Source organism: Prunus dulcis, chromosome 6 (genome assembly GCF_902201215.1).
Source record: "Prunus dulcis chromosome 6, ALMONDv2, whole genome shotgun sequence".
Taxonomy (NCBI): Eukaryota; Viridiplantae; Streptophyta; class Magnoliopsida; order Rosales; family Rosaceae; genus Prunus; species Prunus dulcis.
The window spans coordinates 18,396,774-18,454,039 of NC_047655.1; the positions used below are offsets into that span (position 1 = coordinate 18,396,774).

Here is a 57,266-nt window from a genome sequence, read left to right on the forward strand (position 1 = left end):
ATAGCGGGTTAGTCCATGTGTGAAAGCCCAACAGTCATTCCCTCCAATGTAAGCAATTATATATTACTTTTCAAATACTTCGCATTAGTACACGTAGGTGCAAAAATGACTACTAGTCAAGCTTAGCATCACTGCTTTCATCAGGGGATATCTACTGCAAGATGTCAGCATCCAAATACCAAAGAGTAACGTGTGACCTCATAAGGCTAAGCCTTCAAACAAAAGAAGGTTGATGAGCAAAGCAAATAGGATCCATCTTCACGAGAACAACATTTCATCTTCAAAGAATAGTGTGCCATCAGTTTCCCTCTGTGAGCCTGAAGTGTACGGAAGATAGTTTCCCACTTGATTTTTATGTTCTTCCCGTGATCTCATATAAAGTATATGAAACTGGTACGGCTCTTTGTGATGATGAGAATTGGGAGCATATATAAACTCATTGTCAGGCAAGTGATCAGCTCATTATCGATCAAACCAATTGAAGCTAGCATTTACGAAGCTTTCTCTCTATCGTATATATATTTTGTTAGAGCCTGCAGACAAATCATGTCAGTTTCATTAGAAGCTTTAGCAATGGCGGGTACAGACTACCGTTCAATTGCTATGACTGTGGAAGAATGGGAGCGCTGCGACTTGGAGCTGTCTCCTCCACATTTACTAGCGGAAGATGAAGAAGAAAAAGATGAGAGACAATTCGAGGAACAAGTAATGGGAAAAGAAACTAAGAAAGGGAGAGAAGGAGGAAATTTCCCAACGCCCATTTCCTGCTGATCCAGCACTCAGAAGATTTTAATCTCCCTTGTTAGGATGATAATATATCGACTTTCAGCCTGGTTTCGAGAAATTATGACAGCTGCCCCAGGGAGTTGCAATCTTGTACTATTTCACATACATACGTACTGTTGCTATGCGTCTGTTGTTGATGTCCAAATATCCTCTGAGTCTTGTACAATGCATGGTTATAATTCCTGCACTACGGCACCTTATTTTTGGGACATAAACTGATTTCATTAGAAGCCCCAACATAGGAGCACAAAGAAACAGTACAGTCAGAAAGAGAAACAAAAAGACCATATAATAACCGATAGAGAAGCAACTAGACCTCAGAGGCAAGGCTAGACCATAATGAAAAACTTCTATAAAATTTTAAGGAGTAAATTGTCGAAATCCCCCTTCAACTAGTACCTTATTTTCAATTTGCCTCATGATTTCTTTTTTTTAGAAAATTAAGGGTCTGAACTAATTAATTTAGCCAATGTTCCTCTCTCCGTTAATGTGTTGCACGTTTCATTCAGTTTTCTATCAAATAGAATCACATGCATGCCGTGCTACTCTTGAGAGCAAATTCAAATAGAGTCACATGCAAGGTTCCATTAGAACTAACAAATCTAAAGGGCGCGGGGCGAGGTTTAAGTGGCAGGAGGAGAAGCTAGTCCTAACAAATCTAAAGGGCAAGGTTCCATTAGAACTAACAAATCTAAAGGGCCATCAGAAACAAGGACGGAGGTGACCTGTTGGCTCAGTTTTGCAGAACCACCGCCTTAGAACCAATCGAGGCTGCAGCACGAGCAGCTCGATTCTTCTCACGAAGGATCCATGTAATAGCCCGAAAAATTCAAGGTGAATTTATATATTTTAGTGAAAAATAATATTATGGTGGAGAATGATTATGGGTATTTTATCAAGTGATTTTGGATTGAGATTAGTAAATTAAGTGTGTTGAATTTGAAGTTGGACAAACATGACCAAAATACTCTTATGTGTGAAAATTACCAAAATATCCTTGTAGGCCGATAAAAAAAAAAAAAAAAAAAACAGATAGAAGAAGAATATGAAACGTGGAGGGAATCAAATCATCCTCCTCCCATTCTTCCCCCTCTTGCCTCAAGCTTCCAAATTTGCAATTATGAAAATGGTGAGTCACCTATTTGAAATTGATGACTCACCTAGCCTAAGATTCCTTAATGTATTCTCTTCCTCCCCATTCATTGTATTATCACTCTAAATTGATGACTCACCTCTAAGAATCTTCAATCATGAAATTATTCTTATCCTCGTCATTCATTGTATCATCCCTTTCTTCCTCTTTCACATATTTTCATCCCTATTCTTCTTTTGTTCTTCTTCAAAAATTCAAAAAAATTCGTCACTTCCTTGGAGCAGCGGAGAACTCAAATTTAGAGAGCTCAAATGAAAAAACTTCCTTCATAAAAGTTGTTCATTTACGTGATTCCTATAATATACTCAATTTTCACCTCAATCCGATTAGTATAGCCTCCGAAAAGTTGGTATGATCACAGTATGTTTACCATTTTCTGATTTCACAGTAGTATGCTCGGTTTCAGAATATTTCTATGACTTCTTGTACTCAAATGACTTTGGTTCCTTCATCAAAGTTGTAAGAAATTCTGTCTACTATAACATATCAAAAATTTAAGGTTGATCGGACTTCTATAGCCACCTTGGGAAAGTTTAAAGTGGAACTTGTACTTTGATTATATTGAATTTCTTGTTATAGATGTGTACTTTCTTTCAAATGGTTTGTTACTTGTCTTTCAATTGATAAAATTAGCCACTATCATCTCAAGTAAATGATTCTTTGAAGGTATAAAGCTCATTTTTCTTATTGTCTCTTTGAGTACTAGTTATAAATCAAGTGTAGGTTAGAGTACCACAATGACACATATCTCTTTCAAAGTGTGTTTATGTGAAATTCTAGATTATTTCGATGAGATTTTGTACCAATTTCATTCTGGGATTTTGTTATATCAAAATTCATATCTCAAAGTTAGTTTTGTGCCATTTGAATTTAAATTGAGTTTTTTGTGAATTTTCAAAGTAGAGACTATGTTGTTGGAATTGTTTTGATTCTACCGCATGCCATGTTTGAGTACGTGTTTGAAAACTTCCTGAACTTGGATTTTCATGAAATTTTAATATGTTTTACTTTCACATATTTTCTTCAAATCTAGAAAGTTTTATCCATTTTGGTTGTAAATTGAAATTTTGGTGAGTTTTCAAAATAAAGTGTACAAACCTGAAAAAAAGAACATTTTGCAGCCTAGTCTGATTTGGTTTCTATTTTGACATGGTTCCTTAACCCTAATTTCCATCAAATTTTGGCATTTTTAATTTTTCTATGTCTAGTTATAAGCTGAAATTTTTTACATTATTTTGATTTAAACTCAATATTTGGTGAATTTTCAAAGTTAACGTGTTCCAACCTAAATGTTTAGCAAAACTAAAGTTTTTGTTTTAAATTTTCTTTATGAGTCTAGAGCTGAACCACATGATTTTAAACATCACAACGAGTAGAACAATTATAGCAGCGGAATAGATTGGTTTTTCCTTGACAAAGAGTAGAACAATTATAGCAGGGGAATAGATTGGTTTTTCCTTGACACTTGGTTCTAATGCTTGTTTGAACGTAAGGTTAAGGGAGTAATGATCGGGTCGAACAACTTGTCAAGTGTTTCTTGGGGCTTTAGGTCTACTTACTTTCGAGGACGAACCTGCACAAGGTTAAGCTAGCTGGACCTGAGGTAGGGTTTCCTGATTTCCCAATGATTGGGTTATATCACTTTTAATCTTGGTGCTTATATGTAATATTATAAATATGAATATTATTGTTGCTTTGCTCGATAAATATTATTTGATGTTATGTGAATATTATTATTGATGTTTCTCCATGGATATTATTTTTTGACGTTGGGTGAATATAATTATTCATATGATTAAGCCTGATATATATTATTGTTATTATTTGTATTATTATTCTGCAGAGATAAATGGAGTTTGCACTGCATTACATATGCATCATAAAGACAATGGTGTTTGAGATGTGTGTGTGTGTGTGTGTGTGTGTGTGTGTGTGTGTGTGTGTATCGTTTGAGGTATTTGAGTAATAAAAATGTGGAATAAATTCAAGTGATGGGAGCAGGGCTTGAATATATTGAGGTGATGGGAGCAGGGCCTCTAATGAAAAGTGAAAGTTGAGAAATTCGAGGTGATGGGAGCAGGGCCTCTAATAAAAAGTGAAAGTCAAGAAATTCGTAAACAAAAGAAAACTGGGTTAAGGGACGGATGGGCGCTAGCAGGGGCGGACCTATTAAGGCGCAAGGAGGTGCAGCTGCACCTCCCCTCGCCAAAAAAACCATTGTAAGTGCCTCAGATTGCCCTTTTGCTCAACTGGTGTACAGATTATCTTATTTCCATTTTCAACATTTAAGTAAATATCTTTGTCTTTTTACTTTTATTTATTTTTATATTACTCCATTTACTTAAGTTTACAATGTAAATAAGGAAGTACCCCCCATTTGGATTCAAATAAAAATACTAAAAAATCAAATTCCCACCAAATCAAAATATGAAAATTCGGTTTTAGTGCGAAATATGATTTAGGCTAAAAATGATGGTTCATTAAGTCAATATATACTTCATACTAAAATCCCATAAAATCAAGTTTTCTTATTTGATGTATAAGGAATAAAAGTAGCCAAAAATTATCTTGAGAAAATGATTATTCCAAAAAACCATTTTTCATACTTAGTCAATATTGCACCTCCGCTAAAAAATTTCTGGGTCCGCTAGTGGGCGCTAGTTCATATTTTAAGGTATTCGGAGCCACAGTGGTAAAACATATGGTATGGGACATGCAGGCTTGTTGCCCTAAGGTATGAATTAGTGGGATTAGAAGGGAGTGAGTTCATGGCATCACTGCATATACAAATTTATTCATCTGATATGGTTGCATAATTTATGTATCTGGTTTTGTTTGATGCATGACACTTTGATTAGCTGTGATAGCTGACCTTGAGGGGTTTGACGGTACTCTACTGGGCATTATAATGCTCATACCCTAATAGATTGTGCAGGATTCAAGGCGAAGTTTGAGGAAGAGGGTTTTCAACCGAGCTACTAGGCTTTTGTTGTTGATTTGTGTAATTAACATTTGTAAGTAGTCAACCATTTGATTAAGATCTTAGTGTGTAATTAACTACGAGCTACTGCGACTCTGATTCTGTGTTGTTAAGTAAATTTGTATTTATTTGTGGCCCTTTTTCTCATCATATCATAGTTGTAGGATTTTATTCTTATGACTATGGTATGACTCACTCCTTGATTCGGGAATACTCCTTATTTTCGAATCGGGCGTGACAAGATGGTATCAGAGCCCAGGCATTAGATTCTTTGGGTAGAACTGGTGAAGTTGTGCAAAGGAACTGGAAATAGGCTTGAATCTTGGAGCTGTAACAATTTAGGTTTTGAGGGTCTCTATAGATTTTGGAGGAAAAAAATCCAGTGATCATCAGTACACAAGTATATTTAAAGTTAGATGGGATTGATGAATGCAAGTACAACTGTTTCAGGAAAAGTGAACGTTGTGAATTTATAGATTTACGTATCACAGTTATCCTTATGCTCGAGGTTTTCTAGTTATAAAAATTAGAATTGTAGTTTTATAGTACTTAAGTCTCAAATTTGAAAGAAATGAGGGCAATGAATTTGAAGATGTTGAGAAAATTAGATGACCTTTAAAATTTTGCAAGGGTTGATTTGTTTTTCGAAATTAGTGTGGCGCTGCATAGCTGTGGTCACTATAGGCTTGAATTGAAGGATAGTGTGAGTAATGTAAATCATTGTTGTTTTATGAGTTTAAGTGGTTATTGGATCGATACATATATACCAGTTTAAGAATTTAAATTCGTCATTAGCATTAGTAAAATCTAATTTGGCTTAGATTTTTACTTAAAAATTGGAGAGTGGCTGGATATACGAGGAATAAGTTGAGGAGTTGAAATGTTATTTGATTATGTTGAATATGCTTAGGTATGTTAAGTACAAAGGTTGTAATATTTTGAAAGAGCGTAGATTTAAGTAGGATTATTGGAAAAATATTTATATGTGGTGATTACTTTGGAGAATAATGTTAATAATCGAAGTAGCATTGTGCAATAACAAGACTTTCCACAAAGACTTATGGAAATTAAGGATAGTAGCATAGTTAGAATATATGGTGGTTTGGGATATCAAGGAAGATTGTGTGTATGCCATTGTTTGATGATTTTTAGGGAGAAATATTAGATAAAGTTCATCATTAATTCTCAGTATATGGTACTTACGAGGAGCACTAGGTTCTATAAGGACTTGAAGAAATAATGGTGTATTTAAATTCGGTTACAAAGGATTAAGGTGAAACAATTGATAGTTATTACATCGAAAATGAATGATAGTAATTGTGAGAATTGAGTTAGAATGTTGAAATTGGAAGTACTGATACCTTTTGAGTCTCTTGGAGATTTTTTATTTATTTAATTTTTTGGATGTGTGATTTCGAAGGATGGAGGTTCAATGGATACTCCCAAATTGGAAACAGGTTTGAATTAAATTCAAAATATTATGGTGACAGAGATCCGTAGTTTCCTGAATTTGCTAAATATTGTATATGGTGGGTTAGTCTATGAAGTCTGATTTTGGTGTTACTTAGCGTGGAGAATGAAAGAAAACTTTTGATAGATTTTGGGTATGATTTGGAGATTTTATTTGGGAATTATTACTAAGCATAAAAATTTGTAGTTCTGTCTGAGTAAAATCGGTGTTAAATATGGAAAGTTGTGTTGATGATTAAGGAGTAAATGTGTTTTGTAAAACAATTAGGCTTTGAGGGGAAGTTTGATTAATACTTTTGGAGATGCATTTATGTAAATAGATGATTTTATGGTTGTAAGTGTATAAAGTGGAGGATCCCTATAATGAAATCATTAAGATAATTCGGATGCAATTGGAAAATTGTCCAGAATCAAAGAACTTCAGGACACTGCACAGCAACTTAGGGAGTTGCAGTTTGACATTATGAGTTTTGAATTGAACGTTGTACAATATTTACCCAATTGTTCGTAATTTGGTCTATTGAGTTTTTCTAGTTTCAAAACAAAATATGCAAGCGGCGTTATATTCGAAATTTCTAAACCATATTTGTATGACTGTGATGAAAATAAGTAATACCGAGGTTGATAGAGCAAAACATTAACATCAACTCTACTAGGCCAATTACAACAACAAAAATTCATAGATTCCTATATATTTTTCATTTTCTAGCGCATTAAACCAACGTGATATTCAAAATTCAAAGACTAAAATATAGTTACAATTTAAAGATGAATAATTTCAAAGTTCCATTAAATTTCAAATTCAACATCCTTATCTAGTTATTATCGAATGGGAGGACTCCACGTGTAAAATAAAAAAATATAAATAAAAAAAATACAAGTAAACGGTTCGATTTGTTTTAGGCCGATTTGCAAAAGCTCAAAACCGCAACCAAAGCAATCCATTACGGTCTAGGTTTGTCTTAAATCGTGCGACTTTTTTTTTTTTTTTTTTTTGGTCAAAACCAAACCAAACCAACCGACCATTACAGTTCAGAACAGCCGCGTTGATGACCACTCCAACCAAATTGTACCACTATCAAGCCCTTTAGATTACAAGGAACAGTAAGTGTTTTGGTAAGCATTTATAATCATGCTTCTTATTTTTTAGTTAAAATTTAGCTAAAAACACTATAAAACTACTTTAGGAGCACCCTATAAAATTTCAACTCCAACCATACTCACTAGAGAGTTATAAAATGACAGATCCCTATAAATGCTTTAATTTCTCTTTTAATTCAATTTTGGAATAAAATCAAGGCAAAAAATAACAGAAAATCATAGTTAGCATTAAATAAATGATGAACATAATATTACAATAGTAGCATTAAATTATAGAGAGCCACTAGGAGTCATTTTTCTCTCCTCAGAGTTAGGAGGTCTCCCTATTTTAAGAGGTGTATAGAGAGTATGGTTGTAGCTGTGTTTTTGCAATTCCTCCCTAAATTTTGTATAGGAAGGTGGTTTGTTGCTCTAATTAACCTTGATGCTAGTCTTTCGCAATTCCAGATCTTTTTTTTTCGGCTACATAATGTTTCACCTAGTTTCATGTGTTTTGACATTTTCCCACCAACACCAAGAACATGACGAGGACTATACTGGTAAATATGGTCACGGGAATTTCAAAAATTAAAGACCATGAACTGAGTTGTATTGTATATATCAGCGCTGACTGGTTCCAGAAATGAATATGCTTGATGACATATGCAGTGACAGAAGTTTCTTTCTTTGAGCCTTTCTGAGTAAAAGAGGAAGAGATATTGTGAAAAACGCATGTCCTCTGCTTTTAGCAGCCTAAACAGAAACAAAAGATCTCTTGTTTAGTCACCGTTACAAAAGAGTAAAGTGTGACCTCATAATGCATGAATTTGAAGTGTACGGCTGACGACAGTTCCCCATTTCAATTTTACGTCCTTTACGTGATCTCTTATAAAGCATATGAAACCGGTACGCTTCTTTGTGATTAGAATTGGGAGCATATATAAACTCATTGTCAGGCAAGTGATCAGCCCATTATCAAACCAATTGAAGCTAGCATTTACGAAGCTTTAGCAAATAGTTATACAAATTCTCTATCGTATATATATATATCCGTTAGAACCTGCAGACGAATCATGTCAGTCTCATTAGAAGCTTTAGCAATGGCTGGCAAAGACTACCTTTCGATTGCTATGACCGTGGAAGAATGGGAGCGCTGCGACTTGGAGCTGTCTCCTCCACATTTACTAGCGGAAGATGAAGAAGAAAAAGATGAGAGAAATTTAGGGGAACAAGTAATGGGAAAAGAAACTAAGAAAGGGAGAGGAGGAGGAAGGTGCATGGATTTCACACCGCTTATTTCTTGCCAGCGCCATTTTGAAGATTATAATGGCCATTAATTAGGGTGATATATCGAATTTCAGCCTGGTTTTGCTTCGAATCAGTGAGAAAGTATGACAGAAGCTTGACCCGGGGAGTTGCAATCTTGTGCTATTTGATATCATAGATACTGACTGTTGTTTGTTGTTGATGTTCAAATCCTCCAAATCTTGTACTACGCATGGTTGTAATTCCTGCACTGCCTAGCAGCTTAGAGAGTTGCAGTTTGATTTTTTCTTTTTTTGGTCCAAAGGATTATGAGTTGTGAATTGAAAGCTGTACAATATTTGCCCAATTGTACATAATTTTCTCTGTTAAGTTTTTCTAGTTTTTTTTTTTTTTTTTTGGGTCCAAGAGAAATTTATTAAACCCAAAGCGGGAAACAGGGGAAGCCTGAAAATAGCAAGCAAAGTGCTGAGACTGCAGACCCTATCAAAGCACAGCTTAGTGCATGAAGCAGTCTCAGCAAAAATAAAAAAATTACATTACATGTGGGCATGGAAGCCCATCAAAACTTAAAACACAAACGAGGGACGGTGGTGGCTGGTTAAGCCAGGTTACCCTATGCATCGCTCCAATTCCAATCGAAGCCGCCATATGAGCCGCACAATTTTTGTTTCGAGGGATCCAACACCACTCGACATAATCAAAAAGGGCCTCCATTCTTTGGATTTCTAAGAGGATCGGGAGAATAGAACAAGCTCGATTGCCATAGTTCCCAGAAATCCTAGACTTCACAACTAGAGAATCAGTTTCCATCATGACCTTACGATGACGTGAAGACAGAGCCAATTTTAGGCCACTGAGAATAGCATCAGCTTCAGCCGCAAGGGTAGACTGACACACCTTACCCTCCGCTAAACCTCCACAGAAAGCGTCCTTAGAGTTTCTGTTAAGTTTTTCTAGTTTAAAAACAAAATATGCATGCAACGTTACTTTCGAAATTTCTAAACCATGTACGTGTGACTCTGAAAATATGTAATACTGACATTCATAGAGCAAACCATTGAAATATTAACTTTGTTATCCAATTACAACAACAAAAATTCGTAACTTTCAACGTATTTTTCATTTTCTATAGCACATTAAATCATCCTAATTTAATAATTAATATAGCTACAATTCAAAGATGAATAACTTCAAAGTTCCATCAAAATTCAAATTTAACATCCTTATCTAGTTATCATCGAATAAGAGAATTGCATGTGTAAAATAAAATAAAAATAAAATTACAAGTGGAAGGTCCGGTTTGGTTTAGACCGATTTACAAAAGCTCAAAACCGCAACAAAAGCAAACCATTACAGTTCGGTTTAGTCTTAAACCGTGCGACTTTTTTTTGTCAAAGCCAAACAAAACCAGTCATTACGGTTCGGATCGGTCAAATTGATGTCTACCCCTACCAAATTGAACCACTATCAAGCCCTTTAGATCACGAGGAACAGTAAGGGGTTACTCTTTTGCAAATCCAGATCTTTTTTTTTCGGCTACATATAATGTTTCACCTAGTTTCATGTGTTTTGACATTTTCCCACCAACAACAAGAACACAACGCAACTCAAATAGAGGACTATATACTGGTAAATATGGTCACGGGAATTTCAAGATTTTTTTAAAAAAAACATGAACTGAGTTGTATATATCAGCGCTGACGGGTGCAAGAAATGAATATGCTTTAGACATACGCAGTGAGAGGAGCTTCTTTCTATCTGAGTAAAAGAGGAAGAGATATTTGCACATTATACACTTTAAGCATGAAAAACGCTTGTCTTCTGTGCTTTTAGCAGCCTAATCAGAAACAGAAAAAAGTATTGTATAGAAATGTGTATTGTCTATTTCCAAGATTACAACCTTAGCTCCACCCCAAAACAGAAGAAGATTTTAGGTAAATAAATAGCAATTAATGTCAATTGAATTGAAGCTTTGACAATGGCGGGCATTGATTATGCAGCTGGAGTATGGAGCTTGGTAACCAGCACCGCCGTATCCAGTAGCCGATGAGCAAAGTTTCGGCATTGGCACTGGTGGGAAAAACCTGAATTGCAGCAAATATAAATCTGTTCGTTCTATATTTTATTTATTTTCTGTTTTGGTGGGTTTTAATCTTATATTGACGCACAGAAATCCAAATAGACAAGCAATAGCATCTACAAAGGGAGCCCCACTGCAGTGCTTGCGGGCAGAGTAGTGAGGTGAATCGGTGCCCGGAAAAACGTCATCAATTAAATCAAGTCAAAACTCAATATGGAAGAATTATGCTTGATTGGCTAAATCTTTTGGATTAAGGTTCATTAGGCCATCTTCAGTCATAGAGCTAAATATAGTCTAGTGCTATAATTTTAGCCCTCTAAAAAATTAATTTTTAAAAGAATAGTGTAGGACTAAATTTTTTCATCTCTAGCCATGCATGGCTATATTTTAAGGCCCTCCATATTTTATTATTTTGAGAAAAACTATGGTATAACACTTATACATTCCACTTTTATGTATTGTTTAATTTAATTAAACTACTATATAAAGAAAATATTCCAGGTATGACACGTATACGTTGAATAACAAAATAAGTGAAGAGAATAAATTTATAGGAAAGTGTGGAAAGTATTTGAAAAAAAAAAAGAGTGGAAAGCTGTGAATAAGTAGAGAATGTGACAAAATATGTAAGAAATGTTGAATAAATTGAGTGAAATTTTTTGGTGAAATGTGGAGGTATTTATAGACATATTTCATTTTTTTTTTTACTTTTTAAAAAATAATTAAAAATAAAAATAAAAAGCCCACAACGGCTATTTTTAAAAAAAAATTTAAAATTGATGCATTTCAAAAGGACCAATTATATATATTTTTTTAAAAAACGAATTTTATATACACTAGCCTCTCCGCAAAATTTAAATTTATTTTAGAATTAAAAAAGATAATGGGTAGTTGTGTTTCATAAAAATAGGATCCATTATCTTATTTATTTTTTTCATTTTAATTTTTTTAAATGAAAAAGTATGAATTTACCATATTATCCTTATTTAATTAATAATTTCAATTTTTAATGTTTGCATTAACCAAATGCATTTTCTGGCATTTTGAATGTTTCACAATTCTCTGCCTTTTGCTTTATATGTATATATATATATAACCACAATGTGTGGTGCGGTTGGCAAACTGGCACCTCCAGCTGGCGAGCTACCTAATGCCTCAATTGCAGGAGTTTAAAATCCATTGGAAGCACTTTGTGGTCAGAGGCAAGCAGAACCCCGAGCGAGGATTAATCCCACCCTTCGGGTGTGGGGACACCTCGTAGTATTTACCAAAATAGTTAACATTCCAAATTATATATATATATATATAATTTAAATACATTTAAAATGTTAAATAAAAACAAAAGCAATTGTTAGCTGACGTCAGCGCGCCTTTAATTCCCTTGGATCGTAGTTGCACAAGATGTTCCTCTGATCATGCCCACGCGGAATACTTCCTCTTGTTGGGCAGCACATGCACTGGGCCCACAAAAAAATTTGGCCTAGACTCATTTGGCTTGGTTGGAGGGCTAAAAGATTAAATTTGGCCAAATTTTCTTTTAGCCCATGACTGGAGTTGTATGTTTTTAGGGCTACATATGGCCTATGGTCTATGTCTGGAGATGGCCTTACCTAAATCAACCTGTTTTATTTAAATTAATTGCTAAATTAAATTAATTAGCTCAAACTAAGTTAGAACAAAACACAATCCCTCAAATCAAGAAATTATAGTTTAGGACTCCAAACCAAGACCCAATAGTTTCTCTATAGACAGTGGAGTCTCATTCAAAAGAAAGAACTTTCATAAGACAAATCAAGCTAGACTTGGCTAACCAGAAACTCTCTGGCTAAAGGAAACACCAAACACTTAAAAACTCTTGTATTCTTCATCTACCACCAAAGTTGAATACCACTCACTCACCACGTGACACTTCTCGTGTCCTCGCTTGTTCTGGACCAAGTCTTGACCACCCTTGACCAAACCTCGCCTCAAAGAGATTTGAAGGTTCAATCAGCCAGTTCAAAATCAAGTACCCATTACCCTTGGAGATCGAACCAAAGAAATATAATTGCAAAGAATAGCCACAAAGCTTGTCTTGTCACCTACAAACTTAATAAATTAATACGAATTAGTTTGTACATGTATTATTGTGTCATTTGTCCCGAGAAAGTCTTACAAGTAAGAATGGTCAAGTTCTTCACCACTTTCTATCAATTGAATATTTCTTACAAATCCCTTGGACCCATTTGGAACAATTTGCGTTGCAAAAACATGTGAATTCAAGTTCAATTACAGGACTATGAATATTTCAGATCAGCGGCTCACGGGAATATCAAGAGATCAAGAACATAACATGAACTGAATTATCAGCGCAGACAGGTGCACGAAATGCGTATGCTTTATGACATATGCAGTGACAGAAGCTTCTTTCTTTATTAAGCCCATCTGAGTAAAACAGTGGGGACATATATTTACATATTTAAGCATGAAAACCCCGTGCCTTCTCTGCTTTTAGCAGCCTAAACAGAAACAGCAGAAAGCATGCATACATATAAATATATGTCGTCCATTTTCAAGATTACAACCTCAACTCCAGTCCAGTTGGGCAAATAGAAAATTTAAAAAAGACGAAGTTCTAATGTCGATTGAAGCTTTGGCAATGGCGGGCATGGATTATGCAGAATCTCGCATTGAGCTTGAAGAGTTGGAGTATTGCGGCTGGGAACAGCCACCGCCATATCTGGTTGCCGAGCAAACTTTGGGCATTGACATTGTGGACAACCAAGAACAGATGAAGGAAAGGATGCGCAAATGGGCAAAGGCGGTTGCTTCCATGAATGAGACTGTAATATTTCCCCCCAAATCAACAAGTGTGTTCAGATAATGTGTGTAAATTGTAATAATATTATACTAAGTCCAGTGTCTATCAATCTAACTTGTTAGGACCTTCCATATTTCATTTTCGTTATATCCTCTACATTTTTTAATGTTTTTTTTTATAACAAACTTTAAGATATTTATAAGATATGTTCACAACGCGGGCCAAATACACCTCCAACAAGACTAACCACAACTAACTAGGTATTGAATTATCACAAATACATATCTTCCTTGCAAGCTGTGTGAGTCGAACCTGAGACATTCTCCAACTAAGGGAGGACAAATATGACTAAATCAAAGGTTAGTTGATATTGCAAATGAGCTCAGCAAAGTTGGCTAGAGCAGATATGCACCCCACTCTGCACCAGAGCTCAAATCCCCGTCTCTGTAGTTTAGATTAGTTTAAATTAGATTATCGCTTGTATAAAAAACAAAAAAAGCTAGTTGATAAATGCCAACACCACATCTGGTGCTAGTTAAGGAGCATATTCAATTGAGATCTAGGCATTGACATTGGTGAAAAAACATGAACTAGACAGATGAAAGCTAAGATGCGCAAATGGGCAAAGGCTTTTGCTTCCATGAATAATGCTGTGTAATCTTTTACCCTGTAATGAAAACATGTATTCAGATGATGTGTAATACGTTATATTGAGTTTTTGGATTTAAAAAGCTCCAATAAGTTGATGGTTTCAACTTTGTCCATACAAGCATGGATGACTGCTTGAAACACATGACTCCCTTTCCATGTATATATCATGACAAAATAGCTTAATTAATTGTTTCTGTTTTTATCCCCCTTAATTTAGTTTCCCATGTTTTGGTTGAACTGCTAATGTGGTTTTCAAGTTTTGGTTTTTTATTTTATTTATTTATTACTGGTGATTGCTAAATACTAATGTTTGGGACTGAGTGGATAGTTGCTCCATTGCTAAATTCTAATGTTGGGCCGTGCCAGAACTTAATCGTTGGAATGTGGGGTTTCGGAAATTACTCAAATAATAAAGCGTACAGTGTAAAATGAAAATCTTTGCCTAAGGTGATAGAAGACAATTTCAAGGTTCACCCAGTGCCTAGAGCTGAGTTCCCGTATGTTCAAGTGCAAGTTTTACCCAAGTAGTTAAAGACTTGACAACCAGTGTCCAGTTGTTATTGGATTTCTTGAGAGCTTCAAGCATTATTGAGTTACATGATGACAAGGTGAGGATGCGTTATGAATGGAAGGAATCGATACAATTGTTGGTCAGATTAGCCAGATCTAAACTCTGCTTCATGAATGGATGGAATGGATACAACTACGGGTCAGCTTAGTCAAATCTTCTTGAGCCGAAAATTAGGTTTCTCTACCCTAAACGCAGTGATATGCTCCGATTTCATGGTTTCCTTCAACAACTCACTAGAATTCTCTCACATATTATTCTTAGCTAAATTAATTCACGAAATGACTAGATTGACTTTTTTTCTTTGATTTTCAATGTACGTTAATGCTTTTTTCCCTCAGTCTCCTTCTATTAAAGAATCCCTCAAATAATTCTTAGTTTTTCATTTCTTTCTATTAAATGAAAATATGTTTCGTGTGGCAGATGAAAGATGACCCGTTAATTGTTAATCCATCATCTAATTTTTCCTATTCTTTATTAAGACATTATGAAAAAATAATGTCAGTTGCTGATGAATTCAAGAAAGACAATTCTGCCAATAAAAGGAAAAAGAAAAGGGAAAAAAAGAGGAAAAGAAACTGACACCATGCAACAAACAATAACCTTAAATCGAGTCTGCCAATAAAAGGAAAAAGGAAAGGGGAGAAAAAAAAAAAAAAAAAAGGGCTAGGTAGCAAATTTTTTTTGACAAATAATGTCGATAAAGCTTTGGCAAATAGCAGGAATTAACCTTGAAGAGTTGGAGATGTAGGCAAAACATGGACGATATTCCCAATTAACTTTAATAAAATAAAAAATGACCGTTCTAGTCAATACAGAACCAAAAAAGTGAACATCATCTAGTCCAAATTTTGTTACCAATTTTCTTTTGAGTAAACATCTTGTCCTAATTATGCAATTTATGTCTAATTATTTTTTTGTAGCTTATTGTATGTTATGATTTATTTATTTTTCCAAGAATGTTATGAGTTGTAATAATGTCAAATTATGAATATTGTAATTTATAATTCCTACAAGAATTCTAATGATTTATGAATCAATAATATAAAAAACAAATGTAATTAGATGGATCTATTATGTTTTCTATTAATCTTATAGCTATTTAAGGTTCACCACTCGTGACAATAATTCCAACGAAAAACAGATGAAGGCCATGAACAAGATTGTAATCTTTCCACCCTGAAATCAAGAAATGTTTTCAGATGTTGTGTAATACATTATAAATTGATGTTTTAAAGCAGTGGTTTTTGTCCATACAAACATGGATGATGTGATTCTTCTTGAAACACATGACTCCCTTTCCATGTATATCCCATGGTAAAACAAAATAGTATTATATGCATGACTAGATGATATATAAGATTTGTTAGCTTAATTGTTTCTGTTTTGCTCCCCTTAATTTAGTTTCCATGTTTCGGCTCAACTGCGCCAAAGTGCAGGTAATATTAGTGAAGGGCTGGAATTAAAAGAACTTAATTGTTGGAATGTGGGGTCTCGGAAATTACTCAAATAAAAGAACTGCAATGTAAAATGAAAATATTTTACTCATCGGATGAAAGATGCGTTTCAACCTCACTAACCAATGTCCAAGGCCGATTTTATATATCTTCAATATTGTTGAAGTACTGGATGCCAAAGTTATGGAATTCCTCGACAGTTTTAAGTATTTGTTGAAGTATTGCATGACAAAGTTATGAATGGACGAAATGGATACAACTGATGTTCAGCTTGTAGCTAATTTAGTCTTGTTATTGTCCAGTTGCTCCTAGCTAAAATAGCCAAATCCAAATTATGTGCATATCTAGGGTTGTTCCACCAAGTCGACTAGACAATCACAATTTTCTAATGGGGATGTTACCCAAACTGACCATTGAAGTCAAATTAGACCATCCTTGCCATGAAAGTTGTTTAAGCAAAATCAACCAAGATCCGGTTGAAAAGTGCAGTTAATTTGAGGGGTCTCTTAAAGTAACAAATAGAGTTGATGCTCAGACCATGGCTTGAATTTTGCAATTTTGTACCCTAACCCACTAACATTTTTCTTATCATTCCATCTTCTGTTCACAAATTTCTTTTTGTTGTAGACCCGCTAAGCCAGCGACCGCATAACCCTGCCGCATTTTGTTTCTATTCCTATATGCCTAGGTGCCCACAATTGTTGCTTCGCAATGATTAAATGAAAATATGTTTCATGTGGCTGGTGATGTCTAGTTAATTTATCATCTAATTTTAAAAATAAGAAAAACAATTATCCCAAATAGAGTCACCAAATATAATGAAACACAAGCAAAACTTCAGCCAATTCGAATGAAACCCATGTTACATGGCGCTACAAAGTGATCAACAAAGCCTATGCACTTTCCTCCCCTTTTTTTTGAATGGAGCACAAGTGAAGAATAGATAATATAAGTGATAGTATAGTTTTTTGCAATGGACTTATTGCTCAAGCAGTCAAGAAGCATTTATCCATGTACCCAAAGTCCTACATTTGATTCCCTCCCCCAACATCTCTTGTATCAAAAAAACAAAAAAACAAAAGAAAAAGTGAGGAGAAATTATGGAAAATTAAAAAGATAGTAAAGCTTGATGTTCCAAGGCACCCCTAAACCTCTTCTCCCTATCTCCTGTCATATAAAGTTAAAACTTATAACCAGTCCTGCCTTAGGACAAGAATCGTCAAATAAAACGGGAATAACTCAAAAGATGTTCCCCTCAGCAGCACGCATGCCAAAGGTAGAAGGTTAAATATCTGAACAGGCCTGTTAATTGGAGGGATTGCAAAAGTACAATACGGATGCAGGGACACCAAATGCCATGACATTTTCAGCTTTGGTGAAAAAGTGAACCAAATCCCTCTCATGGAAATGCATCCACACCTACCCAGTGAAACTCATTAAACTAATCACATGTATATCATTTCACATCTCCCAATTGACAAAAGTTTTTATGAAACTTGTTAAATCAAATCTTTGTGTCATCACCACATTTTGGTAGAATCCATTGCACACTAACCATACTATATGTTTCGTAAATCAAAATGTAGTAATGGGGGAGAGAGAGAGAGTAGTTGAAGTCACAGATATAACAGTGTAAACTTCGTACATGAAACCTGTGAGCTGTTTCTGCACAAAGGGGTTGGTACCACATATGAACACCATTCGACCAGACTTCCTAGAGTAAGGATCAGCTGTATATATGTACATAATCTCATACTGATAATTCTTTGACATGTTAACAATTTTTCGTAAGTTCAAACACCAAGTTCAAGGGCCTCAACACACACACACAGAGGTGAAGCCATGTCAGTGGAAGCTTTGGCAATGGCAGGTGTAGACTATAACATGTGTTATATCAACCTTGAAGAGATGGATGGTGGAGACTCGGCCAATGCACCACAGTATCTTCTAGCCGAGGAAAAACCAAAGGATGAAAGTGAAATGAACGAGAAGAAAGAGTTGATGGTAGAAAAACAACCACAGGTAAAGGAAAATTTGAAAGCATGGGCTACAGTTCCCCACTTTCATGCCGTGGTTATACAAGATTGCCGGGAAGCCATCTAATGAAGTTGAGCATCAGCACTCTTGCGAGACGGTTTGCAAAGTACATCTAATTAGACATCGATTTCAGATTGAACATGTTCTATGTGCAGATCTTAAGTGGATTTTTACCACTAAATATTCTAGTTCTAGTTTTCTCACCACGCCACAAATAGAGCTGGCTGTTTGTATTGATGACTGCAACTGAATCTGATTTATTTAAAGGCTTTACTTCCTAAAGAAAATTAGAAATCGTACACGAATTTTCTGTGCTTAGAATAACACTTTAATCAGAGAGGTACCATGAACACACCTGTGTATGTTAATGTTTTGTACCTAATCATGAACTGAAAAGAAGGATGCAGACTGAAGCTGTCACTGATAACCAACATAGTGGAAAATATGAAAAATATTTTTTATATTCCCCTGGCTTTCCCTTTAAGATAAATATTAAAATCAGAACAATGTTGATTACACAATCTGCAAGGTTTGTATTCCATGGCTTGGCCACACTTACAAAAACTTGTATCCACAAGATATACAAATTAACAGTTACAAAATCAAGTAGGGAAAAAAGGGCTTGCAGCAAAAGCATCACAACAGAAATAAAAATCATGATATTATGCTTTTTGGAATACAGATATGCTCCATTCCGGGTTTAACCAAGCTAACCTACCAAAAAGGATATGACATGCTGAAGGTGAGAAAACAAGTATAAAATTATTTATTACCTCATCGCCCACCTGATAACTCAATAGCATCCTGGTTATAAACTGAATCTTCTCCCCAGTCAAATCTCCTTTGTAGTCTTTCATACTCTTGCCTGCGAGTAACCTCAACATTCTGCCATTCTTCCCACCGTTCAGCCAGACCCTCTCCTTCTAGCATCCGTACCACCTCCGACATTAATGGGCGATCTTCAGGGGATCCTTGGGTACAAAGAAGTGCAACTTTGATCATCATTTCTACTTCTTGGATGTTGAAACTATCATTCAGATTGTTATCTACAATAGCATCCAGCCTTTTTTCCCTTTCCAGCTTCTTGACCTTCAAGAGCATATAAAGAACAGTGAGTACAAATTCATGCGAAAAATATGTACGCAGTTAAAAGGTCACCATGTGATAAAGGATAAGGGTGAATTGAGTATTTAGGTAATTTAGCGGATGCGAAAACAATGGAAAACAGAAAATCAAACGAACAAGGATAGGTCTGGAATCACTCCAGGGGCTTCACACCAAGAATTCTCCAATCTCTGGAAAATAAGCTTTTCTCATAACTCAAATCTCTAAACTCTCCATAATGAATTACATAGAAGGGGTATTTATAGCAAATTAAAACCTAGAGAGGATAAAAAAATCCCTTACTAAACAGAAATCCTAATCCACAAAGGAACCAATCCAAATAAACTAGTAAACTTAAATCAAATCCTACTAAAATCTGGAAATCTAGAGAACCTAGGAACTAACAAATAAATTAGGAAACTAATCAATAATTTCCTCTTCCATCTCTTTCGCTCCTAAACCCTAATGGGTTTGACAAAGACGTCCTCATCACCATGTTTTCGTCCTCAAGAGTGACATTATTTAGTGTAGAGGATAGGTACTGCACAACTTTCCATATCGAACCTACTACTTAGATTGGCAACAGTCTTTGACCACACAATATAACTACAAACCCATTTCAGAAGAACTCCACATCTGTGAGCGCTATGGAATGCAAAGTTCCCAATACCATTAAAACAAATTGCAAGAATGTCTTTGCTTAATTTATCTTAACATGCATGAAGACAAATGACAAATGACAAATGTCATGAGCAGGCAAATTTTATTTTGCAACTTGGAATTATGTGCTGTGAAAGGAACAAGAACTGGCATCCCTAATGACTTAGGGTAATATTTTATTTATTTTCTCATGCTGATACGCCAAATCTTTAGAACTTAGAAAATGATACAGCTAGTTCATCAATAATGTAATAGATACGCACATACATCTATTCATGCACATATTCTTAAACCTACCATTACTCATAAGGTAGGTAATTCATAAACCACTTCCATACAATTATAGTTCTTTATTGCAACAGATCACGTATAAACATCTAATGGTCAATCAATATGCATCCATCAAATATGTACCAAGTATCAGTTAAATTTCCAAACCTAGAAATTATATCTTGAAATTCTTGGGTAACAATAAGGTAAGCAATATCCAACAATATCAGTGTCCAAAATGAAGACATCACTACCGCCCTTGTATAAGTTTATTGCTCCAGTTGAAGATATGGTATTTAGAGGAAGGTATGTTCAACTTATATCTTCAACCTCAACATTTGCATATAAATGCACATTTGGAGGAGGTAGGGAGAGAGGGAGTGGGAGAGAGAAAAAGATATGCAAATGCTGAACAAGTTTAACTTACATGGTCAAGCAACAAAACATCATCTTCTTCTTCCAAGCGTGAAAAATCAATTGCCCGCTGTCCTGTTACAAGTTCTAAGAGCATAATCCCATAGCCAAAAACGTCTGTCCTTTCTGATGACTTCCCAGTGGACAAGTATTCAGGTGCTATGTGGCCCATTGTGCCACGAACTTGAGTTGTCACGTTAGTCTTTCTAACATCCACCAACTTAGCCAAGCCGAAGTCACCAACGACTGCTTCAAAATCTTCATCAAGTAGTACATTAGCAGCCTTAACATCTCGATGAATGATCTTAGGATTACAATGTTCATGTAGGTACTCTAGCCCACGGGCCGTGCCTAAAGCCACCTGCTTTCTTGTGGGCCAGTCCAAAACAGGCTCCCCAGGTTTAATCTCTGGAAAAAAAATTCAAAGCCAGGTAATATCATTGCAAGGCTAGTAATAATGGTGAATAACTCCAATTGACACAAACATTATAGTCCAATTTGTGATCTAATGATGACTTCAAATGCAACTACTAAAACATAGATCAACTTAACCCTTCTCTTAACTATATTAATCAAGTGGAGAAGATCTTATGACGAACTCAGAAAAACCATGAATTCCCCTCCTACAGTGACTTTGCCATTTATCATATGTAGAAGGGAAAAACAAAGGGAACGAGAGTGTAAAAACATAATTTTACTTATATATCCTAGGTAATATAAATTTATAAGTCAACACAAGGAGATAGTTACCAGAATAACCATTCACACAATACAGATTTTACGTATAATAACCCAAAGTGGTAGGAAAAGTCCAAGTAATTGGAGATATGGCATAGTATGCATGTATGCACCACATGTGCGTGCACATATCTGGAGAAACCATAAAATGCATGTATCCAAATTGTCACAAGTTTAATCCCCAATTCCCCCAAAAATAAAAATAAAAGAAGCTACACCTAATCTTATAACACACATTGCAGCTGTAAATCACATATGAATTGAAGGCGCCATACCTCGTAACCGATACGCAACACTTAAATTCTGCATAAAGGGATACACCAAAAGGCGTTCTGTTGGAGTTGTACAAAATCCAATCAGTCGTAAGAGATTCCTGTGAACAGCTACACTTATCATTTCAACTTCACGCTGGAAAGCTGCTTCTCCCCCAGGACTCTCATAATCAGTGAGACGCTTAACAGCAATTTTTGTGTTGTCAGATAGCACTCCTTTATAGACTTTTCCAAAACCTCCCTGTCCTAGAACATTTTTCTCACTGAAGTTGTCTGTTGCTAGCTGCAATTCCCTCCATGAAAACCTTTTTAATTGACCAAATGCAATCCTTCGGTCAACTTCACCTGGGCCCAGCAGTTAAAAATGGTTTTAAAAGCAGAATGCAAAGGAAACTTTGCATGCAATGCATAATAAAACTTCAATTGCAAATGTTCAAGAACATTAAATGATTTAAAGCATATTACAGACACGAAATATTTCTAAATCATATAAAAGATATAAATGGAAACTAAATATAATAGAGTAAGCATCCTTGACATCAGCTCTGATGAAACTGATGAATTTCCTGCCCGTGGAAGGAGGTTAATCAGATAAGTTTAATTTAGACTCACAACTTAGTTCTCAAATTCACTATCAATTTTACATATGAGAAACTAAGGTGGTAAAATGGGGCCCTCACCCCAGCCGTGCCTTAGTCCATTTTAGCTCTGAATGCCTACCATGATAAAAAATAGGCTCACCAATCACTTTTAAAATCGTTCAACAATTTCATAACAGAATTATGATACAAATCAACATTCGTATTACTCATCTTAGGATTACTTTTGATATAATCACCTAACTTAATGTAAAAATCCTTCCATGTGAGAATTTGATCAAAGATCAGGATTATTCAGGTCTTCTTTGCCACTCCTTTTATGGGTATAGGAAGCCTCCCCTTAGAGCAAGTTTTCACCCACACTTCAAGTCTTGTATCCTACCATGGAAACTCAGCTATCAATGTCATCTGGCCAGTTGCCCCAACTGGACTTCACCACTCTACTTCAGGCAAGAAGAGGAAGGGGTTCACCTGCTCGTTAGAGGGGGTTCAGCTACTGACCAATAGGTCAGGGGTTTAGCTATTGGCTTGTTTAAGCCAGGGGAGAAGTTCTGACTATAGCAGCAACCTATCTCATATTGGGGAGAAGCGTACCACCCGCGATCAAACTAGAAATTTCATAAGAGGAGATCTCGTAGTGTAGAAAAGAAAGGAGAAATCGTTGGCTCACCAAGGCCTTATAGACTGAAATGGTAACTATAAAAATTCCATTGATGAAAAATTATAAATATAAATTTTACATGACATGTGTCATTCTCTGTAATGATGAGCACCTTTTGGCTCTGATCAATTGACTAGACACTGCAATTATGAAAGCTTTACATGATACACTTCTCATTCTCTAATTAATTGTGGAAGTATATACCACACATGTTTTAAATGCTTTTTCCTTCCCTCATTCAGCGACTTCTGTAGTCAAATGGAAAAAATTCAATCTTTCTTGTACTGATTACATAGTTTGTTTTTTTTGGCAATCATAGAATTAGTTTATGATCTGATTTATATGGGAATAAGGTTGTTATAGCATTCCCATGTTAATGACTAGTTTCCTATATTACTTTTTTGTTTTTTTCACTTAAATTGTAATACTAAACACGATTTCAATTTACTGTTGCTTAGTTTCAAGGAAAACTATATGAGGATGATATCCACTTGGAATATATTTAAATTATGGTGTGTGAATCACAGGTTGACTTGGGGTGATTCCAAGGCACTTCAGTGTGATGCCGAAGGCTGGTGTGATGCCAAAAAATTTCTAATCTCTCTACTGAAACCTCTGTGTGATGCCAAAGGGCGGAGTGAGTCCAGATCTCTTTATTTTTCCTATCATTTCCTATCCTACAGTGTATCTAACATTTTTTCCCTCAAATATTTTTACTTACAACAGTCAGGAAGCCCTGACCACTTTATCTATTTGTGCAACGATCAAGATTTCCTCATGGTTTGGGATGCACAATGGCCCAAAACGGCTGAAATGGCACTGCCCATTAGGATCGTTCTTGAACAATTCAAAAACCACAAACCAAACAGCTAAAAATAATACATCAGCTAAACAATTGTAATAGAACTCAAATTTTATGGCATTGATTGGTATTAAATGATACACCCAAAACTAGACTCGTACATATATTCATGGTTCTTTTATGGAACTACCAAGATGTTGAGACAAAGACCACCTCTCCCACCACCCTCAACCTGATCTAATGTGCGGAGGCATAAAATATGATGAACATGTAAATTTAAAGTAACTGCCCTAAAGAAGAACTCCTTATGTAACTTCAGTCATGGTGTCATGAACCACCCTAATTTCTTCAACATATAGGAAATCTTATTGTTTCATCAGAAAATATGGCTGAATCACTTTAGTGTGCTGATTTCCCAAAATTTAAATCAAGGTTCCATTAATGGGTCAAAATTTAATCAGTTTTATACCTAGAAAGCAAGACATACCTGCAACATCCACAAAAACTTCACGCTTGTAGCCTTTGTGTCTACGCTTGCAGATAAAGTAGAGCAAGCCTCCAAAGAAAAGTAAACCGATAAGCCCTCCAACAACTCCAATTATAATTCCAAGCTTTGGCTTATTTGAAGAGCCTGTCAAGAGTGAGAAAACCTCATCAGTTGGCTCATTCAAAGAAAGGGTACCAGAACAGTTCAATTAACAGTATCATTATTTGACCCATTAACCTGAATCATCAATATCAGATTCACAACGGTGGGAGAGATTTACGCCACAGTTTAGTTGGTTTCCTGTAAAACTGTAACAAGCAACACAGATCAAATCATGCTGTAAAACATATGTTGAATATGTGACTCTGGACAAAGAGAAAAGGGGAGAGAGAGAAAGCCATGCAGTCAGTTATTGTCAGGAACAGAAACAATAACAGTGACAAGTTATTCATACTTGTATTTTGGGACACGAAATAACTGCTGGGGTATTTGACCACTGAGAGCATTGGAGGCAAGCTGACTGCAAAGACAGTTTGAATTACAGGATCAAATACTGAAGAGATGGGCCTAAGTATACAACTTCACACAGAGAACTTTCAGAATTCCAAAAGCTGGAGAACCAAATTAATTCATTTAGTATAACTTGAATGGACAAATTCTGATTTTTCATATCACATGTGCATTGTACAAGAAATGATAACATACAGATTAATCAATTTTGTAAGACTTGAAAGTGACTCTGGGATATTCCCGCTCAGATTATTTTGATTCAGAGACCTGTTTGCATCATCAAGAAAACACTGTCAAAGACAAAATTAAGGATGACGCAGAGAGTCAAAATTAAGGATGACGCAGAGAGTCATTTGATATTAGTAGAAACTTAAAACAACGCTGATAAAACAACTTACAAGAAATGAAGCTCTCGCAGATTACCAAGGGAAGATGGTATTTCACCAGTTAAATTATTCTCATCTAAATTTAAGGTGGTCAAACTTGTCAGACTTCCAAACTCTTTTGGTATCTCGCCAGTTATGCCATTTCCTTGCAATGCACTGCAAGATGAATGGGTCATATATATTAGAATCATACATATATGCATGCATACATGTCTACAGATATAAAGAATTAATTATTACCCTAGAAAAATAGTTTTCTGATGGTGTCAACAAATCTGTCTCTCTTGGGAATAAGAATTCATCTCAAAGTTGATCATCCTAAGCTAATATAGAAGACATGCTTTACCAGTATGTACAGTACACAAGTGAAGTCCTTTATCATGGTCTGACTCCTCTATGCAAAACATAGGGAAATGGTTTGACTTATATGTAATGCATCAAAGGAAATGAGAGAATAATAAGAATCCATGATATAAAAGAAGTTGAGGGCATCATAAGGACAAGATCTGGAACATGGTATGAAATTGAACACATTTCCATGGAACAAGTTCAATAGAGACCTAGAATGCAAGATGCAAGAGTGAATTCCAGCAGAAGAAGTCAAAAGGCAGAGACCAAAATTAACATGGATAGATTGAAATGGACGAAATATAATCTATCTTATTCTTTGGACCAAAATAGACAATTGATATGGTCATCAAAGCTGTAACATAAAACATGCCTAAGGTATGGAGCCCATGTTCTAACCAAATTACCTGGAACAAGGATTTTTTTTTTTTTTTTTTTAACTCACCCTCAATTAGTTCGTAATACGCTTAGTTGAGTTATCAAATATAGAAGAAAAAAAAAATTTACATACATATATCTTACAAATCTTTACATTTTCATACTCCAGAAATAATTTTAACCATAGTCTGTCAACAATTACCTTACCCATAAAGCATGTGATTTAGAATTGCTGAAACCTAAGCTAAAAAAACAAAATTTACTTTAACAACTTGAGTAGATAACCAATGTTGCTGTCAATGGATCCAATGATGCATTGATATTATTTTTTCGGTTGCCCTAAATTGCGTGAAACATAGTGTTAAAAGCAAAAAATTTATAGGTGAGCACAAAATATAGGATATTAGATTGCTTAAAAGACAATATCAAACTACAGATATTGAGTATCCATGAGCTTCGATAACAGTGCTTGTTATAGAAATGGCTCCAGAAGATTATCCAGAAATTCGGATAAACAGCACTAGAATTCGCCTTACTCACAGTGTTTGAAGAGTTGTCAAGGCTCCTAATTTAGGGGACAAGATGCCAGAAAATCCAATATTTGACAATGTTCTGCCCAAAACAAAGGGGACAAAACAAAGCATAATTAGTAATAAGGCAGTAATATATGCAAGTAAGATGAATTTCACATTGTAAAGTGATTTTTTGGAAATGCATCATGACATAAACAAGGGATGTCTTACACAGAAGTGACTTTATTGTTAGGGTCGCAATTCACATTGGACCAAGTGCATGGATTAACTTGGTTAATATTCCAGTCCTTGAGCTGTTCAGGTGAACAATTCAATGAAGTCCTCAATGAATAGAGTGCCTCTCCTGAAACCAAAAAAAATTCATATATTCACCATCCAATCAAGCAAATGTTCCAACAGAAATGCACTACTACTTTACATAAATACTGAAAAATAGAGTCAACAAATGAAAGTAAAAGATACATAACATATTCTACCATACAAAACCCTCAAGACAGTCCACTAACCCTCTGGATCATCTTTTTATAATTTCCCAGAGAGAGCAACAGAAGAGAGAGAGAGAGAGAGAGAGAGAGAGAGAGAGAGAGAGAGGCAGAGAGGAAAAAAGTTAAAATATTTTAATTGCATTGATGTCATCATATTGTAACAAACATTGCAGTATACAATGCTAGACTCGTTTATATTAGTATTGGTTATGATGATGAGTAAACAACAACTGAAAAAATGGGAAGAAGTTGTGCATACACATAACCACAGAAATGTACCTTGTGAATCAGGCAATGCAAAAGAGCACAAGCAAGCCAATGCCAAAACTGCAAAAATTAGCTCCATCTTCAACAGTATCCTTTTTGCTAGTTATGAATGCAATGAAAGGCATGGCGATCAAGGAACGCTTGAATCAAACCCATATCTGTGAAAAAGAAAACAAATTACTTCATTCAGTCATAAGTATACATATAAATAGTAGAAACTAAAATAGATAACAAATTTGGGGCAAGCCTATGTTGAAGATCTTTTATCATTTGCCAATTGCCATCCTACCAAAGCAGTTCAGTCAGGAAACCGAAATGCAATTTAATGGATATCGATATGTGTACAATTTCTTGGCAGAGCCTCTTCGCACCAATCTTATACCATGCGTTGTTATTTGTCTATTCCTCAACATATCAAAAGTCAAAGGGAGGAATCAAACTCCCAACCTAGTTCAATGTTCGGTCCTCAATTGCAATATTTTCTGGTTATTTCATGAGCGGACTTTTTCTTAAGGACCAAATATTAATATTACAATGGATTCCATTCTTGAGAAAGAAAAAAGGGGTAATGTCAGCCTGTAGCAGTTTTAAGTGCACAATTTGAGAGAGTTCATTTGTGATATGCTTCCGTCTCTCTTGGGATCTCCTTGTTTGGTTTACCACATCATGTTGGCTGCCCTCTTCTCAGTTATCATTCAAATATTGCAAGCAGTAGCAGAAATATTACTAATTCCACTCACACAAGGAAGAAAACGACACAACAAAAAACCAAAAGAGGCCCAAAGCTTCTTTTTTTTTTTTTTTATGACAAACTACTCAGACCAGAAAGAAACACAAAAATCAGTTCAACCCACAAAATGATTCAAATCAATACATCAAAATGGGGGAAATAGGAGAAAAACAAATAAGCCCTTACTCCATTCTGCAGTTTCGGATTCCAGAGAAGAAAAAAAAAAGGCTTTTTTTCTTTTTCCCAGGTCCCAATTAAATGTTTCAAAATTCAAATTTTTATCATTTCCATTCTCATGACTCCAGCAACCAAACAAGAGTGAAAAAGATCCTACAACCATGTATGTAAATAACCAAAAACAAAAAAGAAAGCAGCTGAAGAAGAAGAAGAGAAGCACCTTTAAAGAGGAATCAGAAAGCCATGGCAGAGCTTTGGAAGATAAAGTAAAGCTAACCCAGAAGCTATTTAGCTGTCTCCCGTGTCCCAACTTGACTGGAAAAGTTGAAACACCAGTGTTCACAGGCTTTGCCGAGCAGCAAATCTACAAAGAGTCAAAGAGGCTTCTCTCTTCTGTCTTCTGGCTTTTTTGCTTCTCTTTAATTTCAATTTAATCAAAGCATTTTCTAATTTACCTTGGAGAAATAAATAAAACTCACAGTAATTTATTGCTCCATTGCTGTTTTTGTAACGGTTCTAGCTTCGCCAACTAGTGAAGCAAGAAGAAAAATCCCATCACCTATCTCTCTCTCTCTCTCCTCCTCCTCTCGAGTAGTTGCCAGACAAATGGCCTCTGTAATTGTTCAATGGGGACCAGCTGACATGATAAGTCTTCGGTAATGACCCATCATTTTTAATTTTTTATGGCGTGGAAGATTTATTCGTGACAATTATTTAGTTTGACTAGCAAATAAACAATTATTTTATTTAATAAATATCAAATAAAATATATTTTGCTTAATCCGGTCATTTCTTTTTCCTTTCCATTTGTGAAGCATTTCCAATGCTAAAGTTAAAAATTCCCTCAAATCTCTGTGAGAAGTCCCTCTTATCCTAGAAATATCATTTTATCATGTGTTCCCTCCAAAAACTGCATTCCCCTCATACTTTTTTTTTTCTTCAAATTTGAGGATTCCCAAACATCAACTTGATTTTTAGATTTTAGGGAAATTTTTAGGAACTCAACAAATTTTTGGAACGCATACGCATTGATGTTTTTCTTTTCACCAAATTTAGTTTTGAGGAACATCTTTGGAGATGTTTTACGTCATATCTTGTTTTCGTTTTTAAATTTATCATGTCACTTTCGCTAAAGCTATGAGTAAAAATGTCTTATATACGAAATCATCCCCATTTAGATACAAGGATTCCAAATATGCGAATTGTTTGTGCAAGTTTCCTTATGGGAGAATATTTGCGGATGAATCTTCTCTCTCGAACGTTCCTCTATTAGATTCCCTGCAAGACAAATGGCGGTCAATGGAGAACCACCGGTGTGGTGGTGGCCAAGGGCCTTCCGATGCCTAAGTCAATAATATGATCTCGGAAGATGCATATAATACTAAAGGGATAGAGATATTTCTCTACCGGTGAGATGTGGCTTGGGAGCCAAGTAGATAAGAGAGGTGGCAATAGCCTGAGCTGGTCAGCCACGAGTATGAGAGCAGGGGAGAATTTCAGCTAGAGAGAGAGAGAGAGAGAGAGATACAGAGAGAGATAGAGTAATTTTCGGGTAAAAATCTGATTGAGAGAGGAATTTCCAATTTAAATAGAAATTCGAGATTACCTTCCGTCTTTTCTCGTCCTGCTTAAATAGCCTTCCTTCCTTATAACTTCTTCTTTTCCATTTATGGAGGGAATAATTGAGAATCCTTTCCTGATTAATGGAGCTGAGGGAAGTTATGGAAGAAAATAAATGGATTGAGGGAATTATGAAATTTATTCCCTCAACTTAAAATGGTACCTTGGGGATTAAATATATTATTAAATCAGAATATTGATTTAAATAATATATTTCAGGATTTGTCTTCTTTTTCACGGGCGCCTCTTGATTGGGCGCCGAATTTATTTGTTCCCACATGCATTAGATGAGATTATAACATAAACTTGTTTAGTTAATTTTAAAAAATGGCCAAAGGGGTCTAGTCCAGTGTAAAAGGGTCTTCACTTGTTTGGTTCAAATCACCATGGCATCATAGTTGTGTGTATTTGAGAAATCTCATACCCTGTAGTTTAGACTATCGCTTGTACTAAAAAAAATAAATTTAAACCTTTATTACATACATTACTTTTCTAGGAAAAAAAAATTCCAAGTCACAGAGGATCCCACACTATCAGATATAAGGAATCATTAGATGTACACTACCTAACTACTGAATAATATACAATTTCCTATAGTGATATTATGAAAGTTATTTACATAAACCTTTTATCTTGCTCATTTTACTTATGTTGTTGCTATCTAAGAAAACTCACTCACCAATCTTTGCAATTATAAAGCCAAACTTCTTTTTGAGGTAACCGTCCTTTATATAAAATATACTTTTGAAAAATCTATTGATTGGCCTTGTTGTGCTAATCAAATTATGTATATATTAAGCTACTTCTTTTGCCAAAGTATAAATTAAGCCACTTCAATATGATGAAAATTTTGAAGCTTTGTTTATGCAATGATTTTTTCTGTGTCACTTTCAAGATCAAGTATGACTCAACAATTGTTTGATGTATAGAACTACACACACTTAAAAAATAAAATAAACACTACAAAAAAAAGTAGCAACAGTCACCATTATTTGGTGACTAATAATGGTGACTGTTGCCACTTTTTTTGGGTAATGAAATGGTGAAGTATATCTGGGTTAGGTCAGTTGATTAAGACATTGTGCATACTTTCTTACACCCGAGTTCGATTTTCATTCTTATACAGTAGAATAGTTAGAAGATCGGTTTGTAAAAAAAAAAAATTAAATAAATATTTTAAAATTTTTTTTTTTAAAAGTTCAAAAGTTCAAGAATTAATTAGCTGTATTATTGGACAACTATTGGCATGACTTGAGAGTGAGTGTTGAAAGCAGTCGAGCAAGCAAGCTTGTCAATGAATATTTTCTTCTCCTTAGCCAACCGACAAGTTGATGGGTAAGCCAACAACGATTGATTTGCATGCCAGAAGTGAAAGTTGGACTTTAGTTTTTTGCTCATGCATTGATTACAAGGAATTGGATGCACAATTTTATTTTGATTTCAATTACAGATTCCTCTATTCTTCTCATTATGATCCATAATTCCCACAAATAAATAAAAGGTTCAAACCAAAAACCAGTCTACAAATATTGTTTTGCTAGATCCATGCCATGCCACCATGGCAAATTCATAAATTAGGCCAAAGAGAATGCCTTTTGCACCACTTTCCACCAACCTCCTGCTCTCCAAGCTAATATCGCAACTTTTAATTAATTTGACTATTAGTAGTGTGCCCCCATTCACTATTAATTAATTTGACCATATGCATGTTAGAGGAACAAATACAATGCTACTTTAGCTAGGAATTTATCATCTTTGTCAACTTCTCATCTAACACATGTAAGAATGAGAGAGATTCCACTCACTTAGACACAAGTTGCATTTTTTTCCACATAAACTATATCTAGTTGGTGATAAGATTCCCAAAGTACGATTCATACAATATAAACACATCAACCTCATTGTTTACCAAAAGAAAAGAAAAAGGAGTGCTTAGCCCCATCAACCTCATCATATCATCCCTCATCTTTGGTCCAATACCAAACCCTAGCTTGACAGGACCCGATCCAAATTCTGCTTTGGAATTCAAGTCGAACCCTGTGCGTGTCCGACACTTGACGAATGTCGGGCACAATTGACCTATTTGCCCTTCTAATTACAATTTATTGTAAATTTAGCCTTGACTCCTACCGAAAATTCGGCAGAGTCTCCCCTGTAATTTGCTCAATCCCAAAATTTACACTTGTCAAAACGAGCATAAACATTTACGCAACCAACTGCTAGCATACTTAAAGATACAATTCACAGTCCAGTTCTTAATCTAGGGCAAATATCAGAGCAATTACTAAAAATTTACAGCTAAATCAATCTTTTTACAAAACAAAGCGTCTATAACGAGGGAAGGGCGCAGACGAAGGAAAAATGGCCCGGTGGTGGATTTTCTATGCACATCTACAGCCTGGGGGCGCAAAACATTTGAAAATGTGAGTGGACAAAAATAAAGTCCTAGAAAACAGTATAATAACATAGTAACCCCACTGTAAAAACAGTTATATAAAAACTAAGTTTTTCCTCTTCATGATACTCATATTGAACTCAAGCATTTACATATTTATATACGTATATGCAAAACATGTTTAAGATCAATAAAACTCGCATAAAAGCACTGAAATCAATTTACAACTACCACATAGGTGTACCCTTTTAATTCCGTCAATTCCCCTGGCAGGTCTCGGTGACACAAAGTCAACCCGAGCCGCAAACTGACAGGATTCAAGGGACCGTAGTCAGCCTGATTCGTAATCCTGGCTCTCATGGTCCCGGCGTCCCCGAAACTCGTGAGGCAAATGTCAAGTGCACTGACAAAACTGAAGGTAAACTGGATGTTTGTAGACATCGTCATATTCGAAGGCAACATATACTGAAAGCAAACTGTTTCTGTAACTGGGTACCCACGGTGGTTTAAAACATATAAAATTTCTGAGAAAATATAACATGTCTGGAAGATCTGCTGAATAACTGAATTTTTATTAAATCAAGAACTCTGCTGCCATAAGAAAATATAAGGTTTCTGAAAAATCTGATAAATAACTGAATTTTTGTTAAGTCTGGAACTATGCTGCCATTTTATCTGATATAAATCTCAATATCTACTTTCCATCTCGTTTTAGCATTTTAACTAGGCAACATATGAATAAAGATATTTAAATTCAACAAAACATGCTAGGAACAATCATAATCAATAAACTTTATTCAAGATCAAATAATGGATTCTATTTGCATAAAATCATTTATAAAAGAAAAGTCCACTCACTCCTGGTCTGAGCTAGCTAGACCTCCTGAAGGTCCCTCCTGCGGGTCTGCCTGGCCCCGGGTGCCTGATTAAACCACCATGAATATTTAATTAAATAAACTACTCGGTATAAATATTTAATTAAAAACCCTGACCCCGGGCTCTTAGAAATACGTGCACTAACTTAAAGTCTTTCTTATGCCCACTTTAGCATTTCAGATATTTAGAACTGTCTGAAAAGACCCGAGACTTCACTAAGCGATAAACTTCCATATTGGTCAATATGAGCATCATGGGGTCCACGACCTCCAATTATCAATATGAGAGTTCCTATAGGTTCTCACATTTAAATAACCATGTCCTGCAAGTCTGGTCTGAAACGGACGATCGGATTGACCACGATCGTGTAATCGTAAAATTCATGAACCCTAGCCCCAGGGTTCGCGATTTCGGAGTATCCGGGACTCCGATTCACAATCCGTCGAATCCTACACGATTCTGAAATTATCTAGAACAACATATCTGAAATTGAGTACGATCCAATGGCTCAACAGTATTGAACCAGGGAATCGCACAATATGGAAAATCCGTTCGAGGCTCAAACGGTATCCAAATTGAGATCCGCGAATTCCTACGCGCTCGTGACAACCTAAGGATTGCAACAAGACACAGTGCCACTGCACTACCCTCACCCACGCGCCGCAGCACGCGCCGGCAGCGATGGGTGTCCAAAGCAATTACACCGCGCCGGAAAAACTTAAAACCACGACTCCAAACTCCTGCACTAGGTAAAACACCATATTTGGAACCACTTTGGTTCTTGGACCCACCCCAAAAATTGACCGGAAGTGGCCGATCACGGAGGCCGAAAATCGGCCAAAACTTCAAACTCAAAAATCCAATAGCTACACTGAGAATAGATCAATTCCTACCCAACAGGCAGCTAGAACAGCTCGAGAGGTTCAAAATCCATACCTGGGTCGACGAAAATGGTGGCCGAAGGAGGGAGATCGGCGGCTGTGAAGATTGGATGACGTCGGCCGCTTCTTCTCCAAATTCCGGCGAATCCGCGGCTGCTGGCGGCGGGAGCTGGCTGGGGCTGGAAAAGGACGTCGTCCTGGTTGTTTTGGTACCGGCCCCGTCCACAGCCGTGGCAGGTGGCCGGAGTTACGAAGGAGAGAAGGCGACGGACGCGAGCGAGAGAGAGAGAGAGAGAGAGAGAGAGAGAGAGAGAGAAAGAAAAAAATCGCTGGAGGAGAGAGAGAGAGAGTGAGCTGGTTTTATAAAATCCCTTTTTGAAATATTTATGATTGTGCCACTGAGTTTCTTTTGACCATAACTCTCTCGTTACAACTCCGATTCGGGCCTACTACGTGTCTATGAACTCATTTCACCGTGCTATACGCAACGGTGTCTGTAGAATGGTCAAATTCCTTTCCGGTCAAAAAGTTAACTTTTCCTTAATAAAATAATCCAATGGCAAAATTGTCTTTCCTCAAAATAAATTATTGATTAAAAATGAATTTTAGGTTTGGGTCATTACATAGCTCCCTACCTCCCTATCTCCCAAAAAAACCCTCCTAAAGTCGTTTTTATTTTGAGAGGGAAGGAAGCCATTGTTCTTCCTCCTATCTCCCCTCTTCTCTTCCTCCTTCTCTTCTTCCTTCATTTTTAGAGACAAAAGGTTTTTCCTATTTGTCTTTGTTTTGTTATGATTTTCCTCCAACCATCACAAACGGTTGTGTCTCGGAGTCGGATCTCCACCACCATCATTTTTTATGTTTCTTTATGTTCGGAATAAGTCACAAAGACTCTTTGGATTCTTTGTGTAGTTTTCACCTCTCATTTCGTGAGAGCTTTTCACATCTTCTTTGTGAGAGCTTTTAATTTATCCTTTGTGAGAGCTTTTCATCTCTCTTTTGTGAGAGTTTTATTTGTATTGTTATAGCTTGGTTTTTGTAAGCTTTATCTTTTTATGATTATTCTGAGTTTGCAATCTTAGTTGGAATGCCTATGCTGAAGTTTCTTCAGTCCTGCATGGTTGTTAATGGAGGCACACCAAATTGTCTTAATTTTGATGTTAGGCCACTCTATTATTGTAATGGCCCTTTGTGGCTAGTTTGTATTGGTCATTTGTGACTAGTGGCTTTTTTGATTCAATTATGAATGCAATACTAAAATTTCTCAAAAAAAAAAAAAGAGAACAGTCGATCATGAAGACACTCCATTAATGGCTATAAAACTCCCTCATTTTAAAGTCTTTAAAGGCATGAGACCCATTGGTTTTTTCAAGTATACAAAAAATTTCATAGAGTATGAATCCCATGATAATAAACAATTGGCTTTGGAGCTATGGTCCGTGAACTTTGTATTGACTTTAGCTTTAGTCCCGCAACTTTCAAAATTGCTTTCATAGTCCCTTAACTTTCACTTTCGTTTGTAGCAAAAGTCCTGGAGTAACTTCTGTTACCTCTTTTCGTCAAAATGAGGGGTGTATTGGTCCTTTTAAGTGGTTTTTTTTCAGTTCCCACCAACGTGAATCTCCTTTGCATCTTTCTTACTTGGCATCCTCTAGTTCTTCGACCTTCAAGTTTGAGAAAAAGAAAATAACAAAAGAAGCCCCAAAGCATGTCTCTTTCCTATCCATTTCCCAACCCGATATTAACAACCCACAACCAATATTATTATAACCAGGGTAGTGTTTTACTTCTAGAATTTATATAGTTTAGCACAAATAAAAGTAGTTTAAAAAAAATTATGGGTAGTGTTCTTTGACCTCCAAGTTCATATATGCCCTCACTGGTGGAACTTTCTGGGTTCGTCACTGTTCACTGCTACTACTAGAATCAAATCATACTAATTCCCCAGATCAACCTCCCAATCCTCATACTTCTCCAAACTCTGCATAAATATGAACCTAGACTTGCGAGCTTGAGACCAGTGGCAAACTCATTGAGGGGCAAGGAGGTGCACCTCCTCTAACCGGAAAAACCATTGTAGGTGCTTCAAATTGCCCATTTGCTCAGCTGATGGTGGCACATTCCAAGTGTACAGATTACCTTATTTCCATTTTCAGCTTTAAGTTACTTAAGTTTACAATGTAAATAAGGAAGTACCCCCATTTGGATTCAAATAAAAATACTAGAAAAATCAAATTACCACCAAATCAAAATATGAAAAATCGATTTTAGTGCAAAATACGATTTAGGCTAAAAATGATGGCTCATGAAGTCAATATATACTTCATACTAATCCCATAAAATCAAGTTTTCTATACTAATCCCATAAAATCAAGTTTTCTTATTTGATGTGGTAAGGAATAAAAGCCACCAAAAATTATCTTGAGAAAATAATTATTCCAAAAAATCATTTTTCATACTTAGTCAATATTTTTACATAAAATAATTTTTCATGTATGATATGAATGCATGAAGGGACCTAAGGTCAATTTAGGTACGTAAAAAGCCTTAGATGTTCAATCCACAAAAAGTGTTTAGCATTTCATAATTGCACCTTCGCTAAAAAATTCTTGGGTCTGCCAAGGCCTGAGACTGAGCTCAAACACACACCTCCACCTACTTCTCATCACAAAATCTTCAATCTCTGACGAAGATGGGAACCTTGAGCTGAGTAATCTACATTGCTGAATTTGGGATCCGCGAGACCAGCTAAGCCATTGATCGCCTTGGTTCCCACCTCCAGGGCAACTACTACTTCCAAGAACATCGTACCCCTCCCAATCCTTCTCCTTCAACTCAATTCCTCCAAACCCTAATATGCACGCACAAATGCACAATTTTCATTATGTTGCTTTTGTTTATCGAGTCGAATTTTTGAGATCCATGAGGGGTTGGGTTTTGCATGATTTTTTAGATCTACTTGGAAGAGGAGATTGACGTTGGTGGGAACTACAACCCACCTAAAAGGACCAAAACACCTCTCATTTTGACGGAAAGAAGTAACATAAGTTACTCCAAGGCTTTTGCTATAAACGAAAGTAAAGGTAAGGGACCGTGGAAGCTATTTTGAAAGTTGCGGGATCAAAGCTAAAGTCAATGCAAAGTTCAGGGACCATAGCTCCTAAAAAGCTTAAAGAATTTTACAACGATCTTCAATCATATAATTTTTGCTTTCCTTTGTAATGGTTCGTTTTAATTTAGGGAGTATCAAGCGACACCGTTTTGTGCACATCATACAAATAAAAGACGACAGCCCAAGAAACATCGCCGTTAGAGAATCCCATGTTCATGCTCAGACACAAACCCATCCACCTCTTCAAACGTGTTCCCTCCTCTCTTCCATTTTGCTCATTCTCTGCTTCTAACTACCTTAACTGTCAGCTTGACTCTTTCCTCTCCAACCAAAATTCAAATCTCCAATATCTCTCTCAATCCCATGCTCTCATTGTCACTTCTGGAAACTCAAACAACATCTTCATAGCCGCAAAGCTAATCTCTCTTTATGCGTCTCTCAGCAAACCCACTTTTTCCACCAAAGTGTTTGGTTCAGTTTGTCCCAAAGACACCTTTCTTTGGAACTCCATAATCAAAACCCATTTCTCCAATGGCGATTACTCAAAAGCCCTTGATTTCTTTTTCCAAATGCGAGCTTTGGGTTTCGCTCCTACCCAATTTACTCTTCCAATGGTCGTTGCCTCCTGCGCCGAGCTAATGTTGCTAGAACATGGCAACAATGTTCATGGGTTGGCTTTGAAACTCGGGCTTTTCTCAGGTAATTCGGCAGTTGGGTCTTCGTTTGTGTATATGTATTCAAAGTGTGGTCGAATGGAGGATGCATATTTTATGTTTGAGGAAACTACTGTGAGAGATGTGGTTTGTTGGACCGCGCTTATAATCGGGTATGTGCAGAATGATGAGACTGAGAAGGGTTTGGAGTGTCTTTGTGAGATGCATAGGGTTGGTGGCTCTGATGAGAGGCCAAATTTTAGAACATTGGAAGTTGGGCTTCAAGCTTGTGGGGATCTGGGTACTCTGGTAGAAGGTAAATGCTTGCATGGTTTTGTAGTAAAAAGTGGAATTGGGTGTTCCGAAGCTGTTAAATCTTTGCTTTTGTCCATGTATTCCAGATGTGGGGCACCTGGTGAATCTTATCTTTCGTTTTGTGAAATAAAAGATAAAGATCTTCTATCATGGACTTCAATTATTGGTGTTTATGCCAGATCAGGTTTAATGGATGAATGCTTACGTTTGTTCCAGGGAATGCAGGTCAGTGATATTTTCCCAGATGAAATTGTAGTCAATTGCTTGCTTTCAGGATTTAAAAATTCCACAACTATCAACGAAGGAAAGGCCTTCCTAGGATCGGTCATAAGGAAAAACTATGCATTGAGTCAGATGGTTCATAGTGCACTGTTATCCATGTACTGCAAGTTTGAGTTATTGACTCGTGCAGAGAAGCTCTTTTTTGGAATGCAGCATCAAAACAAAGAGTCTTGTAATACTATGATTTGTGGCTATGCTAAAATGGGACTACATGTAAAATGTATAGAACTGTTTAGGAAGATGCAACATCTAGGCATTGAAGCTGATTCTAATAGCTTGGTCTCTGTGATTTGTTCGTGTTTCCAGTTGGGAGCAATCCATCTTGGGCGATCACTTCATTGCTACCTAATTAAGGTTTCTATGGATGACAATATATCGGTAGCCAATTCACTCTTAGACATGTATGGAAAAAGCGGTCATTTGAACATTGCAAGGAGAATTTTTAGTGGGACACAGAGAGATATTATAACATGGAACACAATGATCTCATCTTACACCCACGCTGGACATTCTGCTGAGGCAATAGCCCTATTTCAAAAAATGATTGCAGTAAATTTCAGGCCCAATTCAGCAACATTGGTAACAGTGCTTTCAGCTTGTTCGCATCTAGCATCTCTGGGAGAAGGTGAAAAGATTCACAGTCACATTAAGGAAAGACGACTTGAGATCAATTTATCTCTTGCCACTTCATTAGTTGATATGTATGCAAAATGTGGGCAGCTTGAGAAATCAAGAGAACTGTTTGACTCAATGGAAGAGAGGGATGTCATTTCTTGGAATGTCATGATCTCAGGTTATGCAACGCATGGACATGCAGAGCCTGCATTAGAAATTTTCCGCAAGATGGAAAATTCAAATGTTAAACCAAATGAACTCACATTTCTTGCTCTTCTCTCAGCCTGTAATCATTCAGGACTTGTTGAAGAAGGGAAATATCTGTTTGGTAAAATGCAAGATCTTTCTCTGAAACCAAATTTGAAGCACTATGCTTGTATGGTAGATATTCTTGGAAGGTCTGGTAATCTGCAAGAAGCTAAAGATTTGGTTCTGTCAATGCCTATTCCTCCTGATGGTGGCGTGTGGGGGTCATTGTTAAGTGCCTGTAAGATTCACAATGAAATTGAGTTGGGTGTAAGGGTTGCCAGGCACGCTATAGAATCTGATCCAGAAAATGATGGCTATTATATAATGCTTTCCAACCTGTATAGTTCTGTTGGAAGGTGGGAGGAGGCTACAAATGTGAGAAAAATGATGGAGAAAAAGGGCATAGGAAAGACACAGGGTTGGAGTGTTGTCTAACTTGTGTAATCGAGAGAAACGGAAATTTTTTACTAGAGAAGTAATCAGGATCCACACTGACAGAAGCAAAAAAAGTCGATCCTTGTATGTCCTGAATTTTGGTCCACCGGCAAAGAATGTGGCTACAACTGCTATTGAACTAATTTAGATTGCAGGTAACATTCTTGTTTAATGCCCTGGACTACTTTTTAACCTTTTGATACTAGGCTGTTGGAGATACTGCAGAGAGATACATGCATTATGGAATAACTGTTATGCTTTGTTAGCAGATAGCTGTGCTGCCTACTGGTTGTTTGGTAAGTGCTGCTCTTAGAACAAACTGGTTTAATATGGGGATATTTGGTCTATAGTTCCCTAAAAGCTTTAGCTCATCAAACATTGGAGCAGGAACTATTATTGGGATGGATGAATCTAATTTCAGGGACTTGATATATAGATATTTATTGATCTGAATTTAGTTGCTACATAAAAGTTCACTTCTGTTGTATGCTGGTGTTTCTCTTGAAAACAGCTTCCTTCTAAAAAGCAGTACAATGTCATCAAAACATAAATCTACTTCATATTTCTCTAGTATAAATTCTGATAATTTTTCTTTTTCCTACTTCCTCTTTCATCTCACTAGACTTAAAACCAAAGCTGTACTGCTAGGGCTGTGTTGACCATAATCGTTGTTAATAATTCGAACATGGGACCTCGAATGCAGGGGTACCTGCTCTAGAAAATGACAAGACGAAACAGAGCCTTTAGACGTTTGCGTCCTAAGTCAACAAGCAGACAAACTAAATCAAAAGTAGGTGACTTAACACTCACAAAAGTGATCAATATCATCAATTTCGACTTTAAATCATTGTAAACAGGTCACCAACGTTGGGTCAAAACAAATGGCCTGCTTTCAACCCAAAAATAAAACAGGTGGCTGTGGAAAAAAAAAAACATTATTTTGATGTGGACATCCATCCACAAAGATTGATTCTAGCAGCTGCTGCTCCTCATTGGTCTGGTGTTGTGTAAAACTTATTATTTATTGATTATCTCTAACCACGTCTCAAACTCGATCATTATCTGCATCTGCATGCATCTCTCTACTAATAAATAACGAAGTTGATAGACTGGTCGGCTATGTTTTTCTACACGAAGCCTTTTTTTCCTTCGTAATTTATTTGAAGAGTCGCTTTATTATAAACTTTTTTTTTGTTTTGGTTACAAGGAGGGCCGAAGCCCAAGAAAAGACCAGAAAGAAAACTACATTGGAACAAGCCTAGCAATGATCATCTTAACAGAAGCATTTGTCAAGAGGCTTACAATAGAAGGAGGGGGAAGATCGACAACATGATAACCCAAATTGGAACTTTGACCCATATGTGCCATATGGTCAGCAACAATTTTTTTTTTTTTTTTTTTTTTTGTCAACCCAGCAATAATGCTTTGTTCTCTGTAAATATGAGAAATGGAACACTCTCAGTCACGCAAAAGCATGTCTTTGCAACTATGGATGAGGCTAGAGAGAGGGTGGCAATCCAAAAATCAAAACTTCTGAATTACAAAACTTTGTTAACAATCAAAACTTCTGAATTACAAAAGCACTTTTTGTGCTTTTTAACAGTCACTTGGAATTTTTAATCTAACATGTTTATAATAAAAGCACTTATAACTGAAAGCGTTTTCTACACAAGTAATTCCAACTTCAAACACCATCCAAAAATTCATAAAGGCGTCTCTTCATAAAGCATGCAAATGTTTATTCTTATGAAACAAATTTTTTTAAAAAAAAAATCTTTTTAGCAAAGGACTCACTAGTATAATAGTTTGGAGAAACTGCTCCCCATTAAAGGTCCTGGATTCCAGTTATAGCATCCGTGTAGTGTGTGTGACCGCTCCTCTCAATATAAAAAATCTTTAAAAAAAACATATTTTAAAAATATATTTCAACTAAACACTATAAAAATTTTTTTTAGTTTGTAAAAATTTTTTGACTAGTTTTTATTGCCCGCACTGGTTATATATAACTAGCCTTTTCGCATGAGCTTCCACACCTATGAGAGGCTTTGTTTTTTAAAATTTAAAATTTTATTTTAAAATTAAAAAAGATATTAGGTAGTTGTGTGCCATAAAAATAGGATCAATTATTTGAATTTTCTTTTAATTTTAATTTTTTTAATATGAAAAAGTATGAATTTACTATATTATCCTTATTTAATTAATAATTTCAATTCTACATTAATCAAAGATATTTTTTGATATTTAATGTTTTACATGACTTTTGACATATATATATATATATATATATATATATATGGCTTAAATGTTAAAATGGTCCCTGTGTTTTACACAATTGGCAAATTTAATCCCTGTGTTTTTAATTTGGTCAATTCAGTCCCCGTGTTTTACTCCGTTAGCCAATGTTGCTCACTATGTTAAATTACCTTTAAAAAAATTCATTAAAATTTAAAAATTAATATAAAAAAATAGTTTAGTTCAGTTTATAATATTAATACAAATAACAAAATAAAAAAAATTAATAAGAAATTCTGGAAAACCAACAAACTGTGTCCTCCTCTCATGCTGCTGCCGCCACCCAACCCAACACCACAACCATCAGTTGCTTGCCAATACTGATGTTGAATCTTTATTTCACTCATATTTTGTGGGGGTGGGTGGGATGGAAAAAGGAAGAGAGAAAGAGAGATGGAGGAGTTGTGGGGAGGGAAGGGAGGGCTCGGGCTAGGTTTCTTTATCCCTCCAAGGGTTTGTTGGTTCGTAAATTTGTGCCCCTCACCTGGGCTAGGGCCCGATTCTTTGATGGCTCCAAGAGATAACCCATCAAGGAGACCTCCAATTGTTGTACTCATGATATTGAAAGGTGAGGCACTTTACTGCAATGAATGTGGAGCAGAGCAAAAGAATCAGCGAAAAGAAATTGAAGAACTTGGTTGCCATGTTGGGATTCGACAATTGAAAAACAGAGAGAGAGAGAGAGAGAGAGAGAGAGAGAGAGAGAGAGAGAGAGAGAGAATAGGGGGGTGGTTGGGACTCCTCATGGTGGTTGTGGTGGCATGAGAACATAGAGGCTGTCGGGTTTCCAGATTGTTTTTTTAACATTTTGTTATTTTAATTCATATTTGTTTGCTTTGTAAACAGAACTTAATAATTTTTAAAATTTTAAATGAATTTTTCAACAACAATTTAATGAAATGGACAACATTAACTAACGGAGTAAAACACAAAGATTAAATTAATCAAATTAAAAACACAAGGACTAAATTTACTAATTGACTAAAACACAAGAACCATTTTAACATTTAAACCTATATATATAGATTATGCGCATATTTCGCCGATCACGTTATAAAAGCACTTTGGCCCACGCATTAAGTTTTGCAAGAGAAAAACAAAGGAAGTAGGCACAACGATGTGACAATATAAGACATCAGCAGCAACAGACAATGTCAAGTGTTGTTGTTGCTCAGTGCCATCCGACGCATGCAACAATGCTAATATTTTAAACTAATTGCCTTTATGGGGCGGCGCGGTTGACGCCCATCTTCTTTGACGTTGTAAATGAAGGTCAATCTTCATCATAAAAGAGTCAAGTGTTTTAATTCAATTCATCAACGCCGTTCAAAAAACATTTACAAAGGCTCAAAGTCAACAGCTGGATAGAAGCTTTTGTTTGGCAACCAAATTCTCAATACCAATAGGGTTCAGGGTTTTTTTTGTTTATGTCGTTGCGCGTTAAATTTTTATTGCATGTTCAAGTATATATGTTTATGGTTGCTTATTTAGGGATTTTAATCAATTTTTGGGTTGTACATATTCTCTCAAGATCAATTTAACTTCTTGTTGTGTTTGGTTACTGGAGAAGTTGTATCCATATTCGACATTTTAGTTGCTTTGTACTTATTTTTGTTTATCTTATTAATAAAATACTATCGCTCTTTTATCCCAAAAAAAGTAATAAGGTTGTTTGAATGATACAATTGTCAATTTTGATACATGCTATAGACAAAAAAATTAATGGAATTTTACGGAAGGATGAAATTGGAGCACGTGCTGGACGACATAAATTAAAAAATTAAGTTGGAGGACTAAAATAAAAACCGGATACAAGACCAAGAAATCCCTAATGGCATTTGCATACAAATCGTTGAACTCCAAAACGGATTAAACTTTTGCTATGAAATTGTATTATGCAGGGAGTGGGGGCAATCCTCTTTATTAGTTTCACATTTTTTCTGGGGTTGGTAGACGAATATTCTTTCTTATATTAAAAACAAATGACAAATTGAGATAATAACTATAATCATTTTTCAAAGGAGGAAATGCATTTACCGCTTTGTAATAATCTATGCAAAGTTTCCCTCATAGTTTTTTTTTTTTTTTTCCTTTTCTTATCTATTTTTATCTGTACTAGAAAGAGAATCCTCCCCATCAATCTTGATATAGAAAATGTAAAGGATAGTCTTATTACATTTTTGTTTGACAGTTGCACTCAATTTTTTTGTCAATAAAATTTATTGTTTATACTCATTTCAATTTGTAAAAACAATTACCAACTAGCCTTAACTAAGGTTATGGTAGACTAACCACGAAGCATGCGACTAGCACATGGATTATTTAATCGACTTATGACATCACTCTCACATAGATGATGACAAGAACGATATATATTTATGATAAGATTTGACACTTTTAATGTGACTAGCTCCATTATAATAGTGTAGCTTTGTTATGGATGTATTCGACGGTTATAAAAAATAGTTTGTAAATATCTCATATTAAGTGCCATAATAATCATAACCCACTTTTAAACATTGAAACGAGAAAAAAGCGTGTTGATTTTCAGTTGGCTACCCCTCCACTGTAAAATAAAGACAAAGAGAAAATTCCACTTTTCCCTTTTGTTTTTTGTTTTTTAATTTTTATATCCCGCCCTTAACAAACCATATAAAGCCTCCTTGTCGCTATGTAATAAGATAGGCCAGGCAGCAAGGCTCCGCCATTTCCATAAGCCTCTCTTTGACTCTCCAACTCTCAAACTCCCTCCATTTTCTTCTTCTTCTTCTTCCACGACCTCAAAAATGCCTGGCTGCTTTAGCTTGACAGCGTCGCGCGACCGCTGCTTCCGCTACTCCTTCTCATCGCACGGCCTAAAATCCACCACCACCGATTTGGGCGAAGGCACAATCATGCACTGCTGGGTCCCCAAATCCCACTCCCAATCCAAGCCTACGCTGCTCCTCATCCACGGGATCGGCGCCAACGCAATGTGGCAGTGGCATGAGTTCGTCGCCCCTCTAGCCTCCCGCTTCAACCTCTACATCCCGGACCTTATCTTCTTCGGCGACTCCTTCTCGACCCGACCCGACCGCTCCGAGACTTTTCAGGCCCAGTGCGTCGTGGGCCTCCTGGAGGCCCACGGGGTGAAGAAAATGAGCGTCGCTGGGATTAGCTATGGTGGGTTTGTGGCCTACAGCATGGCGGCGCAGTTTGGGGAGCGGATAGAGAGGCTTGTGTTATGCTGCGCCGGGGTGTGTACGGAGGAGAAGGATATGGAGAAGGGGATGTTTCAGGTGAGGAGTGTGGAGGAGGCTGTGAGTATTTTGCTGCCTCAGAGGCCTCAGCAGGTTAGGCAGCTGCTGAAGATCTCTTTTCACAAGCCTGCTAAGAATGTGCCCTCTTGTTTTCTCAATGATTTTATTGAGGTAAGCAAAACTTTCTGAACCCTCCTTTTTTTTCTCTGAGAATGAAATTGCATGTGTCTCTATGTGTGTTTTGGGGTGTTTAATTTGTTGGGTTTAATTCAAAAGAGCAAATTGGCATCTTAAAAAAAACAAAGTTTCTTTCTTTCTTGCCTAATGCAAGTTAATATAGTTGATGCATTGTACGAACATACATTTCAGTACCATATGTATCTGGTTTGAATATTCACAGAGTATCTGGGTCATACATGAATCATAGCCAAATCAATTGTCAATTGGCTGATTCGTACTCATAAGAAACAAGATAAAATGATGCTTCAAAACTGTGAAACTAGCATCTAATCAGTCACGGGAAGTGATATTTGTGTTTGGTGGAACACAACAAAACCCGTTTTGGTCCTGTTTGTAGGATGAAGATGGTAAATTCAGATTGACTCATGCACATAATAACTTTCATCTCTTTTGCCAATAATTTCTTTTTTGCGCTATCAGATTGCATCTCTTTTGGACTATGTTTTGCCTCACATAAAGACAGAGCTTTCCTCTGTTATTCAGGGATATGTGTCAATCCCAAGTGTCAATGGGAAAATCTTTAGGCTGCCAAAGACTACAGTTCATGGTCATAAAGTGCTCAAAATATTGTTTGTTTACCGTTGATTCTGTAATGCAGCGGCAAGTGGTGCAAGTCCTGTTTGTTCATATTAAATAAAGATGTTGTTCAATATTTCTCATTTCCCAATATTACGGGCGATATAGTAATTTCACCTGAAACTTGTCTTATGAGTTTCGGTTGACTGGCAGGTGATGTGCACAGAACACCTTCAAGAGAGGAAAGGATTGATTCAAGCATTGCACAAGGACAGAAAATTGTCTGATCTTCCCAAGATATCCCACGTAATTTTCTAACATGTTTTGAATTTGGGGGCATTGTGTTTATCTTTTTGGTTTTGTGGAGTACTTAAAGGCAGAATTTCTTCTTGATGCAGCCTACACTAATCATCTGGGGAGAGCATGACCTGGTATTCCCACTGGAATTGGCGCACCGATTAAAAAGGTAAATCGGGTGGGTTTAATTATTTCTATAACATTATTTGTGTGTTATTTCTATAGAACATTATGATTAAGACAAACCAAAATCATGTCCATGTTTACTTTTTGGCCGGTTTAAGTTGACTTGGGCAAACATTGGAATTCATCCAGTGGGAAGACCACTTCTAAACATAATTGCATGGGTCTATCTTCTATGCATCAATTTTTTTCGGAAGTTTGGTCTTACTGTTCTTCCTCTGTTGCAGGCAAATAGGTGAGAGTTCACAACTAGTGATCTTAAAGAATGCAGGACATGCCATAAATGTAGAGAAACCGAAAGAGATGTACAAGCACATGAAGTCTTTCCTCATTGATCCTCTTCCTCCACCTAAACAAGAAAGCCACAGCAACGGCCGCAAGGTGGATTGAAATTTGAAGAGAAGGTGAAGAGCAATCAAGATGACTAGATAAGTAACTGGTTTTCATTTAAAACCTACAATATGAGATATGCTGGTGCGTATTGTGGATTATGTGGTCATTTTGTATATTTATAAGACGAAAAGGTGTATATCAGCGCAGTAGAACTGGATTACGCAGATGTTTCTTTTAATGATTTCATGAAAATATCATGAGGGAAATGTTTTCTTACTAGATCGTCGGTGACATAGGATACTTGTATTGCTAGACTATGAATCTAGACCATTGGATCATATTAATTCTTACATGAATGCTTGCAACATAAGCAACTATTTGGCAACGTAATAAGGGGTAATAAAGACTATGCTCTTAGGTTCCATTTTGGATTTGACTAGAAAAAACCTAGAAAACATTGGATTCAATTTATTTCAAATAACTAGATGTAAAACATTTGTAATGGATTTAAAATGACTATATGTAACGACTCATTTGAAATCTATTTATTTTCTTCATTTTCTTATTCAAATCTTAACATAGATGAATGGATTGTAGTACAAACAATTAAATCCTAGATTTGACATTACTCCATCCAAGCAAAGATATGATTTCACTTGTCTAGGAAGCTTTAAAAGTTAAACTCATGTTAGTGCTTTTAAAAAGTAAAAACTCTGTTGGTGTCCATGAAAAAAAAAAAAAAAGCCAGTAGCATCATGAGTTTAGCGTTCTTATAATTTGCAATAAACACAATAAATTCAATTAAACCACCCAAACTTCCCAACCAAAATCATATGGTCAACGGGGTCTAATCCAATAAAAAAAGATATTGAATTTGACTTGCATACCAGAGGTCTCAGGTTCCCCTACATGGCATCTTAATTGTGTGTGTGTGATAAACGCCTATCAAATTAGTTTAGACAATCATTGTATTAAAAAAACGCATATCAATTGATCCGATCCTTGAAAGTACCTGAGGCCGAGGTTAATTTAATTGGATGGTTAAGGTTTCCAGGTGGAGCATCACATCCTATATGTGAGGAAGATGCTGATGCATTGCTCACCTTTATTCCTCTTCCTTTTCAATTTGACTGTTTTATTATTCTAATTTTTTTTCTTCACATAGTCACATAAATATTTTTTGGGGTCCAATTACAATTCAAAAAAGATCAAAACAAGAGTAGGAGATTTCCCAAAAAACCACGAGCGCGAACCACATTTTCCCTGCAAAATTGAAAAGATGACGAAAAAATCAGCACTAAAGTTTAGTTCCCCATTTTCTAATTCTGTAGCTTCCACCTTAAGGCCTAAGCTATCTCTTCTTTTTGCTCACGCAATAAAGTTGTCTTTATCCTCCAATACAAATCCCATCCCAAACAAACACACAAAGTTATGCAAAAACTGGACTGCACTTTCCACTAAAGCTCAAGAGCATCCGGTGCGCATTTTATGACAACGAGGCATCAACATTTAAAAATGATTATCTAACCAAAATGAAAACATTTTTTTTTTTTTCATCTTTAATAATTTAAATTAAAAAAAGAAGAAGAAATATATCGAAGAAGAAGAAGAACTTACAAGCAGGTAGTAAATTAGAGGCAGAGCCCCAAAACAGTTCCTGATCTGGACTGAAATTATTGTTGCAATCCGAGGAGGTGTTGTAGCCATTCTTACACCCGCAGAGAAACGAATGATCATCAACACTATACCCACAAACCCCATCACTCATCTCACAGCTCTTGCACTTGGTGTCCACAATGCCACTATCCAAATCACCATGGCTATACTTTAACGCCACCCCATACTCCCACCGGGAGGGGTCCGTCGGGTAGTCTCCAAGGGACACCACGGAGGTATACCCGGCGCACTTCAGCCCGCAGAGGTCCAGCTCACCCTTGCTATCAAGATTGCCGGGTGAATACACACAGCAAGTGTTGGTAGGGGGGAACAAAGGAAGGCCAAGACCAACCACAGAAGGGCACGTGTAGATAGAAGCACAGAGGTTAGAGTAGGAAGGATCACAGACCGGGATGCCGGAGGAGTCTCCGAGGGTGAGAGAAGAGGTGGGGGGTGGGCAGGACAAGAGGATGAAAGTTGATCGGCCGAGCTGAAAAGGGCTGGCCCAGTCGAGGCCGAAGTTGGATGGGGAGGGTTGCATGGAGGAGCAGGAGGACATGGAGGGCGGGGTTAGGGTTAGGGTTTGGGTGGAGTAGGAAATGGAAGTGATTGGGTATGAGGCTGTGTGGGTGGTGAGGAGGAGCTGCTGCTGCTGCTTTTGGTCCTTGTTGGTAATTTCGCAGGCTATGTAGGGTTGGAAAGTTGGGGAGCCACAGCCAGCGCCTGTGCCAAAGGGATATTTGAGTTTAAGGGAACCACATGTGGTTTGGCATGCAGGAGGTTTTTGGGCTATGGTGAAGCAGAGGAGGTTGAAGAAGATGATGCATAAAAGAGCTGGTAGGAGTGTTTTTTGTTCCATTGTTGGGATTCTCTTGGCTTCTTTGTCTAATATACGATGATATTATGATCTTATCCAAGAGAAGCAAGAGATGTGTATTTGTGCTTGCTGGGTATAGGAGGAGAGACAGGGGAACAGATAAATTTAGGCAGTGGGCAATCAGATAAATTTACTACTGTTTTTAATGTATAAACGATATGCTAAATTCATCTAACTTATAGAAGAAGAGACTCGAATTTGAGTGTAAGGGACGAACTCACTTTTCCCCACATCGCCCAACAAAAAGGAACAAAAGTGTAGAGGAAGAAAGCAAGAATCATTAAAGATTTGCATAATACAAAGGTACTAAAATTGATAACCAAAAAAAATCTATCCGACCTGCCGGATTCGAACCAGCGACCTAAGGATATCTACCAGGTAACCCCACTACAGTCCTCCGCTCTACCAACTGAGCTAAGGTCGGTTGCTTGTTCATCCTGGTAGTAAATAATATTTATACCTTATAGATGTGAAAATAATTCAAAAAACCCCTTAAAATGTCCGAAATTTTGAGTCAGCCCTCTAAAATTGGCGCCATTCCGTATTGCCAAATTGTTTATTACCTTATATAGATGGAAAAAAAAAAAAAAAAATCTTAGTGAGGCTGTTACGCAAAAGATATGTGCACTTTCACTTGAATAAGTTGTAGCTTTTGAATAAAAGGGTTGCAAACTTTTTAGATCGTTTGAGTCCGAACTTTCCCCAGATTCGTCTCATGTTCTGCATCTTTTTTTCAAGGCTAAATGCAGTGAGGTTTGACGGTGGCGTTGCTTCATGTGGGTGTTGTAATGGTCATTTAAGTTGAAGGGTTATGTGTTAAGAGTTTTGGGTCTTTTTGGGTTGTGTGCTTGACTTGAGAGTATTTTCAATTTTAGTGATGTGATTTTTGTTATTGTTTGTGCAATATTTGTGTGCTTTAATTTTGCGTGTTTGGACTCGTTGATTTTGATGCCCTTTTGAGTGTGGTGCTTCAATTGTTTTATTGACGTATTGACTGTAATATTAGAATGTATCTAATAAAATTTGCTATTTTGATGATTGAAAAAAGAATAAAGAAAAAGAATGCGAACTATGGTCGTAGTATATGCATAAGAATTACTCTTGAGAAAAAGAAAACGACTTGTACATTGTCTAATGAATGATGATCTTAAGTTGAATTGAAACGGTACTTTTTGAAAACAAATCTTCGACATAACGAGGAGAAATTTATTAAGAAGAAGAATTAAACAGCGAGGGGATAACTTGCCAAATTCCACAACAAAGCCAACCCCAAGGATGAGATCAAACTAAACATACAAAATCAACGAAATTGAAGCATGAGAAAACCCACCAAATCTTTAGCAGAAACGATAGCAGCCCACGAAAATAAAAAAGTCCCACCAATAATAGTCACGGTTATCAGCACCAAAAAATTGAAACCGTACTTACATAGGAAGAGATTCAAAGATATCATTTTGGAGTCAAACATTCCACACTCAAATCTCAATATTAGGTGAAAAAGCTTTGACACTAGGTGGTGTAAATTTGACACAAATGGACAATTTTTGTCCTTTATAGTGCAGTGCTTTGTATAGGTGCTCGTAAAGTAGTACATTCCTGGTTGTTTCAATTCAAACTTTGCCGAAATTTTATGATATATACATACATTTGTATATAGACCTCGTTTGTTTTACAGAATTACCTTCAACATGATCATTATAAAGACGGTCTAAAATAAATTTGGGTTTGACTAAGTCCTGTCCTATTTTTGATGAGATGCCCGACCAAGGGGCTAGATAGTGCTATACACTAGTCAACCATCGTAATGTAGAGCATTTTTAATCAATCTCTCAAAATTATTATAAGAAGGTCCACCAATATCAGTAGCTTCAATTGCCTTGTTCTTCCATTCTAGTGCCTTTTGCTTCAATTCCTCCCCCTTCTCTCCTTCCATCATTTCCTTAACAAGTGCTTCAATTTCATAGCGCTTCACATCATGCTTTACCTCCAAACCAATCCCCCAACTGCTGCATGCATATCCACAATTCGTCTGTTGATCAGCAAAGAAAGGCCAGCAAATCACAGGCACACCCTCACATACAGTTTCCAAAATAGAATTCCAACCACAATGTGTCAAGAAAACAGCGACAGATGGATGTGCTAAAACTTGCTCTTGTGTGCACCAACTTGCTATCTTACCCCTATCTTTGATCTCTACAAAATACTCTGGAGGCAGAAGTGCTGAGTCATCACTTCCCATTACCACGTCAGCCCTAACTATCCACAGAAATGGGTGCTTGCTATTTGCCAGCCCCCATGCAAATTCTTTCAAGTGTTGCTCTGTCATCACAGTCACACTCCCATAATTTACATACACCACTGAGTTCGGTTGTCTCTTGTCAAGCCATTCAACACATTCTCTGTCTTCCTTCCATAAGCTTGGGCTGAGTGACTTGATTTGGCTGTCATCAGCTGAGACATGCCTGCATAGCAAAGGAAGTGGACCTATTGTGTAAATGTTGGGGAAAATCCCCGAGATTGCTTCTAGCACTTGGTGTTCGAATTCGTCGAATGTGTTGAAGATGATTGCAGAGGATTTCAAGCAGTTTTGTGCTTCTGATCCCATGAAATCAAACATTATTTCGTTAGGATGGTAAGGGATGTCTTTGAGCCTAACATTTGTCATGCCCGGGATCCAATCGATTATTACATCAAGTGGATCATCTTGATTATCCAAGTTTTTCTCTGAAACACATACATATAATGGAAGTTTGTGATCAGATTAAGAGCTGATAGTCATATAAAGAGTAATTCTGCATGTTTCAACAAATTTGTCAAAGCAAGTAATTCTTCATATCTATTCATTAACTAACACTTAATATATTAAGATTCCTTGAACCCCTTAAAATTGATGGCTTGAATGAAAACAAGAAGAAAAAAAATGAGTACCTTTGAATGGAACCAAGCCTCTTTTTAGAAGTTCACTATACTGCAAGTAACCCATGAAGCCACAAGCAGAGGCAGTCCAAAACTGAACCTCTGGAATGCCCAATTCCACAGCAGCTCTGCTCCCAAACCCCATGACCCCATCTGAAATTATGCAAGTAACTGGGGGCACTTCAGACAATTGACCAAGCTTAACCAGAAGCTCTTTGAAGGGACCAAGACAGTTTTTTCTGATGGAATCACTCAGTGCAGGAACATATTGGGTAGCATCTTTGTCAGATGGTGGAAGCCCATCTGGTATGGCCTCAAATCTAAAGCCAGGTAAGCCGACAAGGGATGATGGGTGCCCTTGAGACCTGATCAAGCGCCTGTGGTTGAACTCAGTGTTGACAAAGGTTATGTGAAAGCCCCTTGAGTGTAGGAGCTTGGCTAATTGCATCATAGGGCCAACATGCCCTTGTGAAGGGTAGGGGACGCAAACTACATGGGGTGGTTGTGTTCTGCCTCCAACTGGAGCCATCTTGGGTAAATTTTACTTGGCAAGAGGCAAGAGGCAAAAGCTGCAACTAGATATGGAGGAAGTCTGTTGTTTTAGCCGCTGATCTAATAGTTAAGATTTTTCAGTTGTCATGGCTTCTTTTATTATATTTTTACCAACTATAAATTGGCCTTCCAATCCTTTGGTCTTTTTTTTTTTTTTCGGATTACATCCAGTCTTAATGATCTTATCTCATCATATTCATTGGCTTTTGTCTTGTTTTGTAATTCGACTTATCTTATCTCATCATGTTAGGGGCGGAACTCAAAAACTTTTTGATATGCAGTTTCAAAACTGTTTCAAAATCTTAAAAATTTTGAGCAAGGGAGAAGGCTTTTAATTATATATATATATAGTGTATTTGGGGTAATTTTTAGTTTGAGTTTTTAAAAATTAGTCTACCAAGTCAAATTCTGTTTTTAAATTTAAAAAATTGTATTCAAATAGAATACCAAACGAACCCTTAACTTTTGAAACGCTTCAAAATCTGAAATAGAGACTGACCCAATACAATAATCAACAGGTAATTCGAGTATCAATCATATATATGCATTTGGAACAAACTAGAAGGCTGAACGGAGATATTAATTTTATTCATAAGCCAAGTGTGCTTGCAACTAGGACAGAGTTGGGCTGCAAACAACTAGAGAAACAACTGAGGTCCAAATAAAACATAAACATTATTACAGCACCTACACATGAAAATAAGATAAAACCCCTTAGCAAATAAAAGCTAAGCTTAGCCAAGTCTTGACAAGGAACCTTATTTGTTCCTCATTGTAGCAGTCATTCACCTTAATGGAGAGACTTAATCAATCTATCAAAATTATTGTACGATGATCCTCCAATATCAGTAGCTTCTAGAGCTTTTTTCTTCCATTCTCTTGCCTTTTGCCTCATCTTCATCCCTTTTTCCCCTTCCAGCATTTCCTTAACAAGTGCTTCGATTTCGTCACGCTTCACATCGGGGCTCACCTCCATTCCAATCTCCCAGTCAGTGCATGCGTATCGACAATTCGTTTGTTGCTCAGCAAAGAAAGGCCAGCAAATTACAGGCACGCCTCCGGATACACTTTCAATAGTAGAGTTCCAGCCACAGTGTGTTAAAAAGGCCCCAACGGATGGATGATCTAGCACTTGGTCCTGTAGACACCAGCTTGCTATATAACCCCTATCCTTAATCTCCTCAAAAAATTCACTGGGTAAAATAGCTGAGTCTCCCTCTACCACGTCAGGCCTAACAATCCACAAAAATGGGTGCTTGCTATTTGCAAGCCCCCATGCGAATTCTTTCAGATGCTGATCTGTCATTGTAGTTACGCTCCCATAATTTACATACACAACTGAACTAGGTTTCTTCTGATCAAGCCATTTCAAACAATCTGTGTCTGCTTTCCATAAGTTTGAGCTAAGAGACTCGACCAATTTGGTTTCGGTTTCAGGCAAATGCCTCTCAAGCAACTTAAGGGGGCCAATGGTGTAGATGTTAGGGAACATGGTCGATATGACCTCTAACACTTCATGTTCAAATTCATCATATGTGTTGAAGATGATTGCAGAAGACTTCAAACAGTTTCGTGCTTCGGATCCCAAGAAATCGAACATTATGTCGTTGACATCTGTGACTCTGATGAAGCTGGGGATGTCCCTGAGCCGAGCATTTTTCATGCCTGGGACCCAATCAATTGGTGTATCCAGTGTACCATCATGCAGGAAAGTCTCATCTGAAATATGCATGGAAGGTGAATAATATGTGTGATCATACTTTATATATGGTCACATTACACTAAACTCATAGGCTAATATTCCACTTCAAAAGTGTTCAAAGTGTTCAGACGAAAAATATATATTCCAACTGAAAGTTGTTCAAGAACTGAGATTCCATACATACAAAGATATATATTTTTTGGTATTAATGTGCAACACATATTTATTTATTATTTTGTAAGGAAACGTATCATTAAACCAAATGATCATTAATAATATATTGATTCTACGATGAAAATATACAATAACAGAAAAGATTGTAGCTAGGTCCATCTAACAACATTGTTTTCGGCACTTGTTAGCGAGAGTGAGCATTTACAATTCATCCAAGTTCAAAATGCAAGTCCCCCACACTAATTGGAGTAGTTTTGTCTGGTTTCTGTTGTTTATTATTCATTGGTTACAACGATGATGTTTTAGCTTTTTGCTGATTTTTCTTGTTTTTTTTCCTTTTTCTGTCTTGTTTGTCTCGTTAAAAAAACAGAGAGATGCACCCTGTTTGGTTTCTCTTGTTTATTATTATTATTCTGTCCTGTTTGTCGTGGGTGCAAGTTTAATATGCACTTCCTCTTTTTGAGAAATTTATTTATATAATCACGAGGTTAATCAGGTGATATAATAAGCGCATAGCTATTAACTGGACCTAACTTTTCGAACAAAATAATTATTTATTTTGGATTCTAACTCCTATGTTTGATTCCCCCTCCATCAATATCGCTTTGTATAAAAAAAAATATAAAAAAATGTATTTTTATATTGAACAAAGAAATTATGTCTATGTTATTATGCATTCGAAATTAACACTGAATGATTTTCAACATGCTTATGTATCACATAAACTAATACCATATATGATTTTCTTATAGAAGAATTAATTTATATTTATTAAAAAGATTTATATTGTAGAATATATATAATCTTGAAAGAAGTTAAAAGATTAATCTTTTGAAAAAGCTAAAAGCAGATGTGCTTGGAATATTATCGTGGGATTGAATGATTCAACCTCAAGTCAAGTGCTTGTAATAATTAAGTTAAGGAAGTATACCTTTGAATGGAACAAGGCCTCGCTTGACGAGCTCACTGTATTGCAAGTAACCCACGAAGCCACAAGCAGAGGCAGTCCAAAACTGGACCTCCGGAATGCCTAACTCCTGAGCAGCTTGCCTCCCAAATCCCGTGACACCATCTGCAACTATACAAGTAACTTGTGGCACTTGAGATGAGGAGTTGATCTTAGTGACCAGCTCTTTGAATGGACCTAGACAGGTTTTCCTGGTGGAGTCGCATATGGCTGGAACATCTTGGGTTGCATCCTTATCCGAAGGAGGCAGCCCGTCCGGTATGGTCTCGAACTGGAAGTCGGGCAAGCCCTTGACGGAGTCCGGGCCTTTGGACCGGATTAGGCGCCTGTGGTTGAACTCTGTGTTAACAAAGGTTATGTGGAAGCCTCTTGAGTGAAGAAGCTTAGCTAATTGCATCATGGGGTTTACATGGCCTTGAGCTGGGAAAGGGACACAAACCGCATGAAGTTTTTTGGTTGCTTCTCCTATTGAACCCATCTCTCTTTACCAATATAAGCAAGACCTGTGTGGTGAGACCCAACTTTGCTCGTGTCATTTATAGAAAATGTGCCAAGCCTTGCCTCTTCGGCACTTGATACTGACATTGGAGTCACTTTTGTCAAAACAAAACAAAAATTACAGTTTACTAATATACAAGTGATGTGTCGGTAACAATAAAATTGCCCATTTCACCAGATCCTCACATGGGCTGACATGGGATAGGTAGAAACACGTATGATTACCTTGCCCTTGCTGCAGGGCCGCCCCTGCCTACCAATGGACACCGGTGCGTGTAAGAGCTCGTTTGTCCTTTTCTATGCCGCTAGCTTTGAACGGATGACTGACCCCGGCAACATTAGAGGAGTAATTAATTTTACATCATTGTCATTGAAGGGCACGTTTTCTTACTAAGAATATAAATATTGTAGCTATATAGAACATGGCCGTTCCTGCGATTTTGAGAATCATAAAATATAAATATTATAGCTACATAGAGTACGGCCGTTCCTGTGATTTTGAGAATCATGAACAACAAACGAATACAACGAGGCCCTTATTTTCAAATTTGTTTACTTAACACACAGAACAATATCGTGTACCCAAAAAATAAAGAACAATATCATGCATTGACGAACACAACACAACACAATGCTTACTTGTTTTTGTCTTCGGCGCACACTAAGAGGAACAAACACGTGGGGAAGAAAAAAGAACAAAAGAACAAAAGAACAATTGCATTGTTTATTTGCTGTGCTTGCAAACAAAACCGCAACAATCAACACATAATACATGCGGGTTAATCTGGCAGAGAGGGTTAGTCAAATACGTGTGGGAATTTTGGATTTCCTTTTTGGGAGTTTCTATTATACTTTATGCGATATTTGGGTAATGGGTTTATTAAATATGTTAGGCCATTTTTGTTTCAGCTAGTCTAGTTGCAATTTTTGTTAGGCCGAACCGATGAAATCGATTGGTTTAAATTGTAATTATTGGTTTGGTTTGATTTTAATTAAAAAAAAATGTCAAACGGTTTAAAAATCGAATCGGACTATATATGATTTGGTTTGATTTGATTTTGAATTTTTGTGTTTTTATAGATTTTACCTTGGTTGGAATAAATGTGAACTAAAAATGCATTATTGATCAATATAAAATATGTTTTTGCTCATATTCGTAGGTTGACTTCTTGGCCTTGGTTAGAATGTTCCGGTGCTCAGATGTGGTGAAACTCTTCATGAAACTTGTTCCAATGGGTTTTG

The 57,266-nt window shown here is 36.6% G+C and overlaps 6 protein-coding genes and 1 non-coding gene across 10 annotated transcripts; 2 read left to right on the forward strand and 5 right to left on the reverse strand.

Annotated features, from left to right (window-relative positions):
* Window positions 1-18,764: 18,764 nt before the first annotated feature.
* On the reverse strand, window positions 18,765-28,769 carry LOC117630101 (probable LRR receptor-like serine/threonine-protein kinase At5g10290). 3 transcript variants are annotated; one of them, XM_034362841.1, is made up of 12 exons: window positions 28,370-28,769; window positions 27,255-27,400; window positions 26,701-26,833; window positions 26,498-26,569; window positions 25,244-25,387; window positions 25,041-25,112; window positions 24,790-24,855; window positions 24,573-24,643; window positions 24,336-24,479; window positions 21,790-22,131; window positions 20,790-21,184; window positions 18,765-19,417 (listed from the first exon to the last, which is right to left on the reverse strand). In XM_034362841.1, the coding sequence occupies exons 2-12, from the start codon at window positions 27,319-27,321 to the stop codon at window positions 19,103-19,105; spliced, it is 1,821 nt and encodes a 606-aa protein (XP_034218732.1). In that variant the 5' UTR covers window positions 27,322-27,400; window positions 28,370-28,769; the 3' UTR covers window positions 18,765-19,102. The 3 variants fall into 3 exon arrangements, with proteins under 3 accessions (XP_034218732.1, XP_034218733.1, XP_034218734.1); XM_034362842.1 differs by lacking the exon at window positions 26,498-26,569; XM_034362843.1 differs by lacking the exon at window positions 25,041-25,112.
* Window positions 28,770-37,220: 8,451 nt separating this feature from the next.
* Window positions 37,221-40,925, forward strand: LOC117631765 (pentatricopeptide repeat-containing protein At4g39952, mitochondrial). Of its 2 annotated transcripts, none has more exons than XM_034365060.1 (2): window positions 37,221-39,737; window positions 40,790-40,925. In XM_034365060.1, the coding sequence occupies exon 1, from the start codon at window positions 37,243-37,245 to the stop codon at window positions 39,580-39,582; it is 2,340 nt and encodes a 779-aa protein (XP_034220951.1). In that variant the 5' UTR covers window positions 37,221-37,242; the 3' UTR covers window positions 39,583-39,737; window positions 40,790-40,925. The 2 variants fall into 2 exon arrangements, with proteins under 2 accessions (XP_034220951.1, XP_034220950.1); XM_034365059.1 differs by lacking the exon at window positions 40,790-40,925 and adding an exon at window positions 39,852-40,142.
* A 3,638-nt stretch (window positions 40,926-44,563) lies between these two features.
* Window positions 44,564-47,067, forward strand: LOC117629508 (monoacylglycerol lipase abhd6-A-like). The gene is made up of 4 exons (XM_034362010.1): window positions 44,564-45,284; window positions 46,083-46,175; window positions 46,268-46,335; window positions 46,577-47,067. The coding sequence occupies exons 1-4, from the start codon at window positions 44,661-44,663 to the stop codon at window positions 46,737-46,739; spliced, it is 948 nt and encodes a 315-aa protein (XP_034217901.1). The 5' UTR covers window positions 44,564-44,660; the 3' UTR covers window positions 46,740-47,067.
* Window positions 47,068-47,796: 729 nt separating this feature from the next.
* On the reverse strand, window positions 47,797-49,343 carry LOC117632180. Its single transcript, XM_034365603.1, has 2 exons — window positions 48,300-49,343; window positions 47,797-47,945 (listed from the first exon to the last, which is right to left on the reverse strand). Exons 1-2 carry the CDS (start codon window positions 49,195-49,197, stop codon window positions 47,881-47,883), a joined length of 963 nt encoding a protein of 320 aa, XP_034221494.1. The 5' UTR covers window positions 49,198-49,343; the 3' UTR covers window positions 47,797-47,880.
* A 205-nt stretch (window positions 49,344-49,548) lies between these two features.
* On the reverse strand, window positions 49,549-49,639 carry TRNAY-GUA. The gene is given in 2 exon segments: window positions 49,549-49,584; window positions 49,603-49,639. It is a non-coding gene; the product is annotated as a tRNA-Tyr (tRNA).
* A 1,176-nt stretch (window positions 49,640-50,815) lies between these two features.
* Window positions 50,816-52,758, reverse strand: LOC117631437 (linamarin synthase 2-like). The gene is made up of 2 exons (XM_034364581.1): window positions 52,144-52,758; window positions 50,816-51,939 (listed from the first exon to the last, which is right to left on the reverse strand). Exons 1-2 carry the CDS (start codon window positions 52,658-52,660, stop codon window positions 51,008-51,010), a joined length of 1,449 nt encoding a protein of 482 aa, XP_034220472.1. The 5' UTR covers window positions 52,661-52,758; the 3' UTR covers window positions 50,816-51,007.
* Window positions 52,759-53,250: 492 nt separating this feature from the next.
* Window positions 53,251-56,021, reverse strand: LOC117632907 (linamarin synthase 2-like). The gene is made up of 2 exons (XM_034366535.1): window positions 55,491-56,021; window positions 53,251-54,402 (listed from the first exon to the last, which is right to left on the reverse strand). Exons 1-2 carry the CDS (start codon window positions 56,002-56,004, stop codon window positions 53,474-53,476), a joined length of 1,443 nt encoding a protein of 480 aa, XP_034222426.1. The 5' UTR covers window positions 56,005-56,021; the 3' UTR covers window positions 53,251-53,473.
* Between the last annotated feature and the right edge of the window lie 1,245 nt (window positions 56,022-57,266).

Bases quoted from the DNA above. Each gene is read 5' to 3' on its own strand.
- LOC117630101 (XM_034362841.1), bottom strand. From the start codon at position 27,321: ATGGAGCTAATTTTTGCAGTTTTGGCATTGGCTTGCTTGTGCTCTTTT. The intron at 25,388-26,497 runs GTGAGTAAGGCG...TTCATCTTGCAG, and splicing joins TTGACAACTCTTCAAACACT to TGCATTGCAAGGAAATGGCA. The intron at 21,185-21,789 runs GTATGGCGCCTT...TTTTTTTTCCAG, and splicing joins TGTTGCGTATCGGTTACGAG to AGATTAAACCTGGGGAGCCT.
- LOC117631765 (XM_034365060.1), top strand. From the start codon at position 37,243: ATGTTCATGCTCAGACACAAACCCATCCACCTCTTCAAACGTGTTCCC.
- LOC117629508 (XM_034362010.1), top strand. From the start codon at position 44,661: ATGCCTGGCTGCTTTAGCTTGACAGCGTCGCGCGACCGCTGCTTCCGC. The intron at 45,285-46,082 runs GTAAGCAAAACT...GTTGACTGGCAG, and splicing joins TTCTCAATGATTTTATTGAG to GTGATGTGCACAGAACACCT. The intron at 46,336-46,576 runs GTAAATCGGGTG...CCTCTGTTGCAG, and splicing joins TTGGCGCACCGATTAAAAAG to GCAAATAGGTGAGAGTTCAC.
- LOC117632180 (XM_034365603.1), bottom strand. From the start codon at position 49,197: ATGGAACAAAAAACACTCCTACCAGCTCTTTTATGCATCATCTTCTTC. The intron at 47,946-48,299 runs GTAAGTTCTTCT...TCAATTTTGCAG, and splicing joins CTCTAATTTACTACCTGCTT to GGAAAATGTGGTTCGCGCTC.
- LOC117631437 (XM_034364581.1), bottom strand. From the start codon at position 52,660: ATGGCTCCAGTTGGAGGCAGAACACAACCACCCCATGTAGTTTGCGTC. The intron at 51,940-52,143 runs GTACTCATTTTT...TATGTGTTTCAG, and splicing joins AGGCTTGGTTCCATTCAAAG to AGAAAAACTTGGATAATCAA.
- LOC117632907 (XM_034366535.1), bottom strand. From the start codon at position 56,004: ATGGGTTCAATAGGAGAAGCAACCAAAAAACTTCATGCGGTTTGTGTC. The intron at 54,403-55,490 runs GTATACTTCCTT...TGCATATTTCAG, and splicing joins AGGCCTTGTTCCATTCAAAG to ATGAGACTTTCCTGCATGAT.